The sequence below is a fragment of the Hippoglossus stenolepis genome, chromosome 15 (assembly GCF_022539355.2).
Source record: "Hippoglossus stenolepis isolate QCI-W04-F060 chromosome 15, HSTE1.2, whole genome shotgun sequence".
Classification (NCBI taxonomy): domain Eukaryota; kingdom Metazoa; phylum Chordata; class Actinopteri; order Pleuronectiformes; family Pleuronectidae; genus Hippoglossus; species Hippoglossus stenolepis.
This window is the reverse complement of record NC_061497.1, coordinates 5172725-5233672: the sequence shown is the minus strand read 5'-3', so window position 1 is coordinate 5233672 and position 60948 is coordinate 5172725. Positions and strand designations below refer to the sequence as shown.

General features: G+C 40.9%; 2 protein-coding genes and 3 long non-coding RNA genes across 9 annotated transcripts; 4 read left to right on the top strand and 1 right to left on the bottom strand.

Moving 5' to 3' along the window:
- Positions 1-251: 251 nt before the first annotated feature.
- LOC118122083 lies at positions 252-4500 on the top strand. Its single transcript, XR_004698430.2, has 2 exons — positions 252-390; positions 1569-4500. It is a non-coding gene; the product is annotated as an uncharacterized LOC118122083 (long non-coding RNA).
- Positions 4501-15866: 11366 nt separating this feature from the next.
- On the top strand, positions 15867-29031 carry rps6kb1a (ribosomal protein S6 kinase b, polypeptide 1a). 2 transcript variants are annotated; one of them, XM_035178530.2, is made up of 15 exons: positions 15867-16103; positions 17022-17065; positions 18071-18156; positions 20202-20270; positions 20880-21027; positions 21193-21250; positions 22418-22518; positions 22690-22780; positions 22876-22966; positions 23361-23468; positions 23570-23632; positions 23793-23870; positions 23967-24074; positions 25108-25220; positions 25651-29031. In XM_035178530.2, the coding sequence occupies exons 4-15, from the start codon at positions 20253-20255 to the stop codon at positions 25913-25915; spliced, it is 1242 nt and encodes a 413-aa protein (XP_035034421.1). In that variant the 5' UTR covers positions 15867-16103; positions 17022-17065; positions 18071-18156; positions 20202-20252; the 3' UTR covers positions 25916-29031. The 2 variants fall into 2 exon arrangements, with proteins under 2 accessions (XP_035034421.1, XP_035034420.1); XM_035178529.2 differs by having other exon boundaries at positions 18036-18156.
- Positions 29032-29321: 290 nt separating this feature from the next.
- On the bottom strand, positions 29322-34471 carry rnft1 (ring finger protein, transmembrane 1). The gene is made up of 9 exons (XM_035178531.2): positions 34273-34471; positions 33313-33773; positions 33155-33231; positions 32968-33068; positions 32640-32793; positions 32390-32548; positions 31697-31762; positions 31002-31103; positions 29322-30346 (listed from the first exon to the last, which is right to left on the bottom strand). Exons 1-9 carry the CDS (start codon positions 34296-34298, stop codon positions 30212-30214), a joined length of 1281 nt encoding a protein of 426 aa, XP_035034422.1. The 5' UTR covers positions 34299-34471; the 3' UTR covers positions 29322-30211.
- A 14998-nt stretch (positions 34472-49469) lies between these two features.
- Positions 49470-50646, top strand: LOC118122671. Its single transcript, XR_004698493.2, has 3 exons — positions 49470-49540; positions 50181-50384; positions 50570-50646. It is a non-coding gene; the product is annotated as an uncharacterized LOC118122671 (long non-coding RNA).
- Positions 50647-50761: 115 nt separating this feature from the next.
- Positions 50762-53422, top strand: LOC118122670. Of its 4 annotated transcripts, none has more exons than XR_007034846.1 (6): positions 50762-50955; positions 51055-51228; positions 51325-51375; positions 52150-52238; positions 52746-52952; positions 53159-53422. It is a non-coding gene; the product is annotated as an uncharacterized LOC118122670 (long non-coding RNA). The 4 variants fall into 4 exon arrangements; XR_007034845.1 differs by having other exon boundaries at positions 51052-51228; XR_007034847.1 differs by having other exon boundaries at positions 50762-50959.
- The last annotated feature ends 7526 nt before the right edge of the window (positions 53423-60948 follow it).

The following is a 60948-nucleotide window of genomic DNA, read 5'->3' as shown; positions in this document are numbered from 1 at the left end:
AGGAAGCAGGGGAGAGCGACACAGTACAGGAGATAGGACAGCATGCCTCCCTTTGTTGCTGCCCTTGGGCTGGTGAGTAACAATGATGTGACGTGATTTGCGCCCCCCCACCACCACCCTCCCCTCCCTCCCTCTCTTCCTCCATCCCCCTCCCCTCCTCCTCCTCCCTCTTTCTCTCTTCTTCCTTCCCTCCCTCTTTCCCTCCTTTTCCTCCCCCACCACCCTCTCTCTCTCTCTCTCTCTCTCTCTCTCTCTCTCTCTCTCTCTGTGTGTGTTGGTGGAGGCAGATCTGTTCCACTGCTGGGTGCGGCACTGCAGAAGCCCTTCAGGGAGCACTTGGAGGCCCAGAAGGCCAAGCTGCACCATCGCGCCGGAGAGGGGATCCCAACTGTAAGTACAGGGGCCTCAGCCCCCAGCTCACAGCCTCTATTCATTCACATGTGCGCGCGCCAAGAAAAGAATGTGGCCCCCTTACTTTTGCCTCTTTCACTCCTTCTCCCTCCACTTTTTTTGTGTCCTTTTCTTCTCTTTATGTAAGCCTTCCTTTATATCTCTGACCCATTTTTCTCTCATGAACACACTTAATTCTGTTTTTCTTCACCTGTACCGTTTGCCGTTGAATTAAATTTACCTTAATACATATTTCTTGAACTTGATTGAATGTTTATAAGGGAAGTGTTGATGTAGATTTTTCTATAACCTGTAGTGTTAGAGCAGATTACAGCGGCTTGTTTGGGGCCGGAGTGACGGTGTAGGTTAGCGCTGCACTGGGCGGGCTGGAGGGGAGGGAGGAGAAGAGGGGCCAGTGTAGGGTCTGGCTCCACTCGCTGTATTGAACTGTACTACTGTAGCGCGGGGCGTGCTGACTCATGCTCCATCTTACCAATTGGGATTGTGTGTGTGTGTGTGTGAGAATATGGTCACTCCCCTATGTGTCACACACACATACACACACACACTTGCACTCAGTGCTCCGCCTGAACCCAGCAATGACTGTAGACCGGGGCGGGGGCCAACCCCCCCCCCTCCGCCAGTGACAATCCATCAAAACCCCCTGTCTAGAACAAAAAGAGCCAGTTGTAGCTTTCTCTTTGAAAGCTTTTTTTTTGCACCTCTCTGTTTCTCTTTCCCTCTTTCTTGCTCTAAGTGATTCATTGAAAACGTTTTTTATTTCTTTTTTACACGCGGATACAAAGGATAGACTTTGAGTTGCACAAGGACAGATTAAGGCATTTCTAGAACAATGTTCCTTTTTTCTTGTAACTTGAGCCTCCTGCAGTTACAGGAGAGAAGCAAGCCAGTTTAACTTGGTGGAGGCAGGCTGCAGGCTGGGGTCAGCGGGGGCGTTAGGAGGGAGGACTGCGGGGGCTGCCGCGTGTTTTATTACCCCTGATCTCTATCTGTCCAGCACATGGAGCTGGATCCCCACCTAGCCTACAGCATCAGGAGCAGAGGGGAGAGCAGGGTGTCGGGTGAAGGAGGGTGGCGGTGGTAGGGGGGGGGGCAGCGGTGGCCGGCCTTCACTTTACTGACCAAGCTCCTCTCTCTCTCTCTGTGGTTCCTGGCAGGAGGAGAACTGGCTGTCGTGGCTCTTTGAGAAGGTTGTGGTCATCATGGTATGCTTCTTTGTCTGCTCCATTGTCAACTCCATGGCCCAGAGCTACGCCAAGCGCAGGCAGCGGGAGAAACAGTCAGAGGACAAGGCGGAGTGAAGGCCGGCCGTCAATCACGGCAGACCATCAACTTCCGAAGCTCCCACCTCTCTCCTCTCCCTCACGGCCGATACCCCTCCATTATCTGAAGCAGCATATCAGCCCCCATCGGGTTTCTCTCTTGTTATTGTAGCAACATGTTGATGTTGAACTTGGACTTCCCCTCGGTCACTTTTTAAGGCTTTTGCATTTGGTAGTAATTTCTGCGATTGTTCCCTGTAAGGTAGGTGCTTGTTGGGCTCTGTGTGAGTGTGTGTGTGGAGGCTGCTGTGTTGGTCCCATGCAGTTGGTGCTTCGAGCAGCTCCTGAGCACGTGAGAAGAAGCTGCCGGCAATAATTCTCCTCAATGAGGCCTAGATGAGCCACTGCTGGTTTTACTAGAACATCCTCCCAAGTCTCATATCTCCACAGAGTCACTTGAATTAACTTTTTCTAGTTTAAGCTTGGATATTTGTTACTTTTGATGATGTGGTGAGTGTTCTGTAAATCCAGTGGATTGTTCAGTAACCTATTTATTTATGATTTATATTTAGTTAATTTATTGATAAGATAGTCTGTATTTATTACTGTCAAGAGTTGAACAGTATTGGTTGTGGTTACTTAGGAGACGTAAATGGACTGTAAGTCATGATGTGCTCTTCTGAGCCACCTAATTTCGACACATTGTGGAGTACTAAGTCAGCTGTACATGTTAATGAATGTTTCACAGTGTCTGTGGTGCTTTGTGTGTGCGCAGTAAAGCACATTTTGGTAGTTTTGGTTGAGAAATGAGAAATCGGCCATGAATCACCCTGCTTGTCCCTTTGTCTGCCCTTATTGTTCTGCTTCCAGGAAGAGAGCACATGAGTCAGCCTGAAGCTACTTTACCAGATGCAGCCATATATTGAATCAGATCTACGACTGTGTGTGTGTGAGACAAAGAGCAAGACAGAGATAGTAGGTTGTGTTTGCGTGGCTGCCAAATTTGTAGCTCTCTTTTATCTTTTATGGATTAGAGCAGATTGTGCTCCACTAATAGACTGAGAGTCTGCCGGGAAGTGGTAGTGAGGCAGATCGTAGGTGCTCGCTCGAACTCAGACAGTCTGTGTCATGGTAAGTGTTTTTCTTTGTCTCCAATTCTCCACCGAGCTTTTTTTTTTTTTTATCCTTTTCACCCACGATGAGGACAGAGAGCTCATGTTTGACATCACATGAGCAGCTCCTAACACAGCAGCATTTTATATGATCCGTGTTCCGTTATTTTTACCTTTTTTTGCTCGTGGGACGACATCAGCCGGCTCTCAATATATGCACTACCCTCTTTTTTCTGTAATTGCCCGTGAATTGTGCTATTTTCTTCTCCGTCTCTGTACCGCTGCTGTGCTATGCTGGACTGAGCGCAGTGGGCGCTAGAGCAGGCACAAGCGGGAGGGGGGAAAAAAAGCCTCAAGCGCACAGTGAAAAGCGTCTGTGCCGTTACCTCAGCTGAACCTTCAAATGAACTCGTTGCACTGCCCCAGTCATGGAGCCAGGAGACGAATCACTCGAGTAGATTCAAAACAGAGGGGCACTGTTGAGCAGGCTGAAGCCTCCGCTCTGCACCAGCTCTAGTCCAAACGTTCACCTCTCCTTTTCTCCTGTCATGGTAAGTGGGATTAGGATTCTTTTGTTTAGCTTTTTTTTTTCATTTCTTTTGTTTCTGTACATGTGTCCGTGTGTACATGTCTCAGGCATGTCCGTCACTCTCTCGGCCTGTCAGATAGCTTATCAGACTGGTGTTGGCTGTTTAGTTTGCAAGGCGACAACAGTCTGTAGGCTGTCTGACATTTCGGGCTCTTTCATCTTGACCAGCATCCTGTTTTGTCCTCCTTCTGTTACTGTCATTGTCTCAGTTAGCATCAGTTCCCATTTAGAGGTGTGCTCTGCCGATGTCACTTCCCTTTATCCAAACCGCTTGTGAAACGTCAGAGACACGGGGCCATTGTTTATTTCCTCCTTGCTGACGCCTGTGAGGGATTTAATGTGGTTTCATGTGGGGAACTGTGTCTTCACATGTTTTGCAAATGCTGATGTCAATTGTGTACTTCTGTATTTGTACACGTGCATGTGTGTGTGTGTGCGTGAAAGTTGGCTGTGTCCACACGAATTTCCTGAGAATCCAGACGGTACACACCTTATTGCAACACATCACATTGTGACACCCAGTCCTAGGTACGGTACACGCAGTGCTCAAGCAGCTCTCCTCTTCCCTTTCACACTTCCCTCTTCTCTTCAACTCAGAACTTTCTTCTCTTGCTCAATACGCACTTTTTTGTAGGAGGCTGCAGTTTATTATAACGACTCTCCTGAGAGAGAGTTTCTTTTTTTTTTTTCTCAGGGCCACACATTGGTAATTATACAAAGCTTCAAATCATTGCTTGACCAGTGGATGCTTTTTACTGCAGAGCCTCAGTTTTATTTTAGATTATTCTTTTTTTTCTCCACCAGTGCAAAAGTGTAAAACTTTTTCCTGGTCATAAAAACAAAAATCATTGGATAACACTGGAATGGCTCGCTGGCTTAGCGAGTGTTTTTCTTGGCAGTTTCAGGATGTCCTGTTCCATAAGGGAGCCCCCTTTTAGCATGCCTGTCTGTGTGCGTGTGTGTGAGTGTGTGTGCCTACATTTGTCTAGAAAATGTGTTTCTATTTCTATGTGCAAGTGCCTGTATCTCTCGTGTATCAGTCTGTAACCGGGTCATTTTAAATGTGGATGTATGCACTGTATTTTTTCTCTGCTTTCACTATAAATAAAGTTGGTCAGAAAAAGGATTGGTGTTCTGTTCATTATGTGATAAGTCTTGATCACACCGGGCCAGTGTTGACCCACAGGCCTCCAAAGAATCTCACATGTCAGCCTGGAGCGAGGGACAAGGAGGATACTGACTCCGTCACAACTCTGATTTTCCCCGTCTAGTGTTTCACATCCAAATGGTTATCATGTTACAGATTTGCTCTCTCCATACTGACATCAGCTCCATTTCAGATTCCACATTAAGCCTTCGCTGTAAGTTGTGACACACAGCTACACTTGGGCTCTTGTAACTAATTAAACCTATATTTAAATACGTTACTCTTATATATACACACACAAGTATTTGTGTTAGTAAACCACAAGAATATGAAAGATGATTTTATAAAACAATACCTGATACAATATTTTGATCTAAATTTGGGTTAGTTGCTATGTAATTATTATGTAACTGTAATTATATTACATCATGTTTTGTTTCACACACTTTGGCAAATAAAATCATTCGATGAAACACTGAGTTAAATCCATGAAACACCTCAATAATACACGATAATACAATATTATTTTTTAAAATGTTTATATTTTGTATGATGCAGGTATTTTTGGCCTCGGATCAGTTCTTTGTGGTCTGAAGTAAAAAAATAAAAAATAAAAGAAGAAGTAACTTGACATTGGTGCGTGTGTGTGAACACAGCATGGTCTTGTGTCCTGAGGTCAGATAATGTGACCTCCGCTGTGAGACTCCTGTCGGGAGAAGTCCTGTTCCCAGAGCAGCCACACCCAGAACACCATGAAGACGACTATTTCCACCCGCCTCACCGCGCTCTCCACCCCACCCTGCCCCGGGGCTCCGGCTGAAAACCCAACATGCAAATCCTGCCTGTCCAAACAGGCTGGGCGACGGATATTCAGATAATGACACCGCTTTTATCTTTCCTCTCTTTCTCCCTCTGATCTCTCCATATGCTGTACATCTACTTCAGCTGAATCCGACGGTGCTGGTTTCATTTCTGGCACAGTGAGCCACCCACCCACTCACCCCCCGCACACACCACCTCCCTCACTGTCTCTCACTCCTCCAGTTTTCTTCCCCCTCCCTGTCAGCGGGCTAACCACCGAGGGATGCTGAAATATCACTGACTTCATCCAACACCCACCCACAAGCCCACTCTGCATTTGGTTATCCACTTAGTTCCTTTCACACTCTGTCTCATTAAATTATGCTGACCATGTGGATTTTTTTCCTCTGCTTTAAAAAAAAAAAAAAATTCTAAATCACATTAAGGTCCCTTGTTTTTGCAAGTGGCAGTCAGAGGGTCCTATCAGACCACACAGGAGGGAGCAGACCGACCGAACCACACAGCAAAAGGCGCTTAAGTAAAGGAATATTACAATTAATGGGTATATGTCACCCAGGATTACTCACTGTTTTCTTTGAGAGCACACCATTTTTAGAATGAGGGATGATACAGAATCAACTTGATGTGAGGGGGAGCTGTTGTTTGAGTTTTAGAGAGAACATGATCAAAAACTCTCGTCTGAAATGTATCTTAGTTTGTAGAATTAAATCCTGAAATGCTGAGCATCAAATATTTTTATGTCATCTAAAGTCCCCGTCCTCAAATCTGAGTTAAAGACACCTGAACATAGGAGACAGGTTGCGTGTTCTTGTTCAACCTTTGAGCCTAAAAAATATTTGCATCTACATTGTTTTGAGGGGAAGGGATAGATCTATTCAAATATCATATTTGTATATTATGAATACACATATCTAAGAATAGATAAATAGTTGTCTTTTAGTGGTAGTTGTTTTCTCAGATGAAGGTCACTGTACTTCATCCGATACAGAAGTTCTGAAAGCTAAGAAAGTGCCTTTTGAATTTAGAAGATTCAACAACTTTTTAATTTCAAAGTTGAAACAAAATGAATGGTTTTCAAATGTGAGCATAAAGCTCCGTGCAAATCTACACACAGGTTATATTTGTGTCACACAGTTTATTTGGGACTGACCGGCGCAGCTGTGTGTGGATATCTCTTTCTCTGTCACACACACATGTTTATATGTGTGCACACACACACACGCACACACACACACTCTTCATAACTGTGGTTGCTGCAAAGCTCTGGCTCCAAAAGCCTTTGTTTCCTTTGTTGTGGCTTTGGCACATCAACATCAAGCTTATCAGCAGCTTCAGACCCCTCATAACTCAGTCCGTGGGAGAGGGGAGATCATTAGACCACCAGATCAATTCACATTGATCGAGTGCCCTAACTAAACTTATCAACAGGCACTTGGACGCCCTCTGTTGTTGCATGATTAACAATTATTCAAATATTATTCAAATCATTACAATCTGTCTCTCAGATTCAATTTGACACAACAAAACACGTCCTCCTGCGCTGTGTTAAACTAAATTATGTGTGGGTATTTTAACAGAGCATAGTTAGGCAGGAGCATCTGCTGCTCCTCTCTGCACCGTGCCAACATGGCAGACTGCCTAATGGCTGCTGCCAGGTGGCAATGACGGGGCACTGTCCCGGAACACACACACACACACACACACACACACACACACATCTGTAGTTCTTCCGCCTGCCTGTTTCTGAAGGCGTAAAAGCTCTGATCCATGTCTGGTTGTGTATCTGTTGCTGTACTTTCAAAGATTTCAAAGTATTTTCAGTCCAGTTCTGTTACTTTGTGTGGGAGAGGATTTCTTAATTTTTTTTCAAAAATAAATAAATAAATGTCTTCTTGGCTCTGAAGTACATTCACAAATGTAGTGTGTGAGTTATGTCATGGTCGTATTCCTCTCTTTACGTGGCTATGCGTCATCACAAGACACAGAGGGGCCGTTGTGGACTTGCAGATTGGCTCGTCACGCATCTTTATTTCTCCTGCCTTGTGTTTCCCAGGAGCTCGGCCGAGGAAACTGCATCATCCAGGTGTGTCATAGAAACACAGGAGACGTGACTGCTGGAGTAAGATTGTTTTTTTTAAACACAATAAAGCAGCAGCCTTCCTCACAGCAGAGTCAGTTTAAAATTGTAGAAATGTACTTAATGCTCCTTCACTCAAACACTGTCAGAAACAACACACCACTTTGATGTGGGGAGACTTCACTGAGTCGACCTGCGGGATGCTTGAAATCTGACAGTATGGACTCTCCTCCGCAGCAGATTTTATCCCCGGGCGCTGAGTGCAGCTTAAGCCAAAGCTTTTACATGTCACTGCAGGTTTCTGTGTCATGCCATGATGCCACCTCAGAAATATTACTCTTGAGTGTCTCACACTGCCTTCCAAGCATACCAGCGCTGGGAATGCGTGGTCTGCCCTTTCCGTCGACGAAGCAAATTAGGCAACGCCAGAGTGAACCAGAAAAACTGCCAGTGAATGCGTGTGCAGACAAAGGTTCGAGTTTTCAGGAAGCTCTTATTGAAAAACGCGAATGTAAATAGTCACTGTGGTTCAATAGAACTGTAAGTGACATCCCGCTGGTGAAGCGAGAGGAAGTCAGGAGATCATCAGTCTGTGGGATTCCTCTGGAGACCGTGGATATCTGCACCTCATTTTGTTCCCATCCTTAACAACTCACAAAAAGCTGAAAATGTCAACCTCATGGCAGCACAAGAGGAAAGTCTTCCTCCTGGGACCATGAAAGCTTGTAAAGAATTTCAGGCCTGAAGTGGGATGTGTTGTATAAAATGAAATGCTGTAAAGCCTGTTGTGCTCCTGAAATCAGCACCAGTCATATTGGACCTGTACATTTTGAGGGGCCATTGCTTTAACCTGGAAATAAGGCAACACCCCCCACGGTAGTGTAATTAACACAGGCTACAGTTTTCTGTTTAGGAAGGGTATGATTTTGCGTCCCGAGCTTAACACTGTCATCTATCCAATTGCAAATCACAATATTCAACCTTTGAAAATAAACTTCTGACGTATAAATTCAGATTATTCGGAGTTGACATGGTCATGTAAAGCAAAATTTCAAAAATAATTTTAGCAAATGTAGACTCAGTCACGACGTAAAGGTCTGTTTGGACAGTGTCACATGATAAGGGGCACACAGGCACCGCTTTGCAACATTTTTTGAATCTTTTATGAATGGATGATTTTTGATTTGCAAACTTTAAGAAATACAATAATAACTCTGTTTAATTTCGTCAAACTTTAGAGCCAAAGGAAAAAGAAGCTTCTGTCGAGATCAGAACATTTTTGCTTTGATGTTGGACAACACGCAGACAGAAATCTATCAGAGACACCACTGTATCCGTTACCGACCGAAGCTCTCAGCCTTTGTGCCACTGCAATCAGAGCTAATTTTACTCTTGTCCACATACTCTGCATGAGGCCTGTTCACCGCATGCAGCGTGGTTGTATGCAGCGTGCCCATCAACGTGCCGCAAAAGACCACAAAGAGCAAACAAAACCAGACACGTTCATGCCAGAGCACACAGCAAACACACTGCGCTCCCAGCTCCTCTGGACTGGCTCTTCTGCTGTGATGTTCCACCAAAAAGACTTTTACTGCTCTTTTACGACCTCACCTGAGCTGCCAAATTGTTTATACGCCTTCTTTTGTTGTTCTTTGATTGCTACCAACTGTTGAGCATCATGTATCAGAATCGTCACGTCTCTGCTTTACCTCCACATCCTGCGGTCTACAGAGCCTCCATCCTCTCCATACCAAAAGGGGAAAGAGTCTTAGAGTTAAGGGTTTCTATATGAGTTCCATATGCTAACAGGGTTTTATTAAAATCCTGCAGAAATTCCTGAATTATCAAAGTACATCAGTGCTTAACTTTATCTTCTAATCCAAACAGAACTTAGAGGGAAATTGAACATTTACATTCATTCCTCTCCCTGCCTGTTCCAACAGATATGTATGGAGGCCCATCTCTGCCAAGTAAAAGAAATAAATATCAAAAATAATATTAAATATCATGATGTTTATAAAAAAAAGATCATGGAAGTCAAAACCTATACTTACCATGTCAATATTTTGACATACAATTGTTATTTTACCTGCTGTTTTTTTTTCCTATCTGAAAGTGTCCCAACATCCCATAGTTGTGAGATAATAATAATATATACGCCTGTCATGTGTCTTTAGAAGCAATTTTATTTAACATCTTAATCTTAGGTGACCTAATTTTGTGTGTGGTGTGTCTCAAGGTGTTTCCTCAGGTTGGATGTTTTCTTGATTTTGTAGCTGCAGAACTCTTCTACCGACAAAACTAGATGCACATTTACAACTTTTTCACAGCATTAAAATAGAAGTTTGTCCAAATATCAACCAGTTTTGTTTCCTTCATGTTCTTTTCCCTTCACTGGTACATAGGTGGGTTCGTGTTGCTAGTGAGCAGTATCACCAGAAAGGGAAATATGCAGCAGAGGGACATTTTGGTTTATTTAATTGTTTGGAAAAAATGCTTCAAGGATTGTGTCTCCTTTATTTGTCAACAAGAATATAGACATTTGGAAAAAGTTTTTATATTTTAAACTACTCTTTTGTTCATAGCATGTTGATATAGTCACATAACTGTTGGTGCCATCTCATCATCTTATCTTAGTCATTTTTTTAATCAAAATTAGCTTTAAGTCACCTCTTGTCTTTTTTTTCTGGCAAAAAATGGCTTCTATAAAAGTTCATTGACAATCAGAGAGCACTGAAAACGTTCTTCCAGAAACCACCTTTTTTTAAAGGCAAATTCTGTTCTGCCATACTCCTGTCGATTTTATATCAAGATATATAAATGACCCTTCTCTGAGCACAACTTTAAGGAGGGCTCGTTTCATTCGAGACATTTCAAACATGGTTTAGCGTTTAATTGCTCCGATACCCATCTGAGCCAGAACCCAGCGGAACTGACCTGACGTATATGTTATGGCTGACCCGCGAGACTAGTGGCCCTTTGCACAAAATAAACTTAATATGCCGGGGTTACAAGGATTACTTTACCAGATGCTTAAATATTTGGCTCTGAAAACTCACTGTGCGGCCCATTCTCTCTTTTGGAAAAGAAACTCCCACACCTCCTCCTGTGTGTTATCATCCTTTCACTGGATGTTGCTGTTGGGACTCAGCTCTGATCAGATAACTTTACTCATATTGTGGAAATTTCAGCCAGGCTGCCGTAGAGTTAAAGAGGAACACCTGCCATTTAAACAGTGAGGTAGCATTTACAGGCTGATTGAGCATCATGAAAACAGATATGGGCCTGTTTTCTCACGTTGTTGGTATTTATTGTTCACATAAAAACATTCACATCGCAATAAACACGCATGCGAGTCCAAAAAACAAAAAGACGCTGACAGCTTTCTCCCTCCACTTTAAAGAAATGACCTTCCATATTGACCAGGGTCCAATCATGGGAACACAGCGCCGTCCGTCGCTACGCAAAGTGATTTTGAACGAACACAGTGCCGACCTCAAGTCAGCACCGAGACCCACAACAGAGCTCTGAGACTTTCTACCAGCGTCTCATCTGTTCCTTTGTAAACATAAACAAAGCTAAACAAAACAGGGAACACACACAGAAAACATATTTTGCAACCCACTGCAGCTGGTCCTGATCACCGGGCAATCAAAGTAAAACAAACTATCAGATGGAATCGAGGCTGTGCTCAAAGTAACGCCGCCCAGCAGGGGGCCTTTTCCTGAGCCTCCTGAGAGAGCAGAGGTTTCAGACGAAGCCGTGGTAAAGATTGACCCTCCAGCTCCGAGACAGAGGACTTAACGGGAGGTTCGTCTGCGATCGTTGTCACTTTTATATTATGGAGGTCATATATGGCTTCAAAATAATAATAAAAAAAGTCTCTTTGATACGCGTGTGGCAGTTGGGACGTCCTGCTGTTTGCCTTCATGTCTGCTGTGGGGACGGGGGAAGGCTGTAGAATTAGTTTATTTCATTTCATATGCACTTCATATGTTCTCCTCCTGTTTATTAATCATATCATACTCTCACATCCTTGAAATAAACCAAGGAGCTGTTTCCTCCATATCAAAATAATCCAATGGAAGCCTTGTTTCATGATTCTTGGGCTATCAATCAATTAACCAATTAACCAAGTAATCATCAATTAACCAATCAATCAATCAATTAACCAATCAATCAATCAAGGTAAATGTAAATGGTCTGTACTTATTTAGCACTTTTCTAGTCTTGATGACGACTCAAAGCTCTTTACAATACAGTTTGCCATTCACCCATTCACCCACTTTCATACAGTGCATCTGTCTATCAGCACTATTGCTATCATGAATCACTGGCACAGCCGTCAGGGGCAATTTGGGGTTCAGTATCTTGCCCAAGGACACTTGGCACAAGGAATGGGGGAGACAGGATCGAACCGGTCAGCTGGTCAGTGGACGGCCCACTCAACCTCCTGAGCCACAGCCATACTATCAATCAATCAGTCAGCCAGTCATCGATCAAATTTTATTCGTATAGCTAATATTTGCCTCCTACGTTTTATCACAGATCACATGATGTTTCATTGGATCCAGATCTGGCATTACTCAACTATTTATTATGATTATGATTATTATTACAATATATTTATATTTTTTTATCTGGTGCTGCTATCATTAATAACCTCATTACATTACTATGAATATTACTCTTATTATATTCATTATAACAACCAGTCTGACAGAACTTAAATATGATGGTTACACAACTATTCCCGGTCTCTCTTCCCTCTCTCCTCTTTTCCACCCACCTCTCTTCTTCCATTTTTCTCCTCTCACCCCATCCGGTCGAGGCAGATGGCCGCCCCACATCGAGTTTGGTTCTGCGCGAGGTTTCTTCCTGTTGTGTTTTTTTTTTTCTCCACACTTGTGGTGTTTGCTCGTTGTGGGAACTGTTATGTTTCTCTATAATATTGTAAGGTTTTAACCTAAAGTGCCTCGATATAATGCATGTTGTGATTTGCAGCTATACAAATAAAATTGAATTGAAGCCAAACACAGGCCATTATGCAACTTACACAAGAGTGATGAGGAAATTTAAGACCTTGAACACACAAACACACAGTTTTCAGTGAAGAAGGAGATGTCTTGTGTTCAGCAGTTTAACTTTTGGATTGCTGCATTGATTAAACAGCCAAAAATGTTTTTCTATTTCATTAATTTATTATTATTATTTTCAATTTTAAACCCATTTTCATTCTGCTTGGACTAGACGGAAAACGAACAAAATGTTTTTGATATTAAGAAATCTGGTTTAGATTTAGATTCTGCTTAAATGTTCCCAGCTGCACAAATAGATTATTTTATGAAATGCGTTTTAAAAGTGACTTTGTAAACATTTTATTATTTATGCTCTCTATAACCCTTTCACATTTTTACATGTCAAGATTTCCAAAATGACAGGACCAAATGAAACACTCACTGCTATATGTTTACATCCTTCTTTCCTGACAAAGAATATTCACAAACGTCTTTGTATTGAAACACTCTCAGAGGCATGAGAACATGAACCAACCTGATCTCGGACATATTCGAATTTTTCAAAAACGCAACTTGACATTTCCCAACAACGCAAAAGAATTCGGAACAGAGGGTTTGATGAGGAATCACGAACAACTTGTAAATACAGAGAGCGGAAAACAGCAACAAGCTCCAGTGCCACAAAGATTTTTATTTAAAATTACAAAAAAAAAAAAAGAGTGTGGAGGCGGCCATTAAAACAAGAAAATAATGAGACCAGGACCTCCAGAACCTCCCTGTTTACTAACAAATACGAAATCTTCCCCTTCACCCCTTCCGTCATCAGCTCTGATGATGGTCCTTAAACCAGAGAAGTATCAATTTGCTGGACGCAGATCAAGCCAGAGATTTTATTCTACCGGACAGCCCCTCTGGTCCTATTCTGACAGACTCACAGAGTTTCCCTATGACTAACACCCCTTCTAATATTTTTTATTTGTATCATGTTTAAATTAGATGCTGTGTATATATCTGTGTAGATTGTATGTCTTGTTTATAACTCATATTGCTCTTCAACTGTTAAACTGTTGCCTACATACATACATACATACATACATACATACATACATACATGTATTGGTTATGGGTTGGGGTTTGGTGGGGAAACATTTTCAAAGTACATAAGAGCAATTATTATTATTAATTTTTTTTACTTTATGCTTTGTACACTCCAAAAATTTTACTAGAAAAAGAAATTGCTACATCAGTAATTTTCTTTTCTACTTATTACGGTATTTGATTTAAAAAAAAAATCAAGAACATCTATTTCTTTGTGAAGATTCTCAGTCATCCATGTGCCCACGGTTATCCAAGAAAAAGTTTGAATCAAGGGCTTGGTTGTACATATACTTGAAGAGTTTCCATTTCAAATTTTCAGTTCCAATATTCTTCTTCTTCAGAACTGAAGAAGAACTAAAGAGGTCATCTATGGACTGAAAAAGCCTCTTTGATGAAAGGCAAATATTTTCAGATCCCAGTTAAATTGCCCTCTATTCAACCTTTCTTGAAACTACACAGCTGAAGCTCTGAAGCAAAAGGAAGAGCAAATAACAATGACTTCATAAACTAAAATACAATTATGGTGAATAAAATATTGGCCTTTTTCTTGTGGATCGTGGACCTAAACACATTGAACACACTGTAGCTAAACGTAGATTTTAAGATGAATGAAAAATGTGTGTCACACATGAAAAGGATTTACATTTCCTTACTGCCACCTACTGGAAGAAGGCTGTTGTAGACAGAGCCTACAGTGAATCACAGGGCTACAGCAATCTGATTATGACTGGGTGGAACTCACTGCGGCCACAGATTTAACCTCTTACAGTGTATGGACACGAAAAGGCCTTTCTCATAGCTGACGATTTGCATTGTTGTAGTAGGTGAAGCACATGATCCTGATAATATACAAGATGGTGTTCAAATGTCCCAGTACACCATGTGACATAGTCAAGAATAGTCAGGAACAAGACCCTGACAATGAAACTGAAGCAGCTAAATTCTGGTGAATTTCATTTATTCGCCATTTTCACCTTTTCCCACTGTGACATTATGCATCCTCTGAGCGCCATACTTGTCCGGCATTGTTGATAGATTCAAATATATGATAAATGTATCCTAATGTATTTACATCTTACAAACATATTCTATAATTAAAATAGATTGCTGCTGTGGTTCTTGTTTTGGATAACAGTGATCACCATTTGAGTCCATGTCAGAGATATAACAAAATGTGACAAACATGTAGTAATCAGGCAAGTATGTGTGTTTTTATTTATTTATAAAAGGTATTGATCATTAGCATTGGTGACATTATCAATATCAATATATCTACCTGTTATTTTCTTGATGAATTATTTTGTCTAGATAAGATAACAGAGATATTTAAGTATATGTGGTTATTTCTGTTTCCCTGTTGATCTGCCTGACTTTAACTACATGACTAGATCCACAACATCAAGACTGATAAACTGCAAATAGAAGTTAAAGTTCAACTTTTCTTATGTAAAATGCCCCCAAATAAACTGAGACCACCAAACCCATAACCACACATTATCCCAATTAGGTGATCTGATTATGACTTGGCAGTGTATGAATAGGACTGTCCACATTGTAGGTGGAGGAAACTAGAGGAAGCACGTGAGGCACATTCTTACATCCTGCTGCCCATTAGTGTAATAATCAGGACATTGAAAAAGATACTAGTGAATTCTGGGAGGCCTTGAAGTCACGTCAGCAGCTCCACTTCAGTCAAATGGACGTTTTGGGCCAAATAAATCTCAATCCTGTGCTGCGGCCATTGTAAATACCTTAAAGATCATCTGGAGGAGTGTAATGCAGATAAATACTTCACCAACAGGGATTCACTCTCTGACGTCAAAGAGTGATGACCCGAGACAACTACTTATATTTAGTACTTTACTGTGTATTCTAGTACTTTATGGTCTATTATCTACTGAGGGTGTATGTACAGTTTTTTTAGCATATTTTATGTTTATTTCATTCTATTTGTAGTTATTTTAATTCTTCGTATCTGTTTTATTGCTACTTGGCTCTATGTGCAATGCCCTTGACTTGCTGCTGTAACACAATAATTTCCCAGTTTGGGATCAATAAAGTACATATCTATTTACTTGTTTGGTAACATCAGCGTGAGAATTGATTTCATAGCTCTCCTAAAACTACAACTGTCTGTAACAGTCAAAACAAATATGAAAAAAAATCTTTTCACTTTAAAATATAGGACTGACATGTAATGAATGCATATCTTGATGGTGTTTAAACAATTAATTGCACACACACATTAAAACAAATTTAGCTTTCTTACACAAACGTGCAATAATAATGTGTTACTGTAAATTGCGTGCAGTAGTACCGGTGCCGGCCACTAGAGGCTCTGTCTCGCTGCCGCTCTGCTCCCGTGTTGTTGTGGTTAGCTGGATGCTAGTCCACGCTTGCTTCGCTGTAGCCGGCTGTAGCGGTGATGTCCCCTCCATGAGGCCGGTGAGCGAGACTGACTTTTGTGGTTAAACACCGACCGAAGCGCCGAGACCATGGCCGGGGTTTTCGACATCGATTTGGATCAACCGGACGAGAACGTCTCCGACGACGACCTGGAGGACGGGGTGAGTCCGCGCTAACGTTCAGGCTAACGCCGCCTCTGTTAGCTAGCTAGCGCCGAGCAACTCTGAGGCCTGCACTGCTGGCTTCACCGGTCGCGTATCCATTATCGGACACGTCCACTTTCCCGCGGAAATTTGTTGCTACCTTTTTAAACAGCTACTGTGCTGAGCTTTAATAAATTATCATCGCACTTCCACTGCTTTAAAACTACGACCTGTTGCACGAATTCCGTGTCGTTACACCGGACAAATCCATCCTCAGAGTCCAAAGTGTGGAGGGCAGACAGGTTGTTGTTGGAGTTACACCTGCTGAAGTTAGCACGAACCCCGCTCAGCAGCATGTAACGTTGCTTGTCTTCTCTACAGTGAAGACAAACAACCACTGAGCTGGTGGATAATGGAGAAATGTCGTGTGAAACCACGATGATAAAAGCTGACCACAAAGGAAAAAGACATTCGCGTCCCATCGCTACGTGTCCGATAATGGAGTCATGCATTTTAGCGGCTTCATGCGCTGCGTCGGCATTCGTCTGTCGCAGGGATGTGCAGCGGAGTACGCGAACGTCACACGTGGCGGTGGTTTCTCAACTCTTCAGACTTTGTTAGGAAGTGGACTTTAAATGAAGAGACAGTGAAACAGACCGACAACACGCTGTGAACGTAGCGACGCTAACGGGACAGGGACTGGAAGAAGCAGCACACTGTCCATTAGCTTTGTCCCCAGTCACCTGACGTCAAGTTACTTATTAAGACTAGTTTGTGGTTTGCATACAACTTTGGTCATTGGTTATTAATTATAAACATGTTCTCAGGGGAATATTCTTAAGTTGATAAAGAAGTTTAAATAGCTGTGTACATGTTAAACAAATATAAATACTACATCTTGCTTGTTACTAACATTCCTCCTCCTGTGGTTTTCAGGTTCAGTTCAGTGAATACATGGACCAGTGCAGTGGCTTTGAATTGTGAGTATCATACTGTAAATATCCCAGTATCCATTAAGGGAACGATGTCAAACGATGGGGTAGATTAATCAATTAGTTGACTGTGATTTTTCCTACCTCAATTCAAACGCGTAGTCTTTCAGCTTGAGAGCAGGACTGAATGATTTCATGTTCCGATTATGTTGCGCCCTTCACAGAAAACCCAGTGCTCGCACTCAAATAGCCCCCAGCTTGGCGTTTGCTCTGCTTGTGCTCAAACTGTGAGCTTGCACTCAGATATTTTGCTGCTTGGACAGATCTCCTGCACTCCAGCTTCAGCTCTTCTCCTCGCGCTCACTTCGCTTCTGTGTGTGCATGAAACGTCTGCTCTCGCGTTTCTCTGCTCTTGGATTTTAAGGGCTATTCGAGTGCGAGCGCAGGGTACTGAGTGAAAGGGTTCAAACAGAAAGACCACACTCTTGAATAAAGATAGGGGAAGCTCCCCATAATTGATATAAACTGAATCACTATTTTCTTACACAATCATCTGTTCAAAGACTTGAGACTTTGATGGGTATTATTTAGCTATTTTCTGACATCAAAATCTTGTCAGATAATGAATATAATTGTTTGCTTCTGACTTATTTGATAGAATTTGTGGTATTGTTTTTTTTATATTCATCTTTTTACATCATACATTCTGAGTGTAAATTATATAATTAGATAGGACAACCTTACTCTAATCTGGATCTATTTGAGGGACTTTTTGTATATTTACATGTTTAGGAACCACTTAAGCAGTGCGCTCCCATCCCAGCATCCCATTCCCATTAATAAAACTGCTGCACCATCAACCTCAGTTCACCCTTTACCATGTCTATGTTAAAGCACAAATGTTTGTAACACTGTCTCATGATGCTGCTGTCGTTCTTGCAAATTGTAAACACACTGTGGAGTTAATGTTGTGTACGTGCAGTTTTCCATTTATTTTCTTTATTCTTTGTTTTGCCAGTAACATGGATGACTGTGAGAAGTTTGAAATTTCAGAGAACAGCGTGAACAAAGGAACAGAGCAAATCAGGCCTGAATGCTTTGAGCTGCTAAAAGTTTTGGGAAAAGGTGGCTATGGAAAGGTGAGACTCATCATTCTCTGGCATGGGAATGTGAATTTTAATAAATTCCCACACACCTGTACATCTTCTTCACACCTGTACATTATCTTCCTCCTCCATATTCCTCTTAAATATGTATGTTGACTTGAAATTTAGAATCAGAATGTTGTAACCATATATTCTCTAAGTAGAGCTGTGAGGTTGGGTTTGTAATTTGGGTTTGGTTGGGCTACTTTATATGCTCTTTGCACATTACATTTGAAATGTCTTGAAATATAATTTGGAAAAGTGTCAGGAACAAACGATGTGGCAACGCAGAAGCACCTCCTACTTTACCTACACCAGCATCAAATAATATCAAATATTTCTCTATAAATTTAAGGTGTTTACCTTATTATGTTATGATTTGGCTCTTAAAACTGAACGCCTTTTTATTATAATTCATTCCTCATTTTGCCATGGATTTTTTTGTGTGAAGCACTTTTTAACTTTGTTTAGATAAGTGCTATACAAATAGGTTATCATTATATAACAGTAATCACCTGCACCCCGTATGTAATCTGCATATTCACTACCAGTCAAATGTTTTAGAACACCACAATTTTTCTTCACTCATGTGGTTCTTATTTGTTTGCCTTCATTTTCATTTGAAGCTGCAGTAAAGCCTGTGCTTAAACCAGTCTGTTAATCCCCTGGAAAAAAGCCTATAAAAAACGAGGGGATTTCTTTTACTTTTTTGTGACCTAAACTTATTTTTTTACTTCGGGTAGTTAACCACTAATCTGATGAAATTTCTATATAAACTGGAAAAATTGAGTTGTTTTAAAAGTTTTAACTGGCATTGTACGTTTGGAAATCTGTCTAGTCATGGTTTTATTCTGGTGTTAACATGTTTATTTAAACCAACCTGACGAGCTCTGGAAATTTTCTGACGTACTTCTTTCTTAGCGTAACAATGAAAATCCACACCAAAGTTATTTTGGGATCGTATTTCACTTAACAAGCAAATGCATGACTTATTCTTTTCTTGAAGTGGTTTTGTGTGTGACTAAGATGTCGTTTTCTGCAGCTTGAGGATTTCTCAGCATTTCAGAGTAATTACACTTCTTGAAAAAACACTCACTGTCTAGTTACAGTATCTACTTCGGCACGTACTCTATCAACATGTATGCTGGTATACCCATACTCTACCAGTGACTTCAAATCAGAGCAGTCCCCTTTTGGGCTGTAGTCAGAATTATATAAGAATAATACAGGTTTGACACTAACTAACTAAATAAAGCTCACAGCCTTTGAGCTGTGTTTTTTGTTTCTCTGTCAAATTAATAGACATGCAACAGCTTCCAAACTTCTCATCATTGCTAAAGAAGTTATTTTAATATGTAAGAAATCATGTCTCTGAATGTCCCCAGTCCCCACCGGGATAAAGTTTGCATTTCCCAGACCTAGTTAACACATAGAAAATATCTGGTTTAAAGAATAGTGACGCTAGGGTATCACAAGCTCTGAGTGCATTGAACTGAATAGACTGTCACTGTTTACTTAGTTAGTAATGTTTGTAACAAAATGTTTTAGATTTTAAAACTGTGAGAAGACCATACCCGCCTATATACTAAAAGGGTAATAGTCAGAACTGTGAACTTCATACAGGAGGCTATTCAACTGGAAAAAAGTTGAATAGCACTGCCACTACTTCCAACTACAGTTATTATAGTCATTACAGTAGTGATTATGACCTCATTGTCTCATTATGGGAAAGTGTTGATTTTAGCAAAAATGCAAAGGAACTTAGAGATAATTGTTTCTGATTGGTTCCATCTAAAAATGTTCTGCCACTTATCCTGAACCAGTACTGCAAAAAATCTCAAATGAAATTATTCAAGTTCACATCATTGCTCCTACTTTTCCACCATATTGTTATACTTTAACCAGAATAACTGAAATAGGTTTTGAATTCTCTGTGGTTTTAATGAGGTTGAACAAGTCTTTAGTGAGAATTCTACAGAAAGCCTGTTTAAATGGATTTTAATTATTTCTTTTATTTCTTATGATGTTTATCTTTACAGGTGTTTCAAGTTCGGAAGGTATCAGGTTCTACCTCTGGGAAAATATTTGCCATGAAAGTTCTGAAGAAGGTGAGTGCCTAAGTTTTTAACATTGATATTAATACACAGTATAATATAGTCAAAATAACTAAGGCTCACCTATAATGAGCATACCTAGCTGCCCCCTAGAGTACATTCACAGTAATGTAGTGTGAAAGCAGCAGTGTCTGAATGATCTAATTCATATGTAAAGGAACACAAGTGGCAAACATCCCTGGGGAATTAGCTCCTATAATGCTCGGTTGACTCCAAAGTCTTATAGAGCTTAACAGTGTATAGAGTTTCACGTGTAAGTTATGTCACTATGTGTCGTTAATGGTTTCATACTGGTGCATTCAGCTCCAGCCAGAAGCAAAGCACAGACCACCCAAAATAATGACAGCAGTCTTTTTCCCAAGAAACCTCAAAGCTGCAGCCTCTGTTCAGCTTGGCCTCCTCTCTCCAGCTGACACAGAGCTGATGTCTGACTGTGCCTGAAAAGCCAGCTCATATTCCCCTGAAGCTTGAGGTTCTCGTTTTTACTGCAGCAGCCATCATGGCATCCTGATCCCTCATTGTTGACACCAGCCAGTTGGGTGTGAGTTATTGCCAGAATGTTTTCACACACTGACTTTCTGTGTTTTTCTGTCTCTTGCCAAGGCGATGATTGTGCGTAATGCTAAAGACACGGCGCACACCAAAGCTGAGCGGAACATTCTGGAGGAGGTGAAGCATCCGTTCATTGTAGACCTCATCTACGCCTTCCAGACCGGGGGAAAGTTGTACCTCATCCTGGAGTATCTCAGCGGTGAGCATAGTGATGCCCACTCAAACCAACAGCACAGATGTCATGGCTCTTTATTGTCATGAATTCACATTCAACAAAAATAATGCAGTGGATTTGTGAAATATGGGTCTAAACCTCAACTGTGAGTAAAACTGACTGATGGATTTTTTAATGTGGTTAATGCAGGAGGAGAGCTGTTTATGCAACTGGAAAGAGAGGGCATCTTCATGGAAGACACAGCCTGGTAAGTCAATTTAGTAAACATGGCATTCTTGTTGATTGTAATGTGCGTGACGTAGCATCCATGTCTGGGATCGTAAGCAAACAACAGAGTCTTTGATTTATTCACCATCACGTCTTTAAAAAAATATTATTTTCAAGTCAAGCAAGATCACAACTGACTCATTAAATCAGCTTTGTTTCAACCTTCACACAGTTGCTGCTTCTGTGCTGCTCAGCTAAGTCTAGCTTGCTCACGTTAGCATACACCAGCAAAAGACAAACGTTGGTTCGCATCATATTTAATTTAATCTGTAACATCGTCTGAGATACACAATTACAAAAAGGGACACGGCACTGTGGACCACAAAACTGATATCACACATTACAACTAAACTGAATAGAGTGGGTTGTCCATGGCTCACAGTGTCGGTGGTTTGATCCCCTCCTTATCCTGCCCAAATACTACTAATAATATTAGTAAGACACTGAACCAAAGTTGCTCTAGATGGTTAGAGGAGAGGCTCATAGTCTATCTTTAACATTTGACCAGGGATAGAATTATATCTTAGGTTTACTCTTGTTTTACAGTGTTGAGTTGAACTTTTCCTGAGAATTAATGTCCTATGAGTGTTTCACTCCTTTTTTTGTTTGCTTTTTTTTTTTTACTCATGATGCCCAGCAGAATCATGAACGTCATCAGTGTGATCTGTTGTCTCTGGAACACTAATGCTAACAATTACACATGGGCTGCTAAAGAGATTAATGGCATTTACGTGGATTCTGACATCAGCACGCTGGTATATTTTAAATGTGCAAACAGCATCCTACTGAGTCCAGTGAGTTTTGTGAAAACAGGCAGATATGTGGTAGAGAGTGACTTGGATCAGAAGCAAACACTTCCAGTGCATGTTGTTCTACTAACAGTCTGTAGATGAAAATGGTGATGACATGAAATAAGCTGCTGAATAAATAAGGGTGTGTAAAATAATTGTAAATAATCTAAATTACATTTTGACTTAAGATCACCAAAGAGCAGTGAGGAATGTTGAACATTATTACGGTGTCAAATTTACAGATGTTAAGAAAATCTGTGATAAGTGTATAATATATATATATGTGTGTGTGTGTGTATGTATGTATGAGAGAGAGAAACAGATTGACGTGATGACTTGCTTGTTTCTCTTGACAGTTTCTACCTTGCTGAAATCTCGATGGCACTGGGTCACCTGCATCAGAAGGGCATCATCTATAGAGACCTGAAGCCTGAGAACATCATGCTCAACAACAACGGTACATAAGCCTGAAATGCTGCTCAGAAAAGGCAAATTCAAAAGACTTGTATCTAGACGTCCACATGTGAACTGTTGTTCCCTCTTTCTCTGGTTAGTGTGATACTCGATCTATTGTTTGTTTGAGGTGTGGTTTCTCTCACGCTCTTGTTGTGGTTCTGTTTCTATGCAGGGCATGTGAAGTTGACAGACTTTGGTCTATGCAAAGAGTCCATCCATGACGGAACAGTCACCCACACCTTCTGTGGCACTATTGAATACATGTATGTCATACCGTCACGCTAAGTTCAGATTCTGTTTTGAAAACCTCTGAACATTGAGACTGGACACAATCTTCTACTTCTCTCTCTTTCCTCAGGGCTCCAGAGATCCTGATGAGGAGTGGACATAACCGGGCAGTGGACTGGTGGAGTCTTGGAGCTCTTATGTATGACATGCTAACAGGCGCAGTAAGTTCACACTGCTTCATCGCATTGTTAAAACTAGTGCAGTGCCCGTTCTAAACCTGGCTCTTTGGTTGTCCTGTGTTAATCTCTGGAGCTACTTCAGAATTATTCTTTGACATTAGTGAGTCCTCCACAAACAGTTCTACATTATACTGTCACTTTTTATTGTTTGTGTGCTGGACATTGTGTCCTGAGCTTTTTATAAACAGTCTATGGTGCAGAGTGAAGTAAGAAAACGTCATCGTTCATCCTACCCGTCAGAAAATAGAACTGAATTTCTTTATTATACTTCTAGTATGTGGCTCTAGTGCAAGCTAATTTATCCCTGTGCCATGGAGAGGCCAATTGAAGGAGGAAACATTTGCTGAACTATTGTTTCTTACATTCTTGTTTATAGCCACCATTCACTGGTGAAAACCGAAAGAAGACAATTGACAAAATCTTGAAATGTAAACTCAGCCTTCCACCTTACCTCACACAAGAAGCCAGGGACCTTCTGAAAAAGGTGAGTTGTGAGATCCTTCCTTCTGCACTGGGCCTCACTGGCTGTTGTGTCTCTGCTGAAATATTTGGAGAAAAATGAATTCTTTAAACCTTCTCTTCCAGCTGCTGAAACGAAATGCCTCATTACGACTCGGGGCTGGACCAGGAGATGCTGCTGAGGTTCAGGTATGACATTCACTGAAAGAAGAGTCACAAGTGTATGCATGCATTGTGTTAACATCCTGATCTGGGACATAATACATTACCTTAGAAAATGAGAATCCATCTTGATAAACCTGGTGGTCTGGAAATATTCAAACCTTGCTCCTGTCCTTGTCTTTCCCAGGCCCATTCATTCTTCCGACATTTAAATTGGGATGACCTCCTTGCTCGCAAAGTAGAGCCGCCGTTTAAACCTTTCCTGGTGAGTTTACATTTTTTACATTTTATTTTTAAATGCAGCCACATACTGTGTGACCTGTCCCTGCCAGATGACTAACTGACCTACATCTTTTGGCAGCAATCTGCTGATGACGTCAGCCAGTTTGACTCCAAGTTCACCAGCCAGACTCCAGTGGATAGCCCTGACGACTCCACGCTCAGCGAAAGTGCCAATCAAGTCTTCCTGGTAGGTTCTGGACTTCCACAGAAAATTGTGCATCCAGCTGCTGTGCTGTCTCAACATCTGGCATACAGTTTCCATAGGGTTTTAATACACTCAAAACAAGTTCTATAAGGAATAATCCCTGACAGGCCATCGTGCAGCACACAGCTATGCAAAAGAGCAAAACACCAAATTAGAGATCTTATATTATGTGTAACATAGAGTAAATATTACCGTTTCTGGTTCATTATAAAAGATTTGCAATACAAAATAAGAATATGGTGGGAAGCAGTGCTTCCCATTAATTATAACTGTGGTATTAACCTTGGCAGAGGAGTGCAATCCCAGTACCTTCTAGTTCATTTATGTTTTGGGTCAGGAAATTTAAAATACATGCTGTTGTTTTTTGTTGGCATCACCTTTTCTGATCTTGGAGTAAATGTGACTTCAAAGAGCAGTAAGCAGGAGTCACTGTCACTGCCAGTTAACACCTTAGAGAGTAGTATGTATGTATATCAACGTGAGCTTAATGTAAGACTACCAATAAATGTCATGTAACGCGTAATTTGTTGTCAATCTCTGTTAGCACTTAAAATAATATGATTTTGAGTAATACTCAATCAGTTTAATTGTCGAGTAAGTAAACTAAAGTTCAAGTGCGACACTGATGGCAGTGAAGACGATGATGCTGGATTTTAGATCAGTTTGTTTTAAGGAAAGAGCGTTAGGGATTTTAGTAGAACAACAATGTGACATTTACTTTTGCCCTTTACAGTTTCTGTGTTGTCTGCAAACAAACCTACAAAAACAAGCTCTGGACATGATTTTTCAAATTTTCTTTTCAACAAGTAGGTCTTACGAGAATCGGTTAATTCTTACCATCTGGTTTAGTCCTGTTTGTTTTCCTGGAAGCTTCAATCACTGTTCCACCACATTGCATGATCTGGTTTACTCAGCGTTTCATTTCTCATCATCAGCTGTGGGTTGTTTTCAGAAAGATGCTCTTTGAAGAGGTGGACTCAGATCTCTCTGTTTTTGTCCCCCACCCCTTCCACAGGGTTTCACATATGTAGCCCCATCTGTGCTGGAAAACGTCAAAGAGAAGTTCTCTTACGAACCAAAAGTACGCTCACCACGGAAGTTCCCGGGAAGCCCAAGAACACCTGTGAGGTAACAGCCAGTTGTTTTTCTCTCTGCTTCCATCGAATTCCACTGGTCATTTACAAGTTTCTCCCACAGCAAGTCTTCTCCACATCGATGACTCATTTGCTGACCTTGTAAACGTCGGCTGGGCCTAAATAAATCCATCCAGTGTAAATAAAAGTTTCTTTCCAATGCCACAACAGTAATTGCCTGAAAGCTTGAAAATAGCTGATCATCACATTCAGTATAGTTCAAGAATGGGAGGGGTCAGTTTTCCAAAAGGAAATCCTTAGAGTAATTGGCCTTTTAGCTCTAGTATTTTTTCCAGATTGTCAATGATTAATCACGTCCATTTATAATTGTGCGACACATATCTGCCTCTGTACCTTTTTAGAAAAGAACCTGTCCAAAAGCACAGAGGAATTTTAACGTTTCTCACATCTTCTCTCTCCAACAGTCCGGTGAAATTTGCAGGAGGTGAGTGTTGGCCCAGGGGACTCAAGCTGACAGGCGGCTCATCAATGCTGTCCTCGGGCTTTGGAGAGCAACCTATGGAAATGTCGGCAGTGGAGCAAATGGACACGGGCAGCAGCAGCAACAACTCGGAGGCCTCGGCGCCACTTCCCATCAGGCACCCTTCAGGCATCAATGCAGGCCTGTACAAAAAGCAGGCCTACCCCATGAACTCCAAGCGGCCCGAACACCTGCGCATGAATCTATGACGCGCGGCTTGCCTGCGAACATTAGGACTCTTCTAATTCCTCTCGTCCTTCTCTTTTATCGTTTTCTTCAAGAGAGACTTGTAGAATTTTATTTTGTTAAGAAATATTGACTGACACTGTCAACGCAGATCACCAGCTCTTCCAGCTGCGCCTTCTCCTTTTTGGCCTCCAAAATCCTCCTGACTCAGCATGGCCTCCTCAGCCTGCCACTGATGCTCAGCAGTCAACTACAGTAGTGTAGACAGTACTAAGTCTACACATCCCTGTTAAAACCGCAGTGTTTAGTCTGCAGTTTTAACAGGCGTGTTCAGACCTTTTCCAGCTTTTAATTTGACCTTTACCCTCTGAAATTCAAGAGAAAAACTGAAACCTTTTAGGAAAATTACCAGGTTGCCTAAATGTGCGTGACCTATCATAATTGGGGATGTGGCTGTGTTCATTATCAACCAATCCCATAAAAACTTGTGTTAAATAGTAGTCATTATACAGCTGACTCGGATTAACCCTTAATAAGGTTCACACTGAGTTTTCCTGACACCATATTATTTGTATTCTATTGTTTGAGCCATGTTCCACAAAGAGCCTCCGGGTTGTTGAAAGATATTGATCAGGAGAGAGACAGGGGTATAAGGATGTTCAAGGCATTAGCTACAGTGTGTTGCACAGAAGAGACGGTTATCAACAAGTGCAGAAAATGTGGCATTACAAAGAACAAGTTGTCCAAAATTGATGAGACAGGTAGAGGTCGGGCAGGGAGGCTGCCAAAGACAGCGTTAAAGGATCTTCTGGGTACCGGTCGCTCCCTAAATGTCACAACAGAATCTTATTTTCTTCATTTGACCGAAGCTTTTTCTCACAAAGAAAACATCCAACCCTGGTTTAAGTTTGGTCCAGTTTTCCCCACATAGACAGTGGGTTATGTTCTGATGAGACCAAAGTTTTGACACAAAAACCCAGCAACACATCACCAACAGAACAGCAAACCAAGGCTAGACTCCAAACCAATGAGAGAGATCTGCTTCTGCTTCCAGTGTTTTTGTTTCAGGGTATTTATTGGGATCTTAAATAGTTTTTTACAGGTTATAGGTCACATCTGAGTTAAACAGTGATGTGTAGACTCTGTATCCACTGTAAATGTCTAGTCAGTCTGAGGAGTGGTGTAGGAGATGTGCTTCTCAAAGGAAGTAGATTGGCTTCTCGGCTGGCCATTACCAGCTGATAAATGGGCTGTAGCTTGTTGCCGTGTACTCAGCTGGTGTTATATGATTTACTGGTGCTCTTTTATCCTCAAGTCTGGACCATGTTACTTTTAGTGTTTACGACTTGTCGCCTCCATCACGATGAGAGACTTTGGTTACAGGAGGTTTCTATTCCTCCCTCAACATGCCAGACTGATTTTGTTTTGTTTATTACTTTAAAGATCACCTTGTGATAATAACTTGCAGGTTACACTATGAGTCAAAGTAGAAATACTGAATAGAAATATTCCACTATGAACACAGCATTCCTTTACTTTGGAGGAAAATAATCACTTTGCCTTTGTCGCCGGAGCGTGTGGTTAGGAGGGGGGGGGGGGCACGACTTACGGAAAAAGCAGCTATAAAAAGATGAGCAGTGAAATTTCAGACGAAAGCATCGGTTCACCACAATCGATTCTGCTGCCTCGGCTGACTGGAATGCTTTCTGCAGGAGGCCTGTCCAGAAGCACCGTTCAGTTCCTTTGTGTTGAATGTAAACAGACTTTAAATGCCTTTTTGCGCTTCGTTCCTAAGACCCCCTGCAGCATTATTTTATACCTCTTTTACTTTTGCAGCCTCATCGTCTCATTCCTAGTTATAGTGACCAAGAAACATGTTGACCTGGAACATGTTCCTCCAAATTGATATCACAGCCTTTCACTGATTCCGGCTGCATTCATTCATTTGTCTTATGTGTTCTGCATTGGTTTTAGTGCATTGACAGTTGAGGGCTCTCAGTGCTATTGGGATAAACCCAGACGCATCTTATTTAAATGGGTTTTAACTGAGATGTTTGACATGAAGCTGCAGTTCCAGCCTCTGGAGTCAAACCCATTTGAAACTTTGCATCTTAACCACACAGTCATATGCAGATTTCCAGGATACGAATTGAAAATTGAATGGATGTTTGAATGGCTCCCTAATATTTCTTTTGATTCAAATACTTGTTTAAAATTGACCAATTGCACTGTCTCAATGAACCAAATCCTTTTTGCTGAATGACGACTGCAGAGGCGTCACTGATTTCTGCCAGGTTCAAAGATGTTTTCTTCCTCATCCAGCATTTAAGATGTTTTGTTTTCCACGTTGTTACTCCGATACGTTTAAATGTGTTTCTGTAAGTTACCTTTAATATTTTTTTTTACACATAGTTGAAGCTTGTGTTAAGTTCATATCTTTATTTAATATGTCAGCCTGAGAGGATACTTTTTTTTTTTTCTACCATTCCGGTCAAACCGCAGTCACTCCACGTTTTTCACTCTGTTAGGTTTCTTTGTTTCTATTTATTTAAAGCTCCAATATGTTTCCGCTGCATTGTTCACACTATGCAAACTGAGTATTTATTACGTAGTATTATTTAGATAAGGCAGCAGAATGTGTGATCATTTGGTTCAGCGTTCATTTCAGAGTATGATGATAAAACACATGTAGAGTACGGTTTTTATTTCCACAGACCTTGTCTTACTTCCAGCAACCTCAGATGCAGCTTTTTCTTTATTCTATACTCGAGGACGGTGACCTTAATGTCTAACAGTATTTATTTTGTAGTGGAGCCTCATTCATGGGGGGTTTTCAGAAAACATTTTGATATCTAAGATTTTCCTCACTGAGAACTTGAACTTCATTTTTTTTTTTGCAGTGTTTAAGTAAGGGCAGATATTGTGGATTAAACAAACTGATGCAAAATTCAATGGGAGTGGCATTGTGCCTTTGCTGACAGATTCCAGTGTGTTTGTACAGTTTGCTGTTTATTGTAAATGTGTGTGGAAAAGTTTGAGGTTCCATAAAGTTCACTTCCTGTTAAATCTCTCAAGGACGTGCATTCCTTTGCTTCACTAATAAATGACTGTCAGGTTAATGAGCAGTAACTAACAATGACACATGTCGTTTCTGTTCATGTATGTTTGAGATGCATACGAGAACAAATGTGATCAGGCTACTTTCAGGTGCGGAACTCCATCTGAGTTGAATGCGTGTTTGAATCTCTTGATTTACTCCTTCAGATAGTGCATAAGTCAAAATAAAAAAAACATTTCTGATAAAAGGCAATGTAACGGCCAAATTAATTTTGATTGTGTTAGTGCCATTTAGGGATTCATATTAGCTGACTTTACTGTTAGTTAAATAAACGATTGTCATTGTGCTTCATGAAACAAGTCACACATCAATCAAATGTAAATCTTTATTCAGATACTTGATGGATCAAAATGGATAAAAATAACACAGTAAAATTAATTTTGTACATAATAAAATAGATGTTTCTCCCAGTCTTTGGTTTTTACAAAAACGAGGCTGATTCACCTCTATAGAAAAATATTTTTTTTTGTGTAAATCAATCTCACAAGCGCAGTTGCATCCTTTTTACCAGTTGTTAAAAATTGTCACCAAAAACTGAAAGCAAAAGGCAAACTGATCATCGTGTTGACAGTTCCTTTATCTGCACCATGTGACTTTACTGTGTGCTCTGCAGTGAGGTGGTCGTCAGCCCTTCAGTCTCACATTTGAACCCGTTAAAGCAGCGAGCGCTCCTGAGCAGAGATGTGCAGCCGCTCTACTCCGCACATTTGTTACAAATCACAAAAGTCGCGTCCAAAAATTTAGAAAACACTGGATGGACAAGGTTCATGTTTTGCCCTTTTTGTTCAAACGTATGATGGAGAGCAACTCTTTTTAAAATACTTCATTTTAAATATATTTCTGAATCTTTCCATATTTACAAGTAGACAACTGCCCCATGAAGAAAGTTTATATTAAGATTATAAGGGTAAATAAAAGCAACACTGGGGGAGAAACTTTAAACTGAAAATTTGTTTAAAAAAAAAACATTTGAAGGGATGAAAATAATCAACTTTCCGTTTGTCTGTCAGAGACGTGGAGGGATGTGCTGGTGGATAAGGCAGGAACGTGTCTCCTGCAGGTGTGAGCTGTGGGTGCAGCCCTTAGCTGATGCATCAAACAGTGTGTACAACATTACTTGTCAGTGGGGTTTGACAGGCATAGAAAAAAAAAGAATCACATTAAAGTACAAACTAATAGCAATGTCCCGCCCCCTCATCCATCAGTAAATCTGCAGGTGTGGAGATGTGGCTCCGTCCCTCCACTTGTAGACCTTCTCTGTGATCACCGTGCGGCAGAGCGGGCAGCTCTTCTCCCGGTTGAACCACAGAGCGATGCATTCGTCACAGAAAATGTGCTGCGCAACAGAGAAGCAGCATCGTGTTAGTGCGTCCGGCCCATGTACACAAACAGGGCAAAAGATCAACTCAAGAAAACAAGGGATTAGATGAGAAGAGGATCGTTTCAAAAAGGAGAATGTGGGTTATCTTACAGTAGCAACCGCGAGAGCAGGAGTTTTAATAAAGAACATTACAGAAGGATATGGACGAGCAAAGATTGTGTCGCCTGGTTTTTGTATTTTCACAGACTAAAAACAGTCAGGTGTGAAAATTTTTACCTAATTTTTATTATACAACTTTTGTTAAAGGGAAAGTTCACTCCAAAATAAAAATGGGCTAGGAGGATAACAGTGGACATTTAGACTTAAAACTTGGTGTAAATGAGGCTGTTTCAAGTCGAATTGAAAGCCAGGGCTTACGGACACTTACGATACCACACAAGCAGTATGGAGGCATTTTGTGTTTTTGTTTTTCCAAAAGTGTTTTGTGGACTCAAACACTTCACCCACCCCTCCATCGGCATAGTAGATAGTGAATTTTCATTTTTGGGTGAACTATTCCTTTAAGTAATAAATACTTAATAACACTCCTCAGAGAAAATTCCTACCAACTACAATCATGACAAAGCCTGAACAACGTTATGGTACGACAGATGTAGTAGTTTGGTTTTACCTGACAGAGTAGAGCCCGGGGCTCCCTGTACTCTCCCTGACAGATGGGGCAGACATCTCCCGCCTCGCTGCACTGACTCCTAGTGGCTGCTGTGCCTGTATGCTGAGGAACAAAAGAGAACTAGAATTACATGCGGTTGTATGTCTCTGACAACCGGGACAGTTTCAGTTTACATAAAAGAAAAATCCAGATTCATGGGGTCACTGTAACCTTTAATGAAATCTAATGAGAAATTCCAGAGAGTCAGATGTGAGATGTCATGTTCAAGAGGCCAAAAACATGTTTTGTGAGGCCACGTGACCTTGACCTCAAATCTAAATCAGGTAATCAGTGAGTCTAAGGAGACATTTGTGCCAAATTTCAAAGTTCTTAAGAGAACACATTCACGTGGCAAAAAATGGTTTTTTGAGGTCACAGCCACTTTGACTTTTGTCAACCAAAATCGAATCCAATAAATGTTAGTGTCAAATGTGTGGCCAAACAGTGACCTTGACTTTCGATCAACAAAAGACAATTAGTGCGTCTTTGAGTCCAAGTGAATGATTGCACAAAATTTGAAGAACTTCTCTCGAGGGGAACCTGAAAACATATCCCCTCAGGTCACTGTCGTCGGTGCAGAGGCATGAAAATAAACCAACACAGCTGGTGACTGCACACTGATCATTAACTTTTGAATAAAGATGTTAAACACTAACCTCTCCCTTCAGACATATCCTCACGGTTTTAAGTAAAGATGTCCACTGGCCATACAATCCTAAAAGCTGCAACAAAGAGAGAAAGAACAAAACAATTTAAATTAAACAATTTCAATTGTTAATAAACACCAATTTTTTATAGTCAAAGTGTCACTTTAAACATGAAAACAACAAAGATCTGCGGCTTCATCCACTTATACATTTCACTTTTGTTTTGTTTTCACCTGGTGTCCAAACGACTGAGGTGTTTTCAAATCCCTTAAATGGAAACCTTTGGAAACACTACTGGCTACATTTCTTGTTTGAAAACTGAGAGGCTGCGTTTCCGTCTGGACAACACAGACAGTTTCAAACATCAATTCACTTCCTGAATGGGTCTTGTCGAATCCCAGCAGTGAATGCAGAGTGTTGCTAACGTTAACATCACAGTTCCACCTCATGGTTAGTCGACAAAGGAAATGTGTTCATTATCATTAGGGAGTATTTTCTGCAGCTCAGTAACAGATTGCTGCTCACACTGGCCTGCACACTCTGCTATGTGTTTTCAAGTGTCTTTGTATGAACAGATTAGTTCTGATATGGAGCTAAACGCTCGTCTGGACCGAAATTGTTTTGGTTTGAAAAACACTGGTTTAAACTCAAATGTATTAGCTGTAGCTGTAGCCTACATCTGTAAAATTCCAGTGACCACACCTTCAGTATGAGGTAGAGCAAAGCCAGCAGGACCCCGAGTGTGAGTCCAACGGCCCCCTCAGCCTCCTGGTAGGTGACCAGGTAGCGGAACCACAGTGAAACTGGAGCCATGGCCTGGTGCACCTGACCCAGCTCCTCAGTCAGCATCATCCACCTCCCCTGGAGACAGAAAAAGACAGAAAGACTTAGCATTACAGTGACAATTGTTTTCTTTCATCAAACAGCCCAAAATCAAATCCACTAGTCTTACCTGGGCTCTGTTGGTCACTAGTGAAGACGGCAGCAGCAGAATAAGGCACTTAATCCCCATGACGAGGAACTTAATGATGAAATTGGTGATGCCGACTGCCCAGAGAACTTCCCAGAAACCCAGCGGCTCAATGGATGGGCTGAGGAAGATGAGGCTGGAAGGAAACCGACATTTAGGTTAAGTGGCACAATTCTTTCAAATTAAACTGCTTCCCAGGCTTAGCTGTTAAATAAGGTGCAGTTCATTTAGCCAGCGTATGCATACAGTGGTCAATGTGACACAGTATAGATTTATCTCTGCTGATTGCACCAGATGAGTTGGACCTTACCAATAGTAAAGTGTCTCAGTGAGAAAAGTGTAGTAGAGCAGAAGCGTTGAAAAGATCAGGAAGAGTAGCAGCCAGATGCTCTGTAGCTTTGAGTGATGATCCTAAGACGGGTAAAAACATAGTTTAGGATTCTAACAGCAGAGATGATCTGCATCATGAATCGATGACTTTCATGCTCTTGACTTACCTGAAGAAAAACTTGCGTTTGTATACTTTTATTCACATATAAAAAAGTTGTGAAGAGGCCAACCCCAACTGCTAGACCTGGAAAACAAAGAGGGAATTTGAGAGGCTTCTCTTGTGTTCACTGTTTTTCAGAATGATCTCTGCATTACTCGTACTCACCAAGAGTATGTTGGATGACCAGCTTAGCACACAGTATAATGAGGAAAGGAAGACTCTTTTGGAGCCAGCGGAAGAGATAGCGAAGCTCAGACAGGGAGGAGCTGGGTTCTCCCGAGTCCAGATCAGGGTCAGGCGGGTCAAGCTCGGGCTCAGAATTGGAGTGATGCTGCGCCCGATTATGTCCGTGTGAGTGTGAATGGGGGTGGCTGTGGAAACTGACTCTGGACCTCCTGGATGATGATGTCCCTCCACCGGACTCCCCAGTCTCGCTTGCCATGGGCACCCGCACCTCGTGGCTCTCAGGGTTGGCAGCAGCTGAACCAGAGCCCGGCGTCCTGGTGAGAAGATCTTGTTGCAGCGTCAGGGACAAACCATTTCCTGCATGAGCGTCCTGCTCGCTCGAATTGGGCTGCATTACAGTAGGAGACTCCCTTACTTTCAGTGCTCGTCTGGAATCACTCCTTCCATAGAAAAGACAGATCAAATCAATGTATCTGTACAGAACATTTAAAAACAACAGATGTTGAACAAAGAAAGTGCTGTAAATCTCTTGTGTTGGTTTTCATGTTTTGTCTGTGAAGGACAATTTTGACTCCGTGTTGTTTTTAAACATTTACTGTATTCACATATTAACTGGCTGAGTAATAAAGACTGTACAGCATCAACAGGGATCACTGTTGAGTTAGCTGGAGTTTTGTTTGCTAACTTCAACTGACTGATCAGCAGGTGAAAGTGCAGAAGTTAGCTCGTCCTGATCGTCTCAGTCTTTATACAAATAATTAGTTAATGTTGATGACAGTAGCATCGGTCTTTGATCAAACTCCACACACACACACACAGGTGAGGACCGAGACAGCAAACAGCCGAGCGCTTCCTGAGCAGCACTGGGCTGGGGTTAGCATTAGCAGCTAGCTAGCTTCCTCCCAGGTCACACCGACGGCTGTGAAGGCTGCGGCTCACCTGTCATTCTGCAGCCGGAGTTTCATGGTAAGCTCTCGGTCCCCATGTGATACAGTGTCCCGGGGCGCCAAACCAAACCAAAACTAAAGGAAACTAAAAAGAAAACCAAGTTGTTAGCTTCCGGGCTAAATCATAAGCTGCTAATTCAGACGTCTGGACGTTGTTTACGGCAGCTGACGTCACCAACTCCTTCTGGTGGGGTTTTCAAGGCGTATCGGATGTGACGCGCTGCGATAGCGCCACCTAGTGGGAGGTGTTCGAACGACACCCATGTTGGCTGGACTATTAAGAATCAAGGTAGTTTGACATGATTTAAAATTTGACATGGTATTTGTCCAACTGAACAAAATTCATGTTCTATCGCAGTTTCTTTGTTTTTATAATTTCTGTGTCCTACTAATTGATATTCCCAGACACTTTATTATACTGTAAAATAATAAAATACAACGTTTATGAAAACTGTGATGTATTATGTTTCTACTAAATACAGTTTGCATGTGTTTTTCAAGGTGCAGGTAATAGCTTTGAACACGTGCTAAAATAATCGACCATTTTCATGAATGAAATAATTGAAAGTCACAGTAGCATTAAAATAAAAAGCCAACAAGTAAATCATGAAGTCAGTGATGACTGAATTTCATTTTGCTGCTTCAGCGTCAGGCTCCGTGTGTGTTTACATTGTCATTGTTAAATGTGACGCTACAGTAGACCTGCAGTACACCAGAACTATCAGAGACACCTTGCACATCATTAATAATAAAAATATGTAGTTTTACACTTTTCTCATTCTTAATAAATCCAACAATTATTAAAATGTTTTCTTTTGCTATAGAGAACATAAATGAGACGAGGTTGTGCTTTCCATCAACATCAGCTCTTCAAATAGCCGACAACTACTAAAATTATTTCAATATATCCTAAAATGGAGCCTTCGTTTTACTCAGCTGCAGAAGGTAAAATGCCTTTACTTAAGGCAGGTTTGTACTATTAGAGAAGGGACTTCATTTATACTTCCCTGTGTTTGATAAGTGTAATTTGTCATATTTTAATACAAAGCCTCATTTTGATCCACTCTCATTTGATTCTCAGCCCTGTGCCCCAGCCTCACAACATACAGAGGTTTACACTGTACGTCCAGATATGTCTGTTAGGTTTCAATGTTCAGAAACACTCCTGAAGAAACTCGCTGGCCATTTCTACACTTAGAGAGACAGGTTTTCCTCTAAATCTTTGCTGAAGTCATTGATAGTTATAAACCTTATCTGCCATTTCTCTTTTATTTGTTTCTTTTTTAAATTGGATGTCAGGAGCTCTCGTGTCGTGAATGTGAATCAGTGACATTCGCACTCAGCAAAGGTTTAAACCCTGCCTACCATCAGTCTAACCTTCACACTCCACTAAGGAGGCGTTGAAAGCTCTTGATCCAGCGCCATGGGACCTCAGATACTCTGGCAGCCCACAGCCCAGCTCACCACTCGGCTTCAAGTTCATAGTGTTTTTCCTTTCAAAGCCTCTGTGGGAGCTTGTGGATTGATGGTTGGCACAAGTCCTATAAATATCTCATTTATTGAGCGACATATGAATGGGACAAGTGGCTGTCATCAGTCCACTTTTTCCCACAGAGGAGGCATTGGTAGCTACAGGCCTCAGCTGTCCCAGGACGGCAGCTCATTGGTCAGCCCCGGGAATAGAATTGAATTGAGACCAATGGTTCCTTTGTACAGAGTTCTCACTGTCTGTATTTATTTCACAGAGGTTTTAGATTTGCTTCCAGTGACAGATTATTGAGTTGTTAGTGCCTTCACCACAAAATGTTGAAATTTGAAACTTTTTTAAATTTTGCGCTATTTTTAAATATGCATACAATTCGTCTTTGAGGGGTATCCACTGACGCCCCTGCACCCCCATACCCCTAGACCCCATAACAAATAGCAGACTACTTTTCCTATTTGATTTTCTTCTCCATATCCTTGTGAAAGCGTCGGTGATGTAGTACGTGTGAACACTAGAAGTGTCCCAGGGTTTCCATTTCTTCTGTCAAGGTGTTTTATTAAAAGCCAGCAGATGAGCTGACCTCAGTCACTTGTCAGTCAGTCAGAGAGCTGCAGAGAGCTGCAGGTGTGTGACAGGTGAAGCTTGGGGCCTGGTATTGATGGTACTGGTGCCAGCCCAGCTTTCCTGCTCCATAGACGCTCCACCCTTATTGCCTCTCATACTACAGACACACCTGGAGACTATTGTGTCATTCAGAGCTGATATAAGCAGGGGGCGCTCAGTGGCTCACTCTTTATGCATTTTATCCAGGTTGGCAGGAACAGGTTAGTCTCCTGGAAGACACTTTAAGCAACCTGTCGCTTGGGCCTGGAGCCTGGATCATCTGTTTGAAGGAGGCTGTTGTGCTGGAGCTCACCACAGGGCAGAATCAGGGATTTGAAATTCCACTGAGGTACAAGTTACTTTGTAGTGTAGTTATTCAGTTGTACTTGTATGTATGTGATGTGCACCTGTACATTCACATGCTTCTTTCCCACATCCCGAGTTGTGAAGTCTTCAGTGTGTTAATGTGCTTTGAAGTTGAAATGTGGGAAAAACATGTCGGCTGTAAATATGTAGTTTTTATGTGTTTGGAGCATGTAAACAGTCTGACACCTCTTTCTAATATTTACATAATGATGAAGGGCAAAGAAGAAGAATCACATCTGACAGACATAAATTATTTAAAATGTGTGCATGTTAATCATATAAAAACATCAATGTTGGCTAAAAAGTGGTGTTATGTGTCTGTGAGAGATAGACATGTAGTTTGTAAGTGACAAAGACATAAAGTTTGCCAAATTCACATAAAGCTACTATTTAGAGAGATGAAATCATAAGTGATGACCTCAGCCACTCTGCAACTTGTGTACCAAAATGTGCGCAGAGTTGTTGTTCTGACTGGAGGTGTTGAGATAAATGATCTAAAATAAGTTTTGCATGATATGTTCGTATATATTTTAGAATTGTTATCTATTTTACAGTTGTCTTAGCCACTGCTGATTTGCCTTGTACGCTACTGTGCTGCTGCCTGTGCTATGATTTTATCTATGAATTAATATTATACCCAAGCAATATGTGAATGGGTCAGATTTACATTGAAGTCCACTTCCAGGGTTTGCTAACACATTTTTATACTGTGTGATTTGATCTCAGCCACTTACCGTTTTCCCTTTTTATCCCAGTTCCCTTGCCAGACTAATCAGCTGGTGTGATATTGGTGCACCCCTCTCTTGCACGGCATGTGGCCTGTTGTTGTAACTGTGTGCATGTTCAACCCTGTCATGAATGTTTTGCTTTTGTGTGTTCAGGTGACGGGGTGGGCGTGTGCATTTGGCAATGCCCTAGTATCCTGGTAGCACTAACTGTCTGACTAAGATTATTTCTAAAGTGTTTTATTACATGATAGTTGTACTATTTGTGTCTTACATCCGTGGTAAGATTTCACTTTTTCGTCCTGTTTATGCTTTTATCGTATTGCACAGTGTTAAGTGACCAAAGCCTTAGGACATTTTATACCTAGCTATATTTTGTGTAAGGAATTGTCAGAATCAATATCCCTGTATTTTATTACAAGTAATTCATATTTATCTAAACAAATCTTCCTGCGGATCCTAACCCAGAGGGGGTGTTGTCCAACCTGCAGGTTCACTAGGGCTCGTCATTGTTGCCTTGGTTACAGGTGGATGTTAAGGTCAGGGAGAAAAGAGGATCATTAATTCATGAAAGGGAACAAGTTAACAGTCGTGCCTTGGGTTTCATAGGAATAAGGGCTTGTTTAATTTCACTTTAATGGCCCTGGCACGTTGTCGTACATGTGCACATACAGAAACCCTGAAACCACAGAATCCCCCACATAACAAATTCCACTGTAACCCCTGTTGGGCACAGGCAGGTGGTTCTGTGTGCTGTCTGCATGTGTCTGTACATTATGTTCAGCACTACTCGGGCCTGTGTTGCTTAATGATGCTCTGCCTCTTACAGGTGAATTCCTGGCGTGAACAGTCTGAGGAGGGAGCATCAAGACTTGACGGCATTGTGGCAAATCCTCAAGTGTCTTTAAGATCGCAATTAAAGGTTTGTGATCAGAGTCCAACACAACTTCTCTTGATTTCAGAACAACTGGCCCTTTTCTTGCTGCATGTGTCGCTGGCTAAACATCATTACTGGTGAACCCTGCTCCTCGGGTATTTTTCAGTGTGGAGTCAGTGACATGTTCTTTCTTTATAAGTCATCACTTATATTATATCACAAATAATTAAACACTCTGTTTTAAAATAGTAGCTTTTAATGTGAACTTGTCAAACGTTTCACTATTTCAGGGGCAAACTGTACATCCAACTTTCTCAAGCGCAGAACATCACTTTTTATCAAATGTAGACATTTTTATAATTAATGTGCATACGTTTTAAATTATTTAAATTCCTGTCACTACTGATCCCTTTTCTCTGCTATTCATTACTATTCAAATATGGTAAAGAGGTGTTAACGTGTTGTTTGATTGCTCTAAACACATAAAGGCTCCAGGATTTTCCACATTCCGACTTCAAAGCACATGACTCCACCGAAGTTGGAACAATTAATTTTCATAGGTCTCAGTTTCTTTTAGTATTTCATTGGCCTGTGGCCCAGTGTGCGTTTCCATTGTGACTGTTAAATAGTTGATGCTCAAGTGTGCTACACATTCATCCTGGTTGTCGTCCATATCAGAGAGTGTTACTGCCTCCACACGCAGTGGATCATCATCACTGTCAATTGTCACAACTTGTGTTTGCCTCACAACATGAACCGTTTTCCTGATGAAACAAGACCTGGCAAAACAAAGGTGTCATACACATCCAGCACAGTTGGCAACAGAGCAATCTTCTAAAAAATGTCATTCAGTCTGAAAATAGTTAACTTTGACTAAAGGATTCCCAGTTCTCGTGGACATGGCCCGTCACAAATGTTTCTGCATTTTGTATTGGTTCTATGTAATGACGACTGTACAAAGACATTCTCAAGAGTGCCATGTTTTTTGTGTCACATATGCTTATGTGTGAGATTGTGAGTAATCTGATCTTTGTGTTAAATTAGTGGAGTGCCCCTTTAATGCCCATGGTTAATGAATGAGACTACAGCGATCACAGGGATGTAATTTTCACATACTTTAGGTCGTGCAGTGCATGATCATTTTGAACTTTGCAAAAAATATAACCAGACAGTAAGCGGCTTGAGCCCACATTCCATGTGCTGAAGTGCCCTTTCCAAACCCTAAATGGCCTCTGATGGCTGTGGCGGCAGTGTGTGTGAGTGATGTATGAGAGGAAGTGGTGTGTGTGTGTGTGTGTGTGTGTGTGTGTGTGTGTGTGTGTGTGTGTGTGTGTGTGTGTGTGTGTGTGTGTGTGTGTGTGTGTGTGTGTGTGTGTGAGAGAGAGAGATAATGGCAAAACTGTACTTTAAAGAGCTTTGAGTGATCAGGACAAAGGCTTCATATAAAGACAGACCATTTAGATACTTTGAAACATTTCAACTGATCAAACAGTAGTGAGTGTTAACATAATGAAGACATTTACTCAAAGCTAATATTCATCATATCTTCCACTGAGTTATCTGAATTAACTCAACTTTAAGACTGTGTGATTAGTCGGTCTGATTCCACAGATAGGCTGGAGTTGGGGGGAATATGAAAGGATGAGGCCTTTTGATTCTCTTCCTCCAGTTAGTCAGTGTGAGCCAATGAACATGTTGTCAGTCTTCCTCTGTGGCCTTGTGTTGCTACAGCCCTGACCAGCCATCTGTTTTTCCATCCAGCAGCCGTGCCTGCTCATACTCACCTGCAGCTACAGGCAGCTGATATCATCTTCCACAGCTAATAAACAGAGAGAATCAAAGCAGCAGAGGGGGAAACTGTGATTGAACTTCCCATCAACTCCTCTGTGAGACTGTTTCTGATGAATTATAGTCCCTTCATTTCCTCCACTGAGGTTTAACCAGAGGTAACAAAGGCAGCTATAAAAGTTCAGATGGCATAGGAACAAGTTTTCCTTAAATCCTCAAGCAGAAAATGGTTCCACATATTCAGGATCATTTTGCAGGTCTGAACTGTAGAGTACTCTGCTTTGCTACTAATGTATCCAAACTGTTCAATGAAGCATTTCTCTGATTGGGCAGTGGTCGATTGGGGCCACGTCATGGGGGCAAGGAGAACAAGGGAGAAATATAGTGACACCATTGCATTAATATGATAAATGTACAAAAAATAAAAGTTTGACAGTTATCTCACTATAACTCAATTTGGATCTTTCATTAATTGCTTTGGCTGTTTTTGATATTTTTTTTAATTGTGGGGTTTGATTTTTTTTTTTGCGGCTTCTGAAGGGAGGCATGCCAGAAAAAATCTTGGGAACCACTCCTCTAGAGCCAGTTATTTGTCCTTTCCGGATGTTGAATATCCCCTGTATGTTTGAAGGTCTTCTGCACAATTTAAGTTACCAACTACCAGTAGATGTTAGCAGGTGTAAGTGGCCAGCAGTGGATGTTAGGGACATAACTTCAGTTGTGCACCTTAGTGCCATCAAGTGTTTTGGCCTTGTGATCAGTGATACAGGCCGAACTTGAGGGTAGACAAGAGGCAAAAGACTAAAGTCCAAGGTAACACAAGCATGATTTTGCTTTTGTTTCAGGTGATTTAAAACTAACAAAACATAACACTGAATATTATGTTCCATAGATTCCCCTAAATCCTACACACAGGACCTTTTACAATGCAGTTTGATATTTTGGTATATTAGGATTCAGGTGACTCCCTGTTGTTCAGAAGAGAAATACCAGTAGGACATTTTTAGAACTACTCTCTAATCTTTGCTTGTTATCATGAAAAATTGGATAAGTATTTTCTCTTTGGGTATTAAAGAGAAATACCCAAAGAATATTAATGTTGATTATGTGACATCATTGGAGAGGTTTAGAGGTGAAATCATTCTTTGGGACAGTGAACAACTCAAACATGTGAAATGTGAACTGGTTGCCCAACCAGACACTGCTTTCCCGCCAGGGGTCCCAAACCACAAAGGTTACAGCTACGCCTTGTATTGAATAAGATTATCATAAGTTATTGTGCTTAAAATCTTAACGTGAAATAAGTAATTAGGGCCCGAGCACCGAACAGTAGGAGACAGTGGGAGGCCCTATTGAAATTGTAAGGATTATTATTATTATTATTATTATTATTATCATTATTAGGCCCGAGCACCGACGGTGGGAGGCCTTATTGAAATTGTAAGGATTATTATTATTATTAGGGCCCGAGCACCTCCGGTGGGAGGCTCTATTGTATTTTGAAAGATTTGTATTTCCCTTTTGGGGCTTTTTCAGGGCCTAGACATGCTCAAATTGTTACCAAAGTTTGGTAACAATTCGGTGTGACCGTGGCGTGGCATCAAAGTTTGATTACACGCCATCAAAACACGAGGTTCTGTATCTCGGACATACATGGTCCAATCGAGTCCAAACTAGACATGTAAGACAAGAGTCCCGGCCTGATGACATCTACACAGAAATCATGACTTAAAATCACAGCGCCACCTGCTGGCTACAGGAAGTGACATGTTTTATACTTTGATGAACTGCTCCTGGCTGCTTTACAATATACAGCTCAAAAGAGCTCAGTCAAGTAATAGGATCATGGTCAGAATTGTGACATTTCCTCAAACCGTGTAAACATTGAGGTGCGGCGAAGGTTCATCCTTCGCCAAAGGACACGATGTTGTCATAACTCCACTGTGCATTGTCCTACCACCACCAAACTGCTGTCTCATGATCAGAGACCAAGCCTGAACAGCTCTATGTTTCAATATTTCCTCAGTGTCATAGCGCCACCTACTGATTCGCCATGAAACAGGAAGTACTTTGTAAATCTACTCTGCACTATCCAACCGGCTCCGAACTACTGGCCTATGATCACAATCCTGACCTGAACAGCTCCATATATTAATATTAGTTCAGGGTCATAGCGCCACCTACTGATCAGTGTGAAAATTCAGGGGCTGCGTTCAAGGGGGCGCTGTTGAGCCATTTTGCCACGCCCATTTAAAATTACTCCAGAATACGTACATTTTCACCACTTTCTAATTTTCTGCGAACTTTGGTGACGATTGGAGCATGTTAAAGCCCTCAAAAAGCCAATTCATTTGCCTGAAAAAAAATGTTTTAATATGTTTTAAAAAGTAGTTTTGCCATGAAGCGCTGGTCTACTGACGGTCGTCTGTCGGGGTCTAAGGACGTTGTCAGAGATAAGATTCGTTGGCTTTGATATAAAGCCAATAAAGAGTTCTAAAGGAAATGTTGCTCCTTTACGACAGCTCCATTAGTGGGCAGCTGTCAGCCCTGGGACGTAATGGAGCTCGTAAAGGAGCAACATTTCTCCTTTATATGTGACTTTATTGGCTCAAAGCCAATAAAGAGTTCTAAAGAGTCCCGGCCTGATGACATCTACACAGAAATCATGACTTAAAATCACAGCGCCCCCTGGTGGCAAACGGAAATGTCTTGTTTTTGGAACGTCTTACAATTGGAGGTATTCCTCCTCACCCACTGCCCGCAGCCATGTCAACCTGTGTCAAATGGTTCTCAAGACATTGATAATGTAGGCATAAGATTACTGTGACTTTTCGTCAAACGCCACAATAGTGGCGTGGCGTCAAAGTTCATCAACTCGCCGTGACACACGAAATTGCTATAACTTCGGTGTTGGAGGTTCAACCTCCCTCAAACTACATTTGTGTAACAACAGCCCCCCCCTGCAGACATTCAGATGGTTTTAAGGAATGGGCGTGGCAAAATAACTGAATAGCGCCCCCTAAAGGGCAGCCCCGGCACCACGATTGGCCGACATGGACAAAAATCGATAGGGACATGTGTCTTTTCATAACAAACAAATAAGTCTCTTGGATAGATATGCTAGACCAAACAGGAAGCCCGCCATTTTGGCTTTAGTGGCCATTTTGACCATTTTAGACATTTTTACTTTGACGAACGTGTCGTAGGGCTTTCATCAGATCAACTTCAACTTCTGGGAATGTCATCTCAACAAGATGGAGATATAAACTACCTTGGTATATTTGATTTTATCCCACGGTTTGACCGTGGCATTAAAGTTTGATGAGTCAAATCAAGATGATTGAGCTGCATCTGCAATATTGGTCACTAGAGGGCAGTGTAAGACCATGGTTTGCCCAAGGCACAAATTTTCTTCCCCAGGGCTGAAGAGCTCGTTCACACATTGTTAATATGTTGGAAACTAAATTAAACTTACTGATGTGTGTCAATTAATGTTGAGAGATAACTTTAGTTCATGATTAAGAGTAAAATGATAATTTTTAAAGTGTACGTTACACGATCTGACCGTGGCGTGGCGTGAAATTTTGATGATTCGCCAAAAAAGAGGGACTTCTTGTAACTCCTCTGTGCATTGTTCCATCAGCCTCAAACCCCATTCACACATTCACAGTCCCGCCCTGATCAGATCCATGTGTCAATATTGACTCATCATTACAGCGCCACCTGCTGGCTACAGGAAGTGACACGTTTTATACTTTGATGAACTGCTCCTGGCTGCTTTACAATAAACAGCTCAAAAGAGCTCAGTCAAGTCATAGGATCATGGTCAGAATTGTGACATTTCCTCAAACCGTGTAAACATTGAGATGCATCGAAGGTTCATCTTTCGCCAAAGGACACAATGTTGTCATAACTCCACTGTGCATCGTCCTATCACTACCAAACTTCTGTCACATGATCAGAGTCCAAGCCTGAACAGCTCTATGTGTCAATATTTCCTCAGTGTCATAGCGCCACCTACTGATTCGCCATGAAACAGGAAGTACTTTGTAAATCCACTCTGCATTATCCAACAGGCTCCAAACTACTGAACTATGATCACAATCCTGACCTGAACAGCTCCATATATTAATATTAGTTCAGGGTCATAGCGCCACCTACTGATCAGTGTGAAAATTCAGGGGCTGCGTTCCAGGGGGCGCTGTTGAGCCATTTTGCCACGCCCATTAAAAATTACTCCAGAATACGTACATTTTCACCACTTTCTAATTTTCTGCAAACTTTGGTGACGATTGGAGCATGTTAAAGCCCTCAAAAAGCCAATTAATTTGCCTGAAAAAATATTTTTTAATAAAATATCCGTAGATCTGGAGAAGAACATGGACTCTACTGCTTAGTACAGAACTTACAGTTGATCCTCTCCATGTTGGATGAACGGTGATCCAATGTAAGAAAAGTACTTGTAAAGTAGTTTTGCCGTGAAGCGCTGGTCTACTGACGGTCGTCTGTCAGGGTTTAAGGACGTTGTCAGAGAGAAGATTCTCGGCAGCTGTTGACTACTAATGGAGTGCAAAGGGCAACATTTCTCCTTTATATGTGACTTTATTGGCTTTATATCAAAGCCAATAAAGAGTTCTAAAGGAGAAATGTTGCTCCTTTACGACAGCTCCATTAGTGGGCAGCTGTCGTAAAGGGCCGTAAAGGAGCAACATTTCTCCTTTATATGTGACATTATTGGCTTTATATCAAAGCCAATAAAGAGTTCTAAAGGAGAAATGTTGCTCCTTCGACAGCTCCATTAGTGGGCAGCTGTCGTAAAGGAGCTGTCGTAAAGGAGCAACATTTGTCCTTTATATGTGACTTTATTGGCTTTATATCAAAGCCAATAAAGTTTTAAAGGAGAAATGTTGCTCCTTTACGACAGCTCCATTAGTGGGCAGCTGTCGTAAAGGAGCAACATTTCTCCTTTATATGTGACTTTATTGGCTTTGAGCCAATAAAGAGTTCTAAAGAGTCCCGGCTTGATGACATCTACACAGAAATCATGACTTAAAATCACAGCGCCCCTGGTGGCAACCGGAAATGTCTTGTTTTTGGAACGTCTTACACTTGGAGGTATTCCTCCTCACCCACTGCCCGCAGCCATGTCAACCTGTGTCAAATGGTTCTCAAGACATTGATAATGTAGGCATAAGATTACTGTGACTTTTCGTCAAACGCCACAATAGTGGCGTGGGGTCAAAGTTCATCAACTCGCCGTGACACACGAAATTGCTATAACTTCGGTGTTGGAGGTTCAACCTCCCTCAAACTACATTTGTGTAACAACAGCCCCCCCCTGCAGACATTCAGATGGTTTTAAGGAATGGGCGTGGCAAAATAACTGAATAGCGCCCCCTAAAGGGCAGCCCCGGCACCACGATTGGCCGACATGGACAAAAATCGATAGGGACATGTGTCTTTTCATAACAAACAAATAAGTCTCTTGGATAGATATGCTAGACCAAACAGGAAGCCCGCCATTTTGGCTTTAGTGGCCATTTTGACCATTTTAGACATTTTTACTTTGACGAACGTGTCGTAGGGCTTTCATCAGATCAACTTCAACTTCTGGGAATGTCATCTCAACAAGATGGAGATATAAACTACCTTGGTATATTTGATTTTATCCCACGGTTTGACCGTGGCATTAAAGTTTGATGAGTCAAATCAAGATGATTGAGCTGCATCTGCAATATTGGTCACTAGAGGGCAGTGTAAGACCATGGTTTGCCCAAGGCACAAATTTTCTTCCCCAGGGCTGAAGAGCTCGTTCACACATTGTTAATATGTTGGAAACTAAATTAAACTTACTGATGTGTGTCAATTAATGTTGAGAGATAACTTTAGTTCATGATTAAGAGTAAAATGATAATTTTTAAAGTGTACGTTACACGATCTGACCGTGGCGTGGCGTGAAATTTTGATGATTCGCCAAAAAAGAGGGACTTCTTGTAACTCCTCTGTGCATTGTTCCATCAGCCTCAAACCCCATTCACACATTCACAGTCCCGCCCTGATCAGATCCATGTGTCAATATTGACTCATCATTACAGCGCCACCTGCTGGCTACAGGAAGTGACACGTTTTATACTTTGATGAACTGCTCCTGGCTGCTTTACAATAAACAGCTCAAAAGAGCTCAGTCAAGTCATAGGATCATGGTCAGAATTGTGACATTTCCTCAAACCGTGTAAACATTGAGATGCATCGAAGGTTCATCTTTCGCCAAAGGACACAATGTTGTCATAACTCCACTGTGCATCGTCCTATCACTACCAAACTTCTGTCACATGATCAGAGTCCAAGCCTGAACAGCTCTATGTGTCAATATTTCCTCAGTGTCATAGCGCCACCTACTGATTCGCCATGAAACAGGAAGTACTTTGTAAATCCACTCTGCATTATCCAACAGGCTCCAAACTACTGAACTATGATCACAATCCTGACCTGAACAGCTCCATATATTAATATTAGTTCAGGGTCATAGCGCCACCTACTGATCAGTGTGAAAATTCAGGGCTGCGTTCCAGGGCGCTGTTGAGCCATTTGCCACGCCCATTAAAAATTACTCCAGAATACGTACATTTTCACCACTTTCTAATTTTCTGCAAACTTTGGTGACGATTGGAGCATGTTAAAGCCCTCAAAAAGCCAATTAATTTGCCTGAAAAAATATTTTTTAATAAAATATCCGTAGATCTGGAGAAGAACATGGACTCTACTGCTTAGTACAGAACTTACAGTTGATCCTCTCCATGTTGGATGAACGCAGGTGATCCAATGTAAGAAAAGTACTTGTAAAGTAGTTTTGCCGTGAAGCGCTGGTCTACTGACGGTCGTCTGTCAGGGTTTAAGGACGTTGTCAGAGAGAAGATTCTCGGGCAGCTGTTGACTACTAATGGAGCTGTCGTAAAGGAGCAACATTTCTCCTTTATATGTGACATTATTGGCTTTATATCAAAGCCAATAAAGAGTTCTAAAGGAGAAATGTTGCTCCTTTACGACAGCTCCATTAGTGGGCAGCTGTCGTAAAGGAGCTGTCGTAAAGGAGCAACATTTGTCCTTTATATGTGACTTTATTGGCTTTATATCAAAGCCAATAAAGAGTTCTAAAGGAGAAATGTTGCTCCTTTATGACAGCTCCATTAGTGGGCAGCTGTCGTAAAGGAGCCGTAAAGGAGCAACAAACATTTGTCCTTTATATGTGACTTTATTGGCTTTATATCAAAGCCAATAAAGAGTTCTAAAGGAGAAATGTTGCTCCTTTACGACAGCTCCATTAGTGGGCAGCTGTCGTAAAGGAGCTGTCGTAAAGGAGCAACATTTCTCCTTTATATGTGACTTTATTGGCTTTGAGCCAATAAAGAGTTCTAAAGAGTCCCAGCCTGATGACATCTATACAGAAATCATGACTTAAAATCACAGCGCCCCCTGGTGGCAACCGGAAATGTCTTGTTTTTGGAACGTCTTACACTTGGAGGTATTCCTCCTCACCCACTGCCCGCAGCCATGTCAAACTGTGTCAAATGGGTCTCAAGACATTGATAATGTAGGCATAAGATTACTGTGACTTTTCGCCAAACGCCACAGTAGTGGCGTGGCGTCAAAGTTCATCAACTCGACGTGACACACGAAATTGCTATAACTTCGGTGTTGGAGGTTCAACCTCCCTCAAACTACATTTGTGTAACATCAGCCCCCCCTGCAGACATTCAGATGGTTTTAAGGAATGGGCGTGGCAAAATAACTGAATAGCGACCCCTAAAGGGCAGCCCCGGCACCACGATTGGCCGACATGGACAAAAATTGATAGGAACATGTGTCTTTTCATAACAAACAAATAAGTCTCTTGGATAGATATGCTAGACCAAACAGGAAGCCCGCCATTTTGGCTTTAGTGGCCATTTTGACCATTTTAGACATTTTTACTTTGACGAACGTGTCGTAGGGCTTTCATCAGATCAACTTCAACTTCTGGGAATGTCATCTCAACAAGATGGAGATATAAACTACCTTGGTATATTTGATTTTATCCCACGGTTTGACCGTGGCGTGGCATTAAAGTTTGATGAGTCAAATCAAGATGATTGAGCTGCATCTGCAATATTGGTCACTAGAGGGCAGTGTAAGACCATGGTTTGCCCAATGCACAAATTTTCTTCCCCAGGGCTGAAGAGCTCGTTCACACATTGTTAATATGTTGGAAACTAAATTAAACTTACTGATGTGTGTCAATTACTGTTGAGAGATAACTTTAGTTCATGATTAAGAGTAAAATGATAATTTTTAAAGTGTACGTTACACGGTCTGACCGTGGCGTGGCGTGAAATTTTGATGATTCGCCAAAAAAGAGGGACTTCTTGTAACTCCTCTGTGCATTGTTCCATCAGCCTCAAACCTCATTCACACATTCACAGTCCCGCCCTGATCAGATCCATGTGTCAATATTGACTCATCATTACAGCGCCACCTGCTGGCTACAGGAAGTGACATGTTTTATACTTTGATGAACTGCTTCTGGCTGCTTTACAATAAACAGCTCAAAAGAGCTCAGTCAAGTCATAGGATCATGGTCAGAATTGTGACATTTCCTCAAACCGTGTAAACATTGAGATGCGTCGAAGGTTCATCTTTCGCCAAAGGACCAACCCAGTCTCATCAGAAAACGTACACCACCTACGTTGGTCCACTTGGAAAAACGTAGTATTCTCATAATTTGGCCTCTCAGATTGTGAGATACCTACGTTTTTGTCTGCCCATTGTTTTGCATTGGCCTGTGCCCACGTCACGTGACTCTCAAGATCCCGTCTGCGAAAACGAAAACATGGCGGACATTCCTTGTATTTTCAGATAAAAATGTCATTTTATAATATAGTTTGGGCATTAAAATACATTCTGACACCATTTCTAGCAGAAATATGCTCTTTGCTTCCACAATCTTCAGCCAGTTCATGCTTACGATCTATATTTTATTAGTTATCACGAATATTTTTCAGATCTCGCCAGAAAAATCGTAGTAATGTAACGTTTTTATCGTTGCTATGGTGGTTGCTGTGAACGCTGCCATGCCGTAAACCACGTCGTAGCGTGCTGTTTGAATCATCGTCCGTGCGTTGCGTCGTTCAGTGAGCGTGAATGTTATTCACGTTATTTGATATTAATATTTGATGATAGATTACACCTCTAATTCGAAGGATCTAAGAAGTCCCCGCAACTACATTCATACCGAGGCGGGCCGAGTGCGCATGCGTGAGCGGACCTGTCGTGTGACTTTAGGTAATAAAGTTTTTTTAATTTTCGGTCCATTTAACACAAAGCTACGTCATAAACATGGAGCGCTTGGAAGACGACGATGTTATAATCCTTCTGTCAGGTAAGTAGTTTATTTTGTTTTGTTTTTAAATATTGTAACGATCTGGGTTTACAGTCCGAGTGCTGACACAGCGAATCTGGAGTCTGTCGATACAGACAATGGATGCTATTCATTTGCTAATATTCTATTGTTTGTACTCAGGCTACGGCCCATTGTAGCCTGTGTTACCTGGGATGTGAATACATGGTTGGTGAGACCAGTTCCAGACGCTTAGCTCATCATTGAGGGACGCTACAATATAAATATAAACATAAACAGATAATGTAATGGTATAAGGAAACTGACAGAAACCACGAATCAGCCCATAAAATAGTTGTACACGATACAGTGTAGGGTGCAGGGTGAAAGGCCCATTGTGGGGCCTTCACTATACATTCATTCTAAGTTTTGAGAGCTTCCCTATTTTTGGAGTGTAATAGTTTGATTTCGTCTTTCAAATTAAGGATGGTTTATGATTGAACTTTGATTTATGAATGCTTTAGATTAACAAGGGATGTATTTGTCTACCATTACTCCACAATATCAGATCAATTTGGTTTAATTTATAGTATGCAATATGACAATAATGTTTTCAAAACAAGATGTTCGGGCGTTGCGATACATTTTAAGTAACAATTGGTATGTTCTGTTTTTAATCAAGGAGGATCCAAGTGAAGCTACAGGAGTTTCAGCAACGTCAAAAACTGGGACCGAACAGTTTGTTTTGCTTGATGAGGAACAGGAAGGGCAGCCTCTCCCAAAGAGAAGGAGACCTGGAGAGAAACAGAAGCCGGGTTTAAGCCACTGCCACCATCCACATACATCGAGGAAGATGAGGGAGAGAAATTCTCCTACCCTTAAAGAGGTACTTTTAAGTTACATACCACAAACACCATTTTATATAATATACTAAATATAATTTTTTTATTAAATCCCCAGAGTACGCTGGGTGAAATATAAGTTAATATCACACTGAAAGAATACCTCCGCTGACTAACGTTGATGTTACTGGAATTTAGTACATCAAATTATTTTTCCCTTGCTTCCTAGAATGGTTGATTTTTGACCAAGCATGCTTCCCTGCTGTGATTGTTCAACTGGGAAAACAACTTTTTCCACAGGAAGGCAAGTAAATTTGATTGGAAGGAATCTAAATGTTTTTTGGGGAAAACAATGTATGCAGTAATGTCATTTAAGATTGCTTGTGCATTGAAATAATTGCTTTTTGTCTTTGAATTTCAGGGCGATACACTCAAAGACTTTTTCAGTGGACATTGCTGATCTAGTTGAAAGTGGGTACTGGCCAGCAACAGTCAATTTTAAAACCTTGTATGCAGTGGATTGGTTCACTAAATATGAGGATCTCAAGATTGCGGCTCTGGGAATGTCACGGCAAGCTTTTGTTAGCATGCCTGAACATCGCACAAAAGTCTTAGGTCGGTGAGTATAAAATGGAACTAATTACCCACTGCTTGCAATATGTTTCCCATATATTTACTATAATATAGTGTTGGATTTTTGTCTTTTTCTAGCAGATTAAGATATGTGGGGATACCATGCAGAATGCATTACTGGAATAGACCTATGCCAAATTTGAAGTTGAGAGGCTGTCTCAGGTGCAGCATTCAGTGCCCTGCGTGCACACCCTCCATGTTGGCTTTTGCAGTGGATGGGATCCGTAAACTATACGGCTTTAAGAGCCAACCAGGGTAAAAAATTTAGAGTGCCATAAACAGTACATTTGTAAATATGTATATATTTTTATATGTTTGAGACTTGATTGATTTTTTGTTGTTCTGGCCAAGGATTCTGAGGTGTCTTCCTTGGTTGACTACATCCATGAGACGACAAAACACGTAAAGTTATATTACATTGTCCCTTATTTTACGACGCAACGTTTTCTTGTACCCTACCAATTTTATTTATGAATAATGATGTTTGGAAAGTAGAAAACAAAAACCCCACCACCTTCTGAATTTATCCTTCTCCTACGCACCTGTCGCCTGTCTCACGAAATAGATGTGCAAAGTTTTCCTCTGTTATGTATAATGATGACCCCATCAAACATCATGTTAGCAATATTTACACCTTTTTAATTTATACTGTTTATTTCTGTCTACATGTGTGAATTTGCCTTCATTAGTTTTAGAAAAGAGCGATGTATCGGTCAGTGGGCGGCAGCACGAGACTCACTAGTCTGTAAGTAGACGAAGGCGTTGAGGTTGCTGTCGGCCATTGTTTTTTTGCTTAAGGGACTGAATATGTTCCGTGCAGAAATATTTGCACTTCCCTTATATCTACAAAAACTGCTTGCTTCACAGACTGCAGTTTTGTTTTGCTCCGATGTGGTGTGCAAATACTAGCCGTATCTGCAAAGGGTTGTGCAGCATTAACATTTTGTAACTCTGATTTTGTTTTGTGCAAAGGACCTTGAGAACATCACCACTCTACAGGAAGACACAGTCCAGTAATGGGTGTCAGATGTTCAGCAGTGGACGACAGGTACTGTGGAAAAAATGTATGTCATTGTTGCACAATGTCCTTTGACTCTGTTTACACAAGGTCTACACAAAAAGGTTTGATTGTAAACTGATATTGGCACTAATTCATTTTATTCTCCTCTTCACAAGGACCAACCAATCAAAATGACTTACAGAACGCCATTGAGGACTCTATTTGAGCATTAAGCAGCAAAGATTTCAGCTGTATCGTCAGGCTGGTGAGACAACAAGATGCCAACTTTAATGCCAATTTCTTTGTGTAACATACTGTGACAAAATGTATTGATTACTATTTGTAGATTGTAAAAATAGCTAACCCATTTATAAAAAAAACTAAACTAGAATTACCGCACTGCGGTTGTATGACTCCGCTAACCAGTGCAGTTTCTGTGTACATATCTCTACATACTTTTTCTCATATAAATGTCACTGTAACCTCTTGACAACTGATACCGTAAGATGAGGTCATTGTGGCCTTCACCTTTTGACTTTAAGGCAAATAGTCAGATGGACAACCCGAAAACATACAGTTATGCCTCCGGCAACTGGCTATTGCAGAGGCATTCAAATGTTAGTGTTTGGTTTCACATTCTAGATGGCAATAAGCAGAGACATCAACTCAGGAAAAATATTTCTGTAGAAAAGAAAGCCTTGTATGTGTGTGTATATATACATACACACAAACGCACTATTAAAACGTTTTGTTTTTTATCATATATTCTCAGGCAGTACTGAGGCATTTACGGAGACGGGACATGAGGGTCTACTCTGCGTGCTCAAGAGAAGATTGCACAAAGTTCAAGCTCAGCAGGCTGCAGTGGGTCCGACATATTCTGGAACGGCAACAATGTCTTTGGATGACTCCTCCTCTGAAGAGGAAAACATGGAGAGTTACTTCTTCGCTGCTCAAGAACTGCGAGTGCTGTGATTAGGTAAACGTGTGAATAACTCTGTTGCTGCACTGCTACTGTTGCTACTCCCTGGCAGCCTTAGGAAGGCCTTAGCTTTGTGTTGGGTAGCTGTTAGCTTTAGCATATTTAGTGTTTAGTGGCCTGTCTGACGTTTATCTTTAAAAAACAAAACAATCAGAGGGAACCATCTTCAGAATTTAACACTATGGTTTGTTTGTGTCCTTCAGTTCTTCTCAAGTGAAGCTGTACCACTGTGCTCCAGCTCCACACTCCCTCCTGCAGCCTCCGCTCCTGATGCTAACCTCCTGTCTCCATCACACCAAGCAGCAAACCTGGAGTGACAGAACTTTCTCCATAGCTGCCCCCTCCCTCTGAAACCCCCTCTCCCAAACACTATTTTTGTATTTTTTTGCATGAGAATTGTTGATCATATCATTTCCAGCAACTGCCTTAATGTAATTTTTGTGCATAATAAATGACATTGATCATAACATATTGGGATTTCCTTGCACTTCTACACCATGTTATTGGCAGATAAGATGCTGATTGAGTTAAAGCAGTGAATGCTCTGCTTTAAGCAAAATAAACACAAAAGGATCAAATGGATTTGAAGTAGAATGGGCACATTACATTCTGTAGAGAGTACTTCAGCTACTGAAGTCAGAAAATTACTTTCTTTATCTGAGGTTTCAGTCATTTATAGTCACAGCAAAGCACACAGGTCTGGTTGTCTAAGTGGCGCCCATATCATATTGTTTAAGATGTGTAACATCAAGCTTGTGTATCAGTGCTAAATACATCCAGTCATAAGTCAGAGTCCACCCTCTTGTTTACACTAAAATTAGGTGACCCAGATGTTTCACAATGCAATCTGATAAGGTCATATGAGAAACATTCTTAACATCAAAGAAATGAACACAGCAGTACAGCAATAGATGTTTCACTTTAAATCAGTAGCTGGTAAGTGGTAATGAGGCAGGGGTTTCTATCAGAAATCATTTCTGGGACATTACTTTAAAAGATCTCCAGTATAAGCAAATATGTTCTAAAATTGGTTTACATCCAAGTGTGAGGCTGTCCCACCACTTGGAGTGAAGATATAGTCTAGGTATGAACAGTCAAAACCTCAAATCACACCCAGTACGGTATGGTTCAGGTGACAGTAGGTGGAAGGTGAAGGTCATTTCCATGAGCTCAAGAGAAACAATGTGACGTCTTAGTAGTTCATATTTGGGTCCTCTTAAAACATGCACCCACTAGGTACTCTATACTGTAATCCTGAAAACCAGGGACCATGCTGCATTGGGGTCTAGGGGAAGGGAGTAGCAATGTTAAAAATCAAAGGGAAGACTGTGATATGAAAAGTGTTTCACAAGGAAAATTAGGTCTACACTTGCCCAAATTGAATGCAGATATATGTATCAAGTCAGATGGATACCATAGATTTATACAGAGTCAATGTCATTGGTAGTGAAAGTAGAAAATGAATACACTAAGATACATACAGTATGAACACATAAAAAATGTTCAGGAGTATTCAAAATATATCATGCAGAAGAGTATTGGTGTAAGTATATGGACATAATATATGGACACAAGTATAAATATTGTTGTGAGAGAATACATAAGTAGTCCAGAGAGTATGTACACAGTGTGTGTGGGGAGGGGTGGCTGCAAGTTAGGGATGGTGGTGGGGGTCTGTGGGATGACGAATCATCACCCGCCCTACTCTCCCTCTGATTGGCTAGTAATCCTGATTGGCGCCAGAGCTATGTATTGGTGTTTAGGAATGAGGACCGTCAGAGTTAGGGTCAGGGGTTAGCCAATCAGAACCAGAGTAGGGGGCGGGCATTGTCATCATCGCGGGAATCCTGACATGCTCCACAACAGCTGATGCTCCTGGACAGGTATGGGACGAGCAATTATGAATTTTAATATTTCAGTATTGAAAAGTATTAGGCATTTGTTAATAATTACCATGGAGCAGAGTTTATATTGGTTCCTAACGTTTCAGTTTGGTGTGAAACGTTAGGAATGTATAGTATAGTGTAGTGTGTATGTGTATACTAACTTGAATGTGAAATCTCAACATATAGCTCAGTCTACTGCAAAAGTCATAAACACCACATTTAAAGCATAGATCAAATTAAGTTGTATGGATGTATTTTATTTATATGTATTGAAAATAATGAATATGCTAGTATGCACCACAAAACATTACTCTGATATTAATGTGTTTTTGTTCCATTGAGGTTGGAGTAACCAGCATCCCTCCACTCACCAACCCTCCATCATCCCTGCCAACCAGCCACCCATCAGCCAACTGGCCGCTTGTCCTCTCAACCAACCCTCCACCAATCCTGACATGCAGCCTCCCAGTGCCATGTTGAATCAGGGTATGTTGTTGTGACATTTTTAGAAAACGAACACAATAACGTTGTATTTTTACTAAGGTGTTACAAAAGTAAATAATACATACATGTAGGTCAGAGTAACTAACCTTTGAAATCTTCCTAAAGATGACTGATGTTTGTGAACTTTGTTTCTACAATTGTCATGACACTACATCACATTATGTAAATGAAAATTTGTTTTGCTAGAGTTGTGATATTGTGGTAATAAATTGGAGTATTATATTCATATATATATATATATCTGAGTGTGTGAATGGATATGATCCCTAAAACTGAGCTCATCATTCATGTTTACTCTTTAGATTTTTATCTTTTCACATATTTTTGTGGATTTGGACTCACAAACATATGTCGTAGGCTGACTAAAGTGAGAAAAGTGAGCAGCGGAGTCTGTGTTTGTGCGCCGTTACCTTTCCCTCAGATTCTGGGACTATATTAAAGAAGCTGTGCAATTTCTTTATATAATCATCCATTTATAGACATCAATTTGGCCGGGACAAGCGTGATTACTAACAATTTTTAAGGAGGCAGTACGAAATTTGACAGAGCCGCGCACAATGAACTGAATATCTTTAATTTATTATCTAGGGCAGCAGGGCTCCATCTAATTGGCCAAATATATTGACATGCAGAGCGTGAATACATGGCACATTGAACACCATTTATCGCAGTCCAAGCAGTCTTTTGTGATATGTACATCGCCCATGTTGATATTGCGATGACCGTAATTTTTAGATATCTTGTACAGCCCTAGTGTCTATGATTTAAAACCCATAAGCATGATCTGTTTTTTTCCCTGTTCTAAAGCCAAATAAGGTTTGCTGCCATCTAGTGGTTATTTCTTTCCAACCAGCTGAATAGTTAATGGATTTGAAGTCATCAGCGGATAATGAGATGAAATGTTGCTGGTCATCAACGTAATCATGTTATTTTTGCTGATGATAAAGCCAAGGGGAATCATGTCAAGTTAAAAGTGCACAGGAAGGAACCCTGTGGAACCCCAAACACTATTGTTTTTTGTTGGAGTGGAAGTCGACTGTTAATCGATTAGTTGTTGCAGCCCTAGATTGACACACCCAGTTTTTTAGCATTTCCAGTAGGTTCCCATGATCTCCATGATGCATGTGCTAAATGCATAGCTCTGGTAGGAGTATTAGGATGTTCACTGACAATTGATTATCAAATTGTGCAACAATGCTAATATTAAAATATATGAGGTCAGATTGAAAGTAAGTGTACTCTTGTTTTGCTCTTTCAGAAGCAACCGTTCAATCACTGGAGGAGAGAAGTATTACCCGGTGAAGAAGGTACTGAAAAGCAAAAGGTTGAAGGTTTTATTTGTTGTAATTTGAGGTCAAAAAATTTAGTTGTAATATACAAAAAAATGTTGTACTACAGAGATACTAACTGGATTTACAATCACCACAACTTCAAACTGTAAAGTCATCTGACCATAGGTTTGCTTTTAATGGTAAACATGTTTTAATGTGTTTCAGGGGAACGTAATGGAACTGGTGGAGCGGGAGCCCTGTTCCATGTGGTATGTACAATGTCTCTTAATTGGATTTGATTGTCCCTAAAATTACTTAATGTTTACTGCAATATTACAATTAAGAAATTAGTATTATATATCGTTAGTTTTTCTTATATAACATTATGCATTTCTTTACTTTTATGTAAACCCTTCAAACCCCAACGCCTTGTGTGAACTGCTGAAACCATTTGCTGCTGGAATTGTTTGCTGAATTTTATATATAAATTATAAAATTGATTTAGCCCTTGCCTTATACAGTATGTCTATCATCTCTATACAGTAATACAAAATAAAAAAATTTAAATTCAAGTAGACAGCAGATTTGTTATTATTCATCGCTATTACAGAGCACATGAAGATTAACAGTGTGTACAAACAACTCTTTACATAGCAGAAATACAAATACAAAGTTATAAGAAAAAAGTAAAGATAAAAAATGTATTAATGATATACGAAAAATAATCTTAATGTTCATCATCAGTCCATATCAAATTTATCAAATACACAATAGGCATATATACTGTAAAAATGTGCACTCGCTATACTAAGCCGTCCAAGATGACAGGTCCGCTCACGCATGCGCACTCGGGCCCGCCTCGGTATGAATGTAGTTGCGGGGACTTCTTAGATCCTTCGAATTAGAGGTGTAATCTATCATCAAATATTAATATCAAATAACGTGAATAACATTCACGCTCACTGAACGACGCAACGCACGGACGATGATTCAAACAGCACGCTACGACGTGGTTTACGGCATGGCAGCGTTCACAGCAACCACCATAGCAACGATAAAAACGTTACATTACTACGATTTTTCTGGCGAGATCTGAAAAATATTCGTGATAACTAATAAAATATAGATCGTAAGCATGAACTGGCTGAAGATTGTGGAAGCAAAGAGCATATTTCTCGCTAGAAATGGTGTCAGAATGTATTTTAATGCCCAAACTATATTATAAAATGACATTTTTATCTGAAAATACAAGGAATGTCCGCCATGTTTTCGTTTTCGCAGACGGGAACTTGAGAGTCACGTGACGTGGGCACAGGCCAATGCAAAACAATGGGCAGACAAAAACGTAGGTATCTCACAATCTGAGAGGCCAAATTGTGAGAATACTACGTTTTTCCAAGTGGACCAACGTAGGTGGTGTACGTTTTCTGATGAGACTGGGTTGCAACGGACACAATGTTGTCATAACTCCACTGTGCATCGTCCTATCACTACCAAACTTCTGTCACATGATCAGAGTCCAAGCCTGAACAGCTCTATGTGTCAATATTTCCTCAGTGTCATAGCGCCACCTACTGATTCGCCATGAAACAGGAAGTACTTTGTAAATCCACTCTGCATTATCCAACCGGCTCCAAACTACTGAACTATGATCACAATCCTGACCTGAACAGCTCCATATATTAATATTAGTTCAGGGTCATAGCGCCACCTACTGATCAGTGTAAAAATTAAGTTGTTGTAACATTGTCCAATTGACACAAAATTGCTCACGCTACATCAGAGCCCCTACTTGAACAGATATATTAGTCTGTAGGTAATAATAGTGATGGCGCCACCTACTGGCAACTGGAAGTAAGCTTTGTTTTACAACTATCATTCGATTGACATAAAATTTTCACAGTGTGATGTGCAATTGATAGCCTGGACCGTAATGAGCAATTAGCAGGCAAGGATCGACATTGCTCGACGGACGCAGGAAGTGAAGCGTTTGTCCTTGCCGCAGTGCGCAAAACGCATGCAACACGGAGACGTACGTGACTTGGTCATTGATCGTTCTCTCCACCGACCGCAACAGGCTTCGAAATGCGTGTGCTCGGGCGCCCGTCAGTGCTACAACGAAGCCCTAGTTATATCTGAATTTCGAGCTAGACAAAAGTGGTATCATCTTCACAGCTCTAACACAAACACACCACACACCAGATTTAACTGGGGTTGTAAGAAGAATTAGTAAAAGACTTCGGGTAAGAGTCAGATTTGTCTTTTTTGACAGCAGCACTGACTTATTCCTCATCTGTCTAAAGAAGAGCCGATGGCAGGGATTTGTTCTGCTGCTCGCAGTATTTCTGGAATAGTTCGAGTTAGAAATCTTAGCTGTGAACCAGGGACTTGAGCTACATCTTGTTCTTGTGTTTTTAAAAGGTGCGTGTTTGTCTAAGACTGAGTTCAAAACACTAGTATAGCTATAGCTATACTAGTATAGCTTAATGTTAATTCAGGCATTTTTAGATTGTCAGTAATTGGTCTGGAGTAAAGGTCGTGTACAAAGCCCTGGTCATTAAAATGTTTCACTTTCCTCCTGACCACTGTGTATGAATTTGTTTTACTCCGTTTCAGATGTGTGGTACAAACTGTCGGGCAATGATCACTAATACTAAAGTCAAAAACACCACTGGCAGATATTTGTCAGGTCTGTTTGTCAGTATCTCGTCAGTTAAGCTTGACTAAGCAGAATCCTTGAGGTTGGAGTGAGAGAGATGTGAAACAAGCTGTTAAATGATTTTAGATGTTTTAAGATTGATGGATGCTGAGGTCTAAATTAAGATCACCAAGAATGAACACATTATGATTAATTAGTAGTGTATCTAATTCAGCCAATTTATTGAGGGCGTCTGTAGACACCAATGACTGTTATTGAATTCTGAGGTTAAAGATACATTTATATACATTTGAAGGGAAATACATTTAAAATATCAATTTAAAATTAAGTCAGTTAAAGCACACAGAGAGATGATGTTACATATTAACATCAGAGTAATTATACATAATATTTATATATTTATTATTATTGTTATTATTATTATTTATATTATATTTATATTCATAATATATATATATATATACTGTATATATAAGTAATACTGTTCAATTGAAATTCAGATCATTCAAATCACTTCAAACAGTTTGTGCATTGATGTTTCAGTAAAGGTCAAATGACAAAAACAACAGTCCTATGATCCTTAGATGTCACATTTAGAGCTCTTTATTGGCTTTGATATCAGGAAGGCGAAGTTTCAACCTCTGCTGGACTGTAAGGAGAAGCTGAGGAGCACTGTCCTGGAACATGAGGCCTACTTCCAGCAGACAGAGCATCTCATAAACCAGATCACGGAGACAAAGGAGAAGTTGTCTGCTGAGCATAAGGAAGTAGAACTCCTGATCCTGCAGAACTTTGAGCTTCAGGTTCGTTACATCAGATCATTTTGGATTTTAATTATATGGATTGTAGGTTTGTTTCATGTTCAGACTTTGAAGAAGAAAATGTTGACACTTATGTTGTGTCTCTGTCTTTTCAGGATCTCGCCTTGAAGTACAATGAGAAGGTCAAAAAGGAGAGGAAGGAGAAGAAGAAGCAGGAAAAGAAAGAGCAACTGGAGAGAGAGAAGAAGGAGAAGGAGAATAAAGAACTGAAGAAGAGAGAGAAGAAGGAGAATAAAGAACTGAAGAAGAGAGAGAAGGAGGAGAAGGAGGAGAGAGAAGGGACACAGAGGAGGAAGATGTTCCCCTGTTTTCTCTTTAAACGACGGAGGTCCTCCTCTTCCTCAACCGTCCCCTCATCCTGACTCCCCCCCTCCCCTCCTTACCCTCCCCTCCCTCCTCACACCTGTATTACATACATATTTTTGGAAAATAGAAAATAAAAAATAATCTTATCCCAGTTTGCTCTTTTATTCCAGATGCTGGTTAGTGTACATCAATCTCAATGATGAAAACTGAACATGTATATGTAAAAAATGACATAGTGCAAACTTTAACGCCACGCCACGGTCACACCGTGTGACGAAAAATTGATCTTTGAGGTAGTTTTCATCTCCATCTTGTTGTGATGACACACATCTCCATATGAAGTTGATCTGATGAAAGCCCTGGGACAAGTACATCAAAGTAAAAAAGTGGAAAATGGCCAATATGGCCACTAAAGTCAAAATGGCGGGCTTCCTGTTGCTTTTTTCCCATTGCACCTTTGACCTTTTTTGTTTGTCTGGTCATGATACACCAGGGCTATGATTTTTGTGAAGATCGGTGAAAGCTAACTGAGGGGCTTTTCCTTAG

Excerpts from the sequence above, each read along its gene's own strand:
- rps6kb1a (XM_035178529.2), top strand. The coding sequence starts at position 16,032 with ATGGCCGGGGTTTTCGACATCGATTTGGATCAACCGGACGAGAACGTC. Across the intron at positions 18,157-20,201 it reads GAAAAGGTGGCTATGGAAAG|GTGTTTCAAGTTCGGAAGGT; the intron begins GTGAGACTCATC and ends TTATCTTTACAG. Across the intron at positions 21,028-21,192 it reads CATCCTGGAGTATCTCAGCG|GAGGAGAGCTGTTTATGCAA; the intron begins GTGAGCATAGTG and ends TGGTTAATGCAG.
- rnft1 (XM_035178531.2), bottom strand. The coding sequence starts at position 34,298 with ATGAAACTCCGGCTGCAGAATGACAG. Across the intron at positions 33,069-33,154 it reads AAACGCAAGTTTTTCTTCAG|GATCATCACTCAAAGCTACA; the intron begins GTAAGTCAAGAG and ends TACCCGTCTTAG. Across the intron at positions 32,794-32,967 it reads ACTGAGACACTTTACTATTG|CCTCATCTTCCTCAGCCCAT; the intron begins GTAAGGTCCAAC and ends GTTTCCTTCCAG.